Consider the following 66,498-nt stretch of genomic DNA (forward strand, 5'->3'; position numbering starts at 1 on the left):
AAAGTCAAAATGAAGAAAATATGGAAATAGGGGCTAAAAGTGGCAAATTTCCAAAGTTAGTCGGCAAGGTTCGCACCCTCCCTTTATATAGGGCCGAGGCTGAAGTCGGCTGGGAAGGAACCAGGCAGCGAAGCAGCTCGGTGGCATCAGCAGCGAGGGGCACGCGGCAGGAGAAACGAAGGCCACGAAGCGAGAGGAGGGGAGCTGACCCGCATGCGAGGCCCGGACAGGATGGCTTGGATGCCAGGCTGGTAGGCGAGACAAGTCTCGTGTCGGACTGGCCACCGATGCGAGACGTGTCTCGTTACTGCTGGACCTCAGCCTCGACGAATGAACTTGCGATGCGCGCCGGCTTCATATTTGGCCACGTCTCCGGTGACGCAGTAGCTTTGTGCAAGGTGACGTAGCTGCTTCGTGTCGGTACTGTTCATGCAAAAATTCTCGGATTTTGAGCCCTGAACTTCTAAAAACCATAACTTTTGCATACGAGCTCCATTTTTGAGGTTCTTTATATGCACGCGTAGCTAAAATTACGCTCTACAACTTTCGTTCAGACTTCGTCGGCTAATTTTAATTGATTTTTAATATTATTGTTTTTAGCATACCGGGACAGGAAAATCCGTTAAAAATTCATAACTTCTTCATCCTACATCCGTTTTCGTCAGACTTTTTGCCGTTGTACTACAAATGACGAGACCTTCGATTCTCGTTTATCAAAAACTCACTTTTTACGTCATTCGGTATCGTATCGGTTTTGTCGCGGATCTTCGGTTGGTCATAACTTCTTTGTTATAACTCGGATTTCGATGAGGTTTTCGCCTACAAGTTTCTAAGGAGATTATTTACAACTTTCAATAATAAAATTTTACTTATTTTAAATTTTATATTTTCGCTAAATTTCACTATTTGTCTTTTAATTGGAATCTCATAAGACTTCTAATATTTTATGAGTGATTCTAAACATAGTTTTACTTCATTTTTAGTAAAAACCATCTTGGTTGAACTCAACACTCAATTTTATTCACTTTTAATAATAACAATACACAACATCAGAACGTGTATGTTAAAAATACCTCCTCCTTTTGAGGATTTCGTCCCCGAAATTATAACGATTAAAAGAAATGGGGATACTACGCTCTTATCTTATACTTATTTTCCCCAAGTATAATTTGGGCCTTGACGGTGTTTCTACTAGAAAATCACCAACTCTAGTTCTTTATTATGTAGATTAGTCATTCTTTCATTTACGATCTCTTCTACTTAATTTACTATCCAGTTTGACCTCTGATAATAGAACCATTTCATCATATATGCTTAAACCTTTACATAAATAGCTCACATGAAACACTTAATGAATATTTGTCAAATCTTTAGGCAATTCCAAGCAGTATGCTTGCTTACCAACCGTTCTTTCTTCAAAAGTAGTATAACGCCTTTTCATGAAATACTTTCAGTATTACTAAATCATCCACCCAGAATTCTACGGGTCGTCTCCTCTCTTTTTTTTTTTTTTTTTTTTTTTTTTTTTTTTTTTTTTGCATAGGGAATTTATCGATCCTGGGCCGCTTTCATTCTTTCTCGAAAAATTTGTATCTTGTTAGTGATGTCTTGAATCATTTCAGATCCTCCAAAGATCTTCAGTCTTACGTCACGCCAACATAATTGAGTATGACATTTACACTCATACAGTACTTTATATACCTTCAGTATATTTTCTATTGTTTGGATTGCTCTCTTCTTTTGACCATTTGTCTGAGGATGATAAGTTGTACGAAGAGCAACTCGAGATCCTAATTCATGCTTCATTCTCACACAAAAGTGAGGAGTGAAACGAGTATCACAGTCGAAAATAATTTATAGTGGCGCACCATGACTTGCCACAATTTTGTCTAAGTAACTTAAGCGTATTTCTCCTCTCTTTTTTTTGCATAGGGAATTTATCGATCCTGGGCCACTTTCATTCTTTCTCGAAAAATTTGTATCTTGTTAGTGATGTCTTGAATCATTTCAGATCCTCCAAAGATCTTTCGTCTTACGTCACGCCAACATATTTGAGTATGACATTTACGCTCATACAGTACTTTATATACCTTCAGTATATTTTCTATTGTTTGGATTGCTCTCTTCTTTTGACCATTTTCCTGAGGATGATAAATTGTACTAAGAGCAACTCGAGATCCTAATTCATGCTTTATTCTCACACAAAAGTGATGAGTGAAACGAGTATCACAGTCGGAAATAATTTATAGTGGCGCACCATGACTTTCCACTATTTTGTCTAAGTAACTTAAGTGTATTTCTCCAATGGAGTCGTTTCACGTGTGGCGAGAATATATGTACTCTTGATCAACCGGTCGATGATTATCGTTAGGTGATCATTCACAGTTTTCTTCTCCTCTTTCAAGGTATTAACTGTATAAGTCGGATAAGTAGAATATCCCTTCGACATTATTTATGAGTTTTTAAGAAAGCAATTTATTATTTTCACCGTAGACATAAATAAAATCTTCCCTTTCGATAGGGATGCATATCATCTCTTTGTAGCACAAGAGCTCTGCGTGGTTTTTTAACAACCAATTGTCGCACCCCCGAACCAAACGACGGAAACGTCTGAGGGCTCTTGTGACTCAAATTGAATACCATCACAATGAATATACATGAATCATCACACAAATCATCACCATGCATTGGAATATTACAACTTATATTGTTTACATTCAGTACATTGTTTTAAACATTACAATTCCATAACATAGACTGTCAGATAGATAATTTAAGCAAAACACCATGACATTTCCTGATACTTATTCGTCGGCTTACTTGTTACCTGAGAATACAAGTTATTTTGGAAAAACGCCAACATATGAAATGTTGGTGAGTTCATAAGTAATGTTATGGAAAATGATTTTTGTAAAGTTTGAAAAACCCAGAAAATCCGATATTTTCTAAAAAGAGTATTTGTTTATAAAAAGTGTGAAGATCCGTAAATATGCTTGTCGATTTTGAAAACATGTATAATTGTTGAACTTCGTATACATCACATAGGTGAAAATGTTGTATTTTCCGGGAAAACCCGATGTTTTCCCAATACACAAATTACATGACTTGTTTTTGTTATACCGATACGACGAATGTTTTTGATTACCCAGGTGACATTGGATTAACTAGGGTTTGTGAGTTGTTACAATCATGCATTAATGAAAATGACTAGTTTATAACTACAGGTTATGAACGATCCTTAAGGCGCCGTCCGTACTACTCACATAATCTGACCACCCTGAACTCTCTTGATTAACGCCACGAATCTGTTTACTTGAGTTCTCATAAGCCGGTCAACCGAGGAGAAAGGAGGGTACGAAGCCCCCTTTATTTCCATAAGTTATTCAAGGCTATCGGGAATGCGAAAGGCACTTGGCCCAACTCGCATTTGACTTCTCGACCTCACTAGCAGTACTAATGGACCATTAGAGCCCAATAGCACAATAGAGCTATTGAAAGTCCTTTTACATGGAATTGGGTCATAGGAGGCCCATTAACATGTAAGCGCATTCCCTTCGGGCCCAAAGATCAGGTTATTGGGCTAGCAATGCCCAACAAGCATGATTTGAAACTTTCAAGCCCAAAGTTTGAATGTTGACTCATCATAGTTATCGCATGTTTATTGAAATACTTTGGTTTATTGATTTTTGTTTTGCTATTGATTCGAGACCGAATCAATTCGTTTTGTAACGATATTTGTTGTTGAGAGTGTATTTGTTTTTCCGTTTCGTCAGTAGTTGTGGATCATGTATTTTGTCTTAGTGAATTAATTTGTTTAAAAGTAAGATTTTTACCTTTTCGCAACCTTTCTTTTATAAAAATATCACTTTTAGTCCTTTATATAAAAGAATTTCATTTTAGTCCTTAAAATATTATTTTGACACTTTTGTATCATAAACTTGTTGAAAAGACATTTTGAACCCAAATTTATTTTCTAAACAACTTTAGCCCTTCCAGAATGATGTTTTCTTGGTTAAAACCCCCAGTTTCACAACTTTTATAGTTTTGGCCCAAAATAGAAATTTTTTATATTTTTGATCATTTTTTAATATGAAAAGCATTTTTGACCTTTGAAATAGTTTTAATACACTTCAAATCCCCTGTTTTACAGAAAATTGCATTTTCAGCCCCTCAAACTTAGAAATCTCGGATTTTGAGGCTTACTGGGCCGAAAAAGCCCAAATCTAGCCCATTAGGTTCAAAATTTACACTTTAAGTCCCTTAAAAATGTTGGTTTTCAGAAAAATTATTATAGAAACTGTTTGGAACCTTTTGACCCTCCAGAAACTATGAATATGTCAGTTTGTACCCTAAGTTTTGTATTTTTGACATTTTAAGCCCTAAAATGTGTTTTATGTTAGGATATGTTCACCCTAACCTCATAAACTATTTTTTTTTGACTTGATTAGTGTATAATAACTTAAGATATGTTTATTTCCTTTCTCATGCCTTATATCTTGGTTTTTACACACTTTTTGATAACATATTCATCACAAAACACATGATATCACACAAATACATGCATCAAATCACACATAGCATACATTTACACATAGATCTACACATTTACTTGTATTCTCCCCCATTAAACTCATAAAAACCAAAAAGTAAGGGGGTATGAAACTCACCTTGGGTGTGGTTTCGATTTTGGACGGAAAAGATGAAGAAGAATTTGATCCTAGCAACCATTCTTGGAGGATCTCGAACTTGGATGCTTCTAAGGTGCAAGATCATGAGTTTGAATGAATTAAGAGATGATTCTTGAATGAAAGGAAATAGCTAGATTATGGATCTAACATCAACTTACCTTAGATGATGTGTTTATGGGTTGAATCTCCTTGAAATCTTCCTTAATCTCGAAAATATGGAGAGGAGTGGAGAGAGTTTTCTTGAGAGAATTGTGAGTGAAGTGTGTGTGTGTGTGGGTTTGTTTGGATTCGGCCGAGAGGGAGAGAGGGAGAAGAAAAGAGAGTGAGCTTGCATGGAAAGATGAGAAGTGTATGGATGTTTGAAGTGTAATGCCTAGTTATCCCCCATACAAAAATGATGTGGCATGCAAGAAGTCAACTCTTCCCTTTCTCTTGGGCTTGGGCCGAGATTTGGAGAGAAAAAGGAAGGAATTAGGCCCTTAAATGCCTAAGTCCAAATCATAGCTAATTTAGATAACTATTGGCCCAAAATAAATCAAGTAATGATTTTTTTATGGCATTAGGGCTAATTAGGTTAGTTATGGCCCAATGAGGTTCATTTAAATATTTGGTTTCATTCTAGGCCTAATATGGTCGAAAATATTAAAATAAATGAAAGTGGGTCCAATTAGAGCCCATTCAAGAGCTCTAAGCCCATGATATTCCTATTGGGAGCTTATTGGTCTATTAGGCCCAATAAGGAAGTCCAAGTCCAAAATGGACTTAAACAAGGGCTTCTAGGGTTTCCAGTTATTTGTTGACTATTTGTAGTGCTTGTATTAAGTGTTTGATTGAAATTCTGTTGTTATAGAGTAAGCATCATGCATGCTTTCATGTTTTTGATTCATAGTTGACATAAGTGTTGTAGTTACAAGGCACCAAAAATTTCTAGTTGTGACACCAATCCATGTCGAGAATAATATCAAAGATAGGAATTAGGTTAGCAGGAAGATTAGAACTTTCAATTCCTATAACACTAACTCTATAGGCTTTATCAGCAAGTAATGATATATTTCCTATGTCATCTATATGAAAGTATTGTACAATTGTGTTACAAGCAATTTGAAAAGAATATGCGAATTTATAAGGAATGAAAGAATCTAAGGCATTGAAATCAAATAAGATGTGAGTAGATCTAGAGTTTAAGAGAAAATTACTAGTCACAACATTCGAGCTTTAACTTACTCCCTTTGTGGTAATCTAAAATGTATGATACCAAACGATTGTAAAATTCTTCAAACTTCCTAATTACTGGTGTTGTTCAAATTTGCACCCGCTCTTCATTCTCTATTGAACATTCGATCCTAATATTTGAGTTAAAACTCAATTCTCATTGTAGACTCCTGCTCCTTCTTGGTTTATAGACTAAACCCAAGATAAGGTCTTTACTTTTTCTATAATAACAACTCGAATGGTCATATTCTAATGACCTTTGATTTTATCTAGCACAAGACACATAATGATCCAAACTCTTGTATTAGAATCAGAACGAATAAATCGAGCTAATAGAATAATGAAAACAAAAAGAGTTTGATCAACACGTGGATGCTTAAGAATAGAAAGTATAGCATCATGTATCTCTAATTCATGCTTTCGGATATACACATCTTTTAGCTTTTGACACCTCCACCTTTTTAGTTGGAGTATTCTTTGGTTTTTGAACGACAACTTAACTCCCCGCCATTTGACTAGTAAGGGTAGGGCGGATACGTTTGTTGTGGCTAGTAACACCACAGAGCAAGTCACATCTCTGGCTAATGATTGCTTAATTCTTTAATGAAGATTGTCATATTTTTATCAACTACCTCGACCATTTACTTCTTCAGTATTCCTACTAATGTTTTGTCACTATATAAGACATGGTTCTCTGAACCAATTAACTCCTTTCGCGTATTTTTACTAATCAGGCTCAATTTTTTAAGTGTTGAACAATACTTGTCTTCTTAGTCATTACCGAATCAAAGGTAATGACACACATGAATAAAATGGAATCATTTACTAGCTTCTTGGTAACCTTGTGACTTTTCATGATCCAAGTTTGAGTCCTGTGCTTCCAGTAGTATAGGCCTCTACTACTATTCATATATACTCATACTCGTCCCAAGTATTGTCTCGCAGTTCCCAAGTCACCATTCAAAAGTTTTCACAAAGCAAGTTATTACACATGAATGTGTTCAAACAAATACGTACAACAGTTTCTCCTAGACTAAACTAGGTTTTTTATGATTCTATCAAACATATATTGGATTACCTATACTCGCTTTTTAGGATTCTTCTCATGCATATGCTCGATTTAACATATCCAAATACTTTTCCATAGGTCGATAGAAATTTTACTTCCGTTTCTTCATATTAATTCTTTCTTGAGTAGTGTCTACTATACAAGATACACTATTCCAAAATTTACTTTAGTAGCATGGAGACAAACGGTCTTTTATTACTTGCATCATCTTCTAACTCATGCAATCCATCATGCACTTTTGTTCATTTCATTATTCCTCCTTGACATTGTTATTCTTGTATCTGAGTAAGTCTAAGTCTACTTTATAGGAGTCTATCCTAAGAAGTCTGCATCTTAGCTGCATCTCAGCAAGCTTTACTAGCTTCAACTTGGTTCTCTCTCATTCCTTACTACAACATCTTTTCTCATACAATAGTATGGGTGTATTTCTTCTTCAATTAATCATTCTACCTTACTTAAACAAGTAAGTTGCTTAACCATTTACCTCTAAATGACTCAATTCACCATCCCAAACTTGTATGTTAAAGTCGGCTTATCACACAATGGAACTTTATATCACAAATTCTTGGCTTATTGAGTCTGAAAACTTCATTAGCCTTTCTTTTGATCTTCATTTAATTCTTCTAAATCTTGCACAACATTCATTGTGATACTGCCGAAATACTGATCACCATCTTCGGTTCTTCTGACTCTCTAAATAATCATTGCTTCAATCTGAATAGCGGTAGAACAACTTCGTGGATTTGTACTAACACATTTATCTTGTCCAAACGTGTTTCAAACGCACATCTTTTTTTCCAAAGATGTTATTATATATCAAACATACTTTAAATGTATATTACCACTCTATTGGTAATTATACACTTATTACGATAACAATTCATATTTATTATTTTACGATATCGCGCGATCGTTTATTTATAAACCTATCGATGTCAACTATCATAAGTCTCTTTATCACTCTGAAAAATTCTATTATGAAAATTTTATAAAATTTTCTTAACCATGGTCGGAAACAGACCTTATGCTTTCTCACATAATAGAATATAAGGCATATCTCTTCTCTATATTCATTTACCATTTAGCACATAACAGAATATAAGGCATATCTCCTCTTAATATTCTAGTGCTTGCCACCATTAGGTACTCAACCTAAAATATATCGTATCATCTTTACTTAATAATTCTTGTTTAAAGGGTAAATTACACGGATGGTCCCTATGGTTTGGGGTAACCTGCGCGCCTAGTCCCCGAGCAAGATTTTTAACTCGGATGATCCCTAATGGTAAAATTCATAACCCTCCTGGTCCCTCACTTAACATCCCGTCTAGTTGCTCCGTTAAAACACCCCACGTGCAAGGCACGCAGGGGTATTTTTGTCTTTTCATGTCACCCAGTCTTCTTTAAACATGGTTTATTTGTCTTCTTCCCCCATTTCTTTCTCAATCGCAGTCTTCTCCTCCCACCTTTCTTCTCACAGCCGATCAAACATGGTGAAATGCAATTATGGTGCGATAGGCGTTATACGTACTTCAACTACAAAAAGAAACCTAGGTAGGGCATTTTATGCTTGCCCATTAGAGGTACGATGCTGTAATTGTTTTGGGGGATTTTCTATTGTAACCCTAGTATGTGTATGTGCTAATCGAAACTATTCACAGTACAGGGACCAAGGTCTGGCTTTATTAAGTGGGTAGATGAAGAAAAGCATGGTCATGAGGCGGAAATAAAAAATGAGGGGATTGAAATCCAAATTCAAGAACTTGAGGTCCAAAATCGGAATCTGAAGGCATTGTTAATAATCAGTTGGTTTTTGTTTTTTGGGATAGTTGTTTACAAGTTGTAGTGTTAGTTTTAAGATCAACTGAAGTAGTTGCAGTTGTTTACAATGCCTTGTAATGAATCTTATTTGTATCAAGGGTACCCTTTTATCAATGAAAATGATATTTTGTTGAACTTGATTGTATTTTACAATTTGTGATGTATCTTGGGACATTGGTTAAACTACATTGCTAAAAGAAATCAAAAGATTACATTGACAAAAGCAGATGACCAAAATAAAAGCAAAACATATGACCAAAATAAAAGCAATGCTAAAAGCAGATGACCAAAATAAGCAAAACAGATGACCAAAATAAAAGCAATCAAAAGATTACATTGTTTGTCAAAGGCAAAGTACATTGCTAAAACTGGATACTATAATTACACCATTGTTTTTCAAAAGCAATCAACATAACCATCACAACAAATAAATTAGTTCAAAAGAAGACAATGTTTGTCAACATCAACCAAAACAATACATAAGCACCTAAAAGCCACATTTATGGGACACCTTTCCCTTTTTTGCTAACACTTGCCCTCACTTTTGCACTTCCATCCTTCACTTTTGCACTTCCAGCACCACTAACATTCCTTGAAGTTTGTGATCCACCAACCTTCACTTTTTCACTTCCAACCTTCACTTTTTCACTACCAGCACCACCAACAATCTTTGAAGTTTGTGATCCACCAACATTCCTTGAAGTTTGAGAACCACCAGCCTTCTGTCCCTTGCAAGTCCTTGCATTATGCCCACTTTTGTTACACTTAGAACATGTCACTGATTTTTGTGCTCTTGACAATTGGTTACCTTTCACCAAATCCTCAACCTCCATGGCAGATCTCCTTCTCTTTTTCTTTGGTCTTCCAATGGGCACATGGTGTTTTGGAGGGAGTAAGGTTGTAGGGCATGTAGACTTCTCCCACATGTTCCTTCCATTGATTGGGTGAATTGTAAAAGAATACATATTCTTCCATGTTTCTAACCAATACGTTCGATGGACCCAATGTTCGGGTATCTTATCAATTTCTTTGTTCTTCAACATCTCCCACATACATGCTATTACATGTGCACATGGTATCCCTATTAGTTCCCACCTTCTACATGAACATATTTGTTGGCCCATATCTACCACAAACTGTTCCAAAAGATTTTTACTAACTTGATATTTCCCATTCCCACAGAAAACAGACCTTAATTGTGAAGCCTTTTTCTTTAGTTTTTCAACCCATATGGTAGCTGTAGGAGTCAAGGGACCTACAGCTTTATCAATTTCCTTTTGCACAGTTACAATTTTCTTCACTAAGTACTCTCTAATGTACTCCAAACATGTAATGATTGGTACATCACGACCTTCAACAATCTTGCTATTTAGAGATTCACACATATTGTTAAGCATAGCATCTGTATGAGCTCTACCTAATAAATCATTAAAATATGTATGAGCTATTTAGAGTTTCACACATATTGCACAGCTACAAACTAATGATCTAACATTAATGATGAGATTATGCTAACCTTTAATCTACAAAGATCGATTAGATCTTGAACAAGTATATAAACATAAAACAGTATGAACGCAATAATAAGAACAAGTCAAGATGAAATCAAACGTGTCGAATGATTAAACAAAATCCTCAGAAGAGCTCTATTAGGAACATCAACTGTAGAGGATTGGAAGGTTACAAGAACGATTAAAGAAACCTGTTATCGTCTAGATGAATCGCTATTTCGTAGATCTCTAAAAACATTAACCTAATATGCATGCAAGCATAAACTTATATACAAAACATAAAAGGTTTTTGGTTGGACAGGCCCAAACCGGAATACAAAATAACTTATGCTATCGAGCCCAAAAGACGCAATCTTCAAAATAATCTTCAGCCCAACAATCTCCCCCTTTGCGTCAATTTGGAGTGAGACCTTCACTAGTTACTTGGGCCAGCAGCTGAAGCAGGTACCTTCTTCTTCACGGTGCTAAACAGACATTTGGTGATGGAGAGAATAGTCTGTCTAAACCGAATGTACCAATTAATCATATCTTCGAAGTACTTGATGTCATCAGCCATGTTCCCTTTACATCGTTTGATAATGAATAACACATGCTCCAGACAAGTTGTGGTGTAAAGGTGCTTGTCAGCTAAAGCAAAGAGACATTTATGTCCTTCCGCTCTAGTGAACATAACCGAGTTGCGTCTCGGGTCGATCCTGCCCAATTGCATTTGTGACAATCGTCAATCTTGAGTCAAGTCAAGTCATCAAGTCAAGCCGGTCAACTCTATTAAACCTTGTGTGTTAGGGTTAGTGTTATGTTCGTATTGTATAACTTGCTATGTTAATGGGAAAACATCACAGGAGAAAAGTTTGTGTTAAAAATTTCCTAAGCCTTCGTACTAATCAAGAACTAAACTGTGTTCGCATCTGGAATGAAAAATTTTGTGAATCGCATTTGATTAATTAGGTTAAAATGCGAAGGTGATTAATGCGAAGTTGGATTTAGCTTTGCTATAAGTTTCAATCGATTTTGAAATTGAGTATTGTTCGCATTTGTATGAGTGTAGTCGATGAATCGATAAAGCAAGAACATATGAGTTTTTGATTCGCAATTGGATTGATGATTGAGGAATGATTCGTGAAGAAAAACGCGAAGTCAAGGACTATGAAATTGTTGTTTGCAAGAATTTAAAAACTCGATTGTGGAGTTGTTGATGCTCATTTTGCGAAAGTAAAACAATCGAGTGTTCGCATCTATGAATCAATTTGAAGTCAATTGGGTTAATATTCGCATATGGGTTCAACATATGAATTTTTGATTTCGCAAGTTTAGAGTTCAAGAACTAAACTGTGTTCGCATCTGGAATGAAAAATTTTGTGAATCGCATTTGATTAATTAGGTTAAAATGCGAAGGTGATTAATGCGAAGGGATGCGAAGGGTGTAAGAATGAAGATGCGAAGTATTTCACAGTAGAATGCGAATTGGGGAAGAAAACAGAAGATTTCAAATATTGTCCCTGGAGTTTCGCATTTTTGGAAATAAATACTCAACTTCGCAAATGGGGGTCATAAAATGATGAAATTGCAGAATTTTTAAAGAGATACACACACATAGACAACCACACATATATTTAGAAAATTAAACTAAAAGATGATAAATTACAGATTATAGCATTGTTCTTTGAGAATAAATTACTAAAAATGGGATATAGACAATTATAAGACATTGTTCTTGACTTTTGAGTCCAAAGACGTATGATCCGAACTTTAATTGTGAAATCGTCCTTGATTGAGTCAATTTCCTTTATAGGAGTAATATATTCCATTGTGCCTTGCAAGTTAAAAAAAAAAAAAAAAAAAAAAAAAAAAAAAAAAAAAAAAAAATCAAAGTCACAAGCAACCACCCCACACCCACTCTATGACCAGCCATACCTCCCCACCTTACCTATGTCACTTCAATGTTCCCTTACACTCAAATTTCACTCACTCCCACGTTTTTGAGCGGGAACAATCAACCACACTCCTCATTTTCTCTCATTTCTCTCATTCCACTAAGTAACAAACATCACTTTTTCTCTCAAACTCTTCTACACAAATTTTCGAGATCCAAGGCTGGATTCAAGTGTTCTTCCACACTTAGTAAGTAAAAATTCATCCTCCCTATTATTATTTCACTTCATTCTACTCAAATCTTTGGTTGCTTACACAAACTCCCTAACTATGATGTTAGATTCTCGAAAACCTTCAAGGCATCTCCAAGTGTTCTTGAATTAAACACTTCCATTATTCAACAATCATCTACTGAAATCACTCAAGGTGAGTTCATACCCCTACATTTTCATGATTTCTCAAGTTTTCAGGGGGTGAATACAAGTTAAAACACTAAGAACCTATCAAAAGTTTTCTAATAGCCTTCATCAGAAAAGTTCAACTCCATTCACGGACTGTTTTGGGCATCTTACACATTTTTGTTTTCAAAACTGTACAAGGTGCAAATAGTTCAAGTTTTTAATTTTAAAATGGCTACTTGCACATCTCCATACGATTTTTCTACAATTTATGGCGATTTTTACAAAACTGCCTATCATTTCAAACAACAATCCGGACCAGTCTGTGATTTTGGACTTTTTCACCCAAGTTAGAGGTCATTATAAATTGAGATAAAATTTATGAGCAAACTAGACACATTTTGTGAACTCTCAGAATTTACGGATCTAGTTTTCGACTTCGTATGATTTTTCTATGATTTTTCCAAATACAGGGCAGAATGGCTAAAGTTAGCCAACAGCATGTAAATATCATAACACTTTGTATTATGTTGAGCAAAGTGTATAATCATAAGTTCTAATATTTGAATGTGTTTCCGTGTTAGTTTATCATTATGAACTGGAATTAAGACATTCATATTAAATATTAAATATTATTCATTCATTTTGGAACACGTATTATTAGACTATAAAATGTATAGTTTGATAAATTCACAATACTAATACATTTCCATAAAAGAATTCATACATATTACATACATTTTAGATAAACTATAATAGGTATAGTTTATGATACATCACTCAACGCACTCGTACAAAAAGGGTACATTCATACAAGAAAGATTTATATTCACACACATTTCAAGTAAACTTGTTAACCTATGTTGTGAGACTCTCTCTCTCTCTCCCCGTACGTCCGAGTGCGGGATATAATTCCTGGTAGTTATAATCAGAATCTCCTTGAGGGAGAACGTGATACTTGTATATAGATCTATATTGGGTTTGACACCCCACACCTTGCTGCTAGCTACAGTGGGACCTGCAGGTCTACGGGTTACAAATGTCATTTCATTTTCGCGACGCCTGAGAAACGTTGTGGCAGGTTCACATAGTCACAGTATGATTATAGCGACTCACTTAGGGAGACAACAATTCATAAAGTTTACGGGGTTGCATAAAAACCAAAGTAGGTTTTAGGTTGATAAAATAAATTTACTTTCCAATTCATTTTAAACTCACAACATTCCTACTAAGAAACGATGACTTTTCATACATTCTAGTCTTTGGTTGTAAGGCTACATTTTTCGGATTTCAAGGAAAATATCGGATTTTTCTGAAACAACGCGACATTTACATGTGAAAGACTTCTAATAAGATTATTAATAAAAGCTTATGAACTCACCAACCCTTGTGTTGACACTTTTCAAACAACTTGTATTCACAGGAAAGCATTAATCGTGTTACCAAGTGCTTTTGAGGATGGGACGTTGAGGCGTCAAACTTTTCATATTTTGACAACATATTGTAATTGATTTTGAAACATGTAATTCATGCAAGTGATGTAACTTTTCAATTATATATATGTTGGTTGTGTTTGCTTGAATTACTATTGAAATTGTGGTTATGATGCTATACATGAAGTCCTCCACCCCCGGACGTTTCCGCCATCCTTGGTTTGGGGGTGTGACAGATTGGTATCAGAGCACGGTTTATAGTGAATTCAGTATATCAACCACATAAGATATACAAACTATAAACACATTTGGGACTAAAAGTCTCTGATTCTTAAAGTGATTTAAAGAGTTGTACTTTTAGAAAACAAATAATTTCTTGTTTTAAAGTATACTTGCATGCATTCTATACTAGCATGGTGTCATAACTTAGGAGAACGTAAATTGAAAGAGGAGGAGTCGAACATTATTAATATGCCTTAGCATGTGTAATCAGTTCTGGGAAGGATATAGCCTGATCAACTATATCCGACCAAGAAGTAACTTACGCACACTAAGGAATAGTCGTAATGAGCGACAAATCTGAAAACCTAATAACACTCCATAAAGAACACGCTAAGAACCAAATATAAACATTTAAAAATACTATAGGAGTATTTGTACGTTTCTATAGCGCCAAATTATTATTTTCCGATACATACTTCTTAACCCCGTTTCTCGTGCAGACGACATGGCCGGATTTCACATACCCGGGGACCCCTACTTTCCCAATCAGGGAAACGCGGGATGGATTGAAGACGAGCCCGAGGAGAATCCCGAAGAGGAACCCGAGGAAGATCCCGAAGAGGATCCCGAGGAAGATCCCGAAGAGGATCCCGAGGAGGATCCCGAGGAGGAGCCCGAGGAGGAAGACGAACAAGAGGAAGAAGAGGAAGAAGAGGAAGACAACCAAGAAGAAGAGGAAGAAGAGGAAGAAGAGGAAGAAGAGGAAGGTGATGAGGTAGTCATGGTTGGGAACGAAGCGGAGGAACCACCAGAAGTATTCAACCCTCCCTACATCGCGAGGGTACCCGCGCACCGTTTTGGTTACAATGGACCTGAACCCCCTTGGGTAACAACGATCGAAAGATGGAGCCGACAACAACGCCAACGGTCACCTTATGGCTACCAACGAGGTTACTATGATCTCACTCATGGTGGACCGGCTGATAGGGCTCTCCCCGTCACGATACAACGAATGGCAAGAATGGATGATCGTGGTAGGACAACGACAGATCAGGTCCGGGAGTTAAGTGCCATTGTACAGTCTGCTACGGATCGCACCAGAAACCTGGAACGAGACTCCCACCACCGAGACCAACTCATTAGAGACCTTCTCGCGGCTCAAGCAGAAACAAGAGAGTATCGGGAAAGATACATGGCACTCGAAGAGAGAATGGTTGCAGCCGAACGCAAATTGGCGGAACTACAGGGCGCATCGACATCATCGCAGCCTCCGTCAAAGAAGGGTCGCAGTGATTAGAGCTCGTTGCTATTCTCCCGTCTAGGTAGTAGAATTTTATGAGTACGCGTTGGTGCTACTCCTCGTATGTAGGTCGACCCTGCGATTATGTGATTACACTATTCAAAGGGGTTTTGTAATGCCAAAAAAAAAAAAAAAAAAAAAAACTACCTTTTGTAACGATGTAATGTAGACCCCTATGAGGTCAAACTTTTCTCTCTAAGCGTTATGTACTAAAAGTTATCAATGAAATTTGGCATGTATTTTATTTATTGAATGTTGGACACTATACATCATAACCTGATCACACAAACAATTACGAATAATAAAGTTATGATAAAATACAAGAGGGATGAAACCAGTAACACTCGACTCGTTATCACTATTGAAGTCTTACCGACTAGTCATTTTTTTTATGACAGAACCATGCCACCAAGGAAAAGACCAAGGCCTTCCAACAACCCAGTGCCGCCTCCACCACCACCTCCGCAGTTTGATCCTGCAATGTTCCAGGCTGCAGTGACGGCAGCCGTGGCGGCAGCAATGTCGCAAATGGGAACCCATGGTTCCGGCGGTTCTGGATCCGGAGCTACCAATTCCATTCATGGGGACAGCACGGGGCGTACGAGGGAGTGCACTTACAAAGACTTCACGAATGGCAAACCCGATCCTTTCAATGGAAGCGGGGGCGTCATCACACTGGTGCAATGGTTCGAAAGGACCGAGGCAGTTTTTGAAATCTGCGCTTGTCCCGAAGCGAGCAAGGTCAAGTATGCGGCATTCACTTTCACTGGAAAAGCACTCACTTGGTGGAATGGCCGAGTTAAGTCACTTACTCCTGCAGTAGCTAACGCGATCAGCTGGGAGGATTTGAAAGCTCTAATGTTGAAGGAATACTGCCCGAGGGGCGAAATACAAAAACTTGAAGAAGAACTTTGGAACCTCAGGATGACAAGCACTGATCTTGAAACTTATACTGCCCGTTTCAACGACCTAGCACTCCTCTGTCCAACAATGGTCACTCCAGAAGAGAAAAAGGTGGAATGATATCTCTGGGGCCTATCATCCCAGATTCAAGATAGTGTCTTGGCCTCGAAACCCACTACCTTTGAGAGTGCCAAGGAATTGGCACAACAACTCATAGATCACAGGGCTAGCCGTGGTACCGTGATAACCACCACCGACCGAACAAAAGGAGGGAACAACAAGAGGAAGTTCTGGGGAAATAAAAGGAAACAACCAATTCAGGACCCCGCCAAAAAGCAACCGATTGTTGCTGTTCGCGCCGCCACTACTGCTGCCGCTCCAGCGCCACCGAAACAGTATACAGGAACTCTTCCCAAGTGCAACAAGTGTAACTACCACCATAACGGTGCTTGTCGTGAGTTACACTGCAATAACTGTAACAAAAAGGGGCACACTGCACGATTCTGTAGAACGACTACCCAACCCGCCACACAAGTCGCTACGACCGCCAACACTGGAGCAAGCCAGGCCTGCTATGGGTGTGGTGAAATGGGACACTTCAGGAGGAACTGCCCCAAGGCATGAGCCCCTAATGCTGGGGGTGTAGGGAGGGTCCTAACTTTAGGGCAGGGAGAAGCAGTCAAGGATCCCTCTGTGGTTACTGGTACGTTCCTCCTCAATAACTCTTATGCATGCGTACTTTTCGATAGTGGGGCAGAAAGAAGTTTCATAAGTCACCAATTCAAACATATACTTAAGCAAAATTCTCAACCACTAGAAGATTCTTACATCGTAGAAATGGCAAATGGAAAAGTTGAGCGCGCTAATGATATTTACATAGGGTGTACTCTCACTCTAGACAACCATTTGTTCAAAATCGACCTTATGCCGGTCACCATAAAAAGCTTCGATATAATCATTGGTATGGATTGGCTAAGCCTTCATCGTGCCGACATTCTATGTTACGAAAGGGCCGTCCGCCTCAATCTGCCGAATGGCAACGTTCTCACCGTTTATGGCAATAAACCTAGTGCGAACCTACAAATCATCTCTTGTGTTAAAACCCAAAAGTACCTCCGAAAGCAATACCATGTTTTCTTAGCCCACATCGTAGATAAGAAACAGGAGGTGAAGGACATCAAAGAAATTCCAGAAGTATGCAACTTCCCTGATGTTTTCCCAGACGATCTGCCTGGTGTACCACTCGCAAGACAAGTCGAATTTCGGATCGACTTAATCCCAGGAGCTACCCCCGTCGCCAGGGCTCCCTATCGCTTAGCACCGGCAGAAATGCAAGAACTATCCAGCCAATTGAATGAACTATTGAGCAAAGGGTTCATCAGGCCAAGCTTCTCACCTTGGGGAGCACCAGTCTTATTTGTAAAGAAGAAGGATGGTTCTTTTCGTATGTGCATAGACTATCGAGAACTAAACAAACTCACTATCAAGAACCGTTATCCCCTACCCCGAATCGATGACCTCTTCGACCAGCTCCAAGGAGCCAGCTACTTTTCAAAAATCGACCTGAGGTCGGGCTATCATCAACTGCGAGTTCAAGAAGAGGATATCCCCAAGACGGCATTCAGAACTCGCTATGGGCACTATGAGTTTGTAGTGATGCCATTCGGGTTAACTAACGCGCCCGCTGTGTTCATGGATTTGATGAATCGAGTGTGTCGACCCTTCTTGGATAAATTCGTCATCGTATTCATCGACGATATCCTGGTCTATTCGAGGAGCGAAGAAGAGCACAGACATCACCTACGACTAGTTCTGGAGGTTTTAAGGACCGAAAAGCTTTACGCTAAATTCTCAAAGTGTGAATTTTGGCTCCGAGAAGTAGGATTCCTTGGCCACGTAATAAGCAAAGAAGGAATACATGTGGACCCCTCGAAGATCAAAGCAATCGAAGATTGGTCAACACCTACAACGCCGACAGAAATCCGACAGTTTTTAGGACTCGCAGGCTACTATCGAAGATTCATACAAAACTTCTCCAAAATCGCTAAGCCTCTCACCACCTTGACTCAGAAAGGGGTGGTGTTCGAATGGGAAGATAAACAAGAAGCCGCCTTCCAGACACTAAAGCAAGCCCTATGCAGCGCACCAGTCTTGTCTCTTCCAGAAGGAACTGACGATTTTGTGGTGTATTGCGATGCTTCAAATCAAGGCCTCGGCTGTGTGCTCATGCAAAGGGGAAAAGTCATCGCTTATGCATCAAGACAACTGAAGACACATGAAGTTAATTACACAACCCACGACCTTGAATTGGGAGCTGTGGTGTTCGCCCTGAAGATTTGGAGGCACTACCTCTACGGCACCAAGTGCACCATCTTCACTGATCACAAAAGTCTTCAACACATTCTCAATCAGAAAGAACTAAACATGCGCCAAAGAAGATGGGTGGAATTACTGAATGACTACGAATGTGAAATTCGCTACCACCCAGGCAAGGCTAATGTAGTAGCCGATGCCTTAAGCAGGAAAGAATACTCGGGTCGCCGAGTAAAATCCCTAGCCATGACCATCCACTCCCAACTGGCCACTCAGATCAAGGACGCCCAATTTGAAGCCCTGAAACCAGAAAACGTGGCAAGCGAAGCACTAAGGGGGATGGATAAGAACTTGGAAGTCAGAGGGGATGGAGCTCGTTATCTCATGAATCGAATCTCGACACCGAAGTTCGGTGGATACCGAGACGTTGTAATGGATGAGGCCCACAAGACTCGATACTCCATTCATCCGGGGTCAGATAAGATGTATCTAGACCTCAAAAGGTTATACTGGTGGCCAAACATGAAGGCTGAAGTTGCTACTTATGTGAGCAAGTGCCTCACTTGCGCCAAGGTCAAGGTGGAATATCAGAAGCCATCAGGACTACTTCAGCAACCAGATATACCCGAGTGGAAGTGGGAGCGAATAACCATGGACTTCGTAACCAAACTGCCTAAGACATCAGGTGGGATGGATACCATATGGGTGGTTGTGGACAGATTGACCAAGTCCGCGCACTTCCTGCCAATAAAGGAAACAGACAAGATGGAAAAGTTGACCAGGACGTACATTAAGGAGATCGTACGACTACATGGGGTACCAACATCCATTATCTCGGATCGAGATAGTAGATTCACCTCGCGTTTCTGGCAGTCCCTACAAAAGTCTCTGGGAACCAGGTTAGACATGAGTACGGCCTACCATCCACAAACGGACGGACAAAGCGAGAGAACCATCCAGACGTTGGAAGACATGCTGAGAGCCTGTGTGATAGATTTTGGTAAGGCATGGGATACCCATCTACCGCTTATCGAATTCTCTTATAATAACAGTTATCACACTAGCATTGGAGTCGCCCCATTCGAAGCTCTCTACGGCCGCAAGTGTAGGTCGCCACTGTGTTGGGCCGAAGTTGGAGATACTCAGCTAGCCAGAGGGCAAGTCCCTGATAGCACCCTTACGGGGCCGGAAATCATAAGGGAAACCACAGAAAAGATCATTCAAATTCGGGAAAGACTAAAAGCGTCTCGTGATCGACAAAAGAGTTACGCGGATAAGCGACGCAAACCTTTAGAATTCCAGGTCGGAGACCGGGTACTACTAAAAGTTTCCCCCTGGAAAGGGGTGATACGTTTCGGTAAACGGGGGAAACTAAACCCAAGGTACATCGGTCCGTTCGAGATCCTTGCTAGGATTGGTCCGGTGGCGTACAAACTCCGACTACCACAAGAACTTAGTAATGTGCACCCTATCTTCCACGTGTCCAACTTAAAGAAGTGTCTGTCTGACGAGACACTCGTAATACCACTCGAAGAAATTGAAGTTAATGAGAATCTCCACTTTGTGGAGGAACCCGTCGAGATCATGGATCGAGAGATCAAGAGAACAAAACAAAGTCGCATTCCCATAGTGAAGGTTCGTTGGAACGCGAAACGAGGGCCTGAATTTACCTGGGAACGTGAAGATCAAATGAAGCAAAAGTATCCACATCTTTTCCCAAACCCTTGAAGTCCCAGCCGAATTTAAATTTCGGGACGAAATTCCCTCTAACGGGGGGAAGATGTGACAATCGTCAATCTTGAGTCAAGTCAAGTCATCAAGTCAAGCCGGTCAACTCTATTAAACCTTGTGTATTAGGGTTAGTGTTATGTTCGTATTGTATAACTTGCTATGTTAATGGGAAAACATCACAGGAGAAAAGTTTGTGTTAAAAATTTCCTAAGCCTTCGTACTAATCAAGAACTAAACTGTGTTCGCATCTGGAATGAAAAATTTTGTGAATCACATTTGATTAATTAGGTTAAAATGCGAAGGTGATTAATGCGAAGTTGGATTTAGCTTTGCTATAAGTTTCAATCGATTTTGAAATTGAGTATTGTTCGCATTTGTATGAGTGTAGTCGATGAATCGATAAAGCAAGAACATATGAGTTTTTGATTCGCAATTGGATTGATGATTGAGGAATGATTCGTGAAGAAAAACGCGAAGTCAAGGACTATGAAATTGTTGTTTGCAAGAATTTAAAAACTCGATTGTGGAGTTGTTGATGCTCATTTTGCGAAAGTAAAACAATCGAGTGTTCGCATCTATGAATCAATTTGAAGTCAATTGGGTTAATATTCGCATATGGGTTCAACATATGAATTTTTGATTTCGCAAGTTTAGAGTTCAAGAACTAAACTGTGTTCGCATCTGGAATGAAAAATTTTGTGAATCGCATTTGATTAATTAGGTTAAAATGCGAAGGTGATTAATGCGAAGGGATGCGAAGGGTGTAAGAATGAAGATGCGAAGTATTTCACAGTAGAATGCGAATTGGGGAAGAAAACAGAAGATTTCAAATATTGTCCCTGGAGTTTCGCATTTTTGGAAATAAATACTCAACTTCGCAAATGGGGGTCATAAAATGATGAAATTGCAGAATTTTTAAAGAGATACACACACATAGACAACCACACATATATTTAGAAAATTAAACTAAAAGATGATAAATTACAGATTATAGCATTGTTCTTTGAGAATAAATTACTAAAAATGGGATATAGACAATTATAAGACATTGTTCTTGACTTTTGAGTCCAAAGACGTATGATCCGAACTTTAATTGTGAAATCGTCCTTGATTGAGTCAATTTCCTTTATAGGAGTAATATATTCCATTGTGCCTTGCAAGTTAAAAAAAAAAAAAAAAAAAAAAAAAAAAAAAAAAAAAAAATCAAAGTCACAAGCAACCACCCCACACCCACTCTATGACCAGCCATACCTCCCCACCTTACCTATGTCACTTCAATGTTCCCTTACACTCAAATTTCACTCACTCCCACGTTTTTGAGCGGGAACAATCAACCACACTCCTCATTTTCTCTCATTTCTCTCATTCCACTAAGTAACAAACATCACTTTTTCTCTCAAACTCTTCTACACAAATTTTCGAGATCCAAGGCTGGATTCAAGTGTTCTTCCACACTTAGTAAGTAAAAATTCATCCTCCCTATTATTATTTCACTTCATTCTACTCAAATCTTTGGTTGCTTACACAAACTCCCTAACTATGATGTTAGATTCTCGAAAACCTTCAAGGCATCTCCAAGTGTTCTTGAATTAAACACTTCCATTCTTCAACAATCATCTACTGAAATCACTCAAGGTGAGTTCATACCCCTACATTTTCATGATTTCTCAAGTTTTCAGGGGGTGAATACAAGTTAAAACACTAAGAACCTATCAAAAGTTTTCTAACAGCCTTCATCAGAAAAGTTCAACTCCATTCACGGACTGTTTTGGGCATCTTACACATTTTTGTTTTCAAAACTGTACAAGGTGCAAATAGTTCAAGTTTTTAGCTTTAAAATGGATACTTGCACATCTCCATACGATTTTTCTACAATTTATGGCGATTTTTACAAAACTGCCTATCATTTCAAACAACAATCCGGACCAGTCTGTGATTTTGGACTTTTTCACCCAAGTTAGAGGTCATTATAAATTGAGATAAAATTTATGAGCAAACTAGACACATTTTGTGAACTCTCAGAATTTACGGATCTAGTTTTCGACTTCGTATGATTTTTCTATGATTTTTCCAAATACAGGGCAGAATGGCTAAAGTTAGCCAACAGCATGTAAATATCATAACACTTTGTATTATGTTGAGCAAAGTGTATAATCATAAGTTCTAATATTTGAATGTGTTTCCGTGTTAGTTTATCATTATGAACTGGAATTAAGACATTCATATTAAATATTAAATATTATTCATTCATTTTGGAACACGTATTATTAGACTATAAAATGTATAGTTTGATAAATTCACAATACTAATACATTTCCATAAAAGAATTCATACATATTACATACATTTTAGATAAACTATAATAGGTATAGTTTATGATACATCACTCAACGCACTCGTACAAAAAGGGTACATTCATACAAGAAAGATTTATATTCACACACATTTCAAGTAAACTTGTTAACCTATGTTGTGAGACTCTCTCTCTCTCTCCCCGTACGTCCGAGTGCGGGATATAATTCCTGGTAGTTATAATCAGAATCTCCTTGAGGGAGAACGTGATACTTGTATATAGATCTATATTGGGTTTGACACCCCACACCTTGCTGCTAGCTACAGTGGGACCTGCAGGTCTACGGGTGACAAATGTCATTTCATTTTCGCGACGCCTGAGAAACGTTGTGGCAGGTTCACATAGTCACAGTATGATTATAGCGACTCACTTAGGGAGACAACAATTCATAAAGTTTACGGGGTTGCATAAAAACCAAAGTAGGTTTTAGGTTGATAAAATAAATTTACTTTCCAATTCATTTTAAACTCACAACATTCCTACTAAGAAACGATGACTTTTCATACATTCTAGTCTTTGGTTGTAAGGCTACATTTTTCGGATTTCAAGGAAAATATCGGATTTTTCTGAAACAACGCGACATTTACATGTGAAAGACTTCTAATAAGATTATTAATAAAAGCTTATGAACTCACCAACCCTTGTGTTGACACTTTTCAAACAACTTGTATTCACAGGAAAGCATTAATCGTGTTACCAAGTGCTTTTGAGGATGGGACGTTGAGGCGTCAAACTTTTCATATTTTGACAACATATTGTAATTGATTTTGAAACATGTAATTCATGCAAGTGATGTAACTTTTCAATTATATATATGTTGGTTGTGTTTGCTTGAATTACTATTGAAATTGTGGTTATGATGCTATACATGAAGTCCTCCACCCCCGGACGTTTCCGCCATCCTTGGTTTGGGGGTGTGACAGCATTTGGTTGAGATCACTGGCCGATCCCACAGGAGCAATCTTTGGTTTCTTCTTGAAGACTGTGGCGACCTCCTGATCCATTACGGCAACCTCCATGATGTAGCAGGCTAACATCCTTTTGACATGGTCTAGAATGGGACCATATTCGGCTTCATTAGTCAAAAAGATATTATACAGGACAATCCAATCATGAGGATTTAGATTCGGTAGATCTGCCAAGGAGATAATATGAGCAGTTCTTGCAGATCCCCGAATCAACTTGAACCGAACGTTTATAAAACGACCTTCGGTATAAGGTTTCAGCACCCGAACGTTTACAATCTTCTGGGTGCTCCAAGTGAGATATTGAGGACGAGCAGCCGCCAGATAGAAGTCAATGAGCTCCCTGTCAAGCTCAGCATTCGGGTGAGGGACTTCAAAGATGTTTGAGAAGACGTGGAAGATGAACGCCTTTCGAGTCAGCGACATATCGAACTGCGAATCGACAGTGTTGTTGCAGTCGAACGAGATAACCGGCTCGAGCCATAAAATGCTAGGAGTTTCTATGGCCTCTTTAATCAAACGTTCCTTGGTCCAAGTAGGGAAGAGAGTTTTCCGACTCTCAAGGAGATCGTGGGCTTCCTTTTGTTTGCGTTCAGCTTCTTCAGCCTCTCGCGCCACACGACTGGCATCATCGTCAACCTTGCGACTGTTCTTTCTTTTTAAAATGTCAGCAATGGTCTCCTTGTCTCCTTCTTCATCTTCTTCCTCAGCTAAGTTTTTGCCTTTGTTCTTCACACCCGAACCTAAAGCTTGAACAGTCGGAGATGGTTCGGTCGTGTGAGTAGCTTTGGAGGAAGGAGGTGGTTTCGATCCTGTCTTCTCATCTCCCCCTTGTTTCGGAATGGACACGAAACTCGGTAGCCCTTCGACTTTGTTGAGAAGATCGATGGCCGGAGAGAGTTTTTCAGCGAGGGAACGCCTCACCGAAAAGTTTAGAATGGGATCGTGTGCTTCCAGGATGTTGTATATTGCGGTGTGGACATCCGAAACACACGTTTTGATCACCTCCCTTTCGGATCGAAGATCTTCCAGTTGTTGTTGGGAGTTGGAGAGTTGTGTGCTCTTGATCTCGAGGGCGGTTGTTTTGCTCGCCAGATCGTCCATCAACGAATGCTCTGTTTCAAGATCCTCTTGTAGCTTGGCGAGGCGAGCATCGATGGAGGCACGAAGTGCCGAGTTGTTGTCGCTTAGGTTTTGGCGAAGAGTAGCGAACGAAGTCAACTCCGATGAGACAAAGTTGGCCAATTGCTGAACAATTGGTTCCAAAGATGTCTTGGTGGCATGGGCGCTTTCCTGCAAGGACTTCAGCAGGTCAGAAGCGTCAAAGAATAGTTTATCGACTTTTGCGGTCGCCGCCTCACAGGCTCTAGTGGAGGCATCAATCGCAGCAGTTGCTGAGGCCACCGAATCATGTTGAGCCCTGGAGAAGGCATCAACAATTTTCTGAAGGGCAGCTTCAGAAAGAGAGGACTGCTAGTTGGAAGAAGAGGCGAGAAGTAGGTCAATCTTCTCGTTAAGCTCTTTGAGATGCTTCTTTGTCACTGGAGCATCATCCTCCGCGTCACTCTGAACTTGAAACGGACTATAGTAGACCGAATCAAAGATCATGTGTTCACCACCAAGATAAGGGTTTTCACCATCAGAGGCATTTTCAGGAGATGAAGGGGGGGGGGGGGGTGAAGTTGGGGGTGTTGTGGGTTTGGTAGGATCAGGTTGAGTAGGTGTTGGTATAGTTTTGGGTGGTGGTTGAGTATGGGTAGTTTCGGTTGCATGGGTTTCGGTTTGTGGTGGTTCGGTTACGTGAGGTGATTCGGTTGCAGTGGTAAAGATTGGTGGAGGTGAAGGAACTGGGGAATGGGGAAGTTCCATCTCTGGGGTAGGGGACCGAGGTGGTGTGTTGCCTCGTTGAGGAGATTCGTCTCCTTGAGAGCCGTCAGAACCCGAACTCTCACCCTCAGAGTCACTCGAAGAAGAGGGAATTACAAGATTTCACTTCTATTGAGTCTTCCTCCTCTTCGGCTGTGAGGATTGTGCAGCCTTCGGTTGTTTCCTCTTTTTAGGAGAAGGTCCCTTTGGAGCTTTGGACATTTGCTTCCCTTTGTCTGCCTTTTTGCCCCTGCTCACCGGTTTGTTTGCATCGTGAATCGACTTGAGCATATCCGGTGTCAAATCCCTTGGACCAGATGGCCTAAGCTCCTTGATCTTCCGAATCAACCTGCTGTCAGATGGCACGTCGCCATACATTGACTCCGGGATGGAGCCAATGAAGGAAAATTTCGATGCATCTGAGACGATGATCTTCTTGGTATGGAACGTACCGATAGAAGACATCGATGCACCGTCAGCAGTAGGAACATCAAATTTATCCATTGCCCATCATGTAATCAAGATCCAGTACCGGGCCAATGGCACCTCAGAGTGTCGGGATGATGAGGAGAGGCTCTGAATAAGCTGTTGCCATAGGACAAACCCATAGTCCAGGTTAATCCCGTTGTAAACCCCGTACATTATTGTTAGGAAGAGACGACTTGCACCGTCGGATCCTGAGCTCCTTTCCGACAAGCCCTTGAAAAGGACGGTAAATAGGCCATTCTACTGTGGCGGCAGGCAAGACTTCTTAAACTTAGCGACAGAGGTGAGAACCTCTGTGTATCCCATGTTGTAAAACATGTTATACAGATGACCAATCTGAATCGTCTCCGGATGAACTCGTGAAGGGTGAACAGCAAACCCTAGCAAGTTACAGAAGCGTTGGCGAGAGACTGAGGTCTTGTGTTCTGCAATCTCGAAAAACACCCGGTCGATGGCCTTGTCGTAGTATGCAGTCGCGTAAACCTGCGATAGGGCCACCATTGGCACAGATTCAATTCTGGAGAGAGCCGGAGCAAGTTGGGAATACTTCAAACATTCTATGACCGACGACATATAGGAGTCGTACGCCAGTGGGTTAAGATCAATGACCAGACATTGTTGTGGGCGAATGGGAAGGATCTGTGAGGTAGCATGAACGGAAGAGGAATCAGACATTTTTGCAGGTATGAAGAAGATGATGAACAAGAAACTGTTTGGGAGTATTTGCGCTTTGGAAATTTTGAAGGCGGTAAAGAGGTAAAAGGTGGTGTAGAGGGCTATTTATAGTGGGTGATAGGAGAGAGAAAAATCGTTTCAAATCTCTTATGGAAATTTGAACCGGGTTGTGGAGTGACAGATGGATGACAGTTGAGGCGTGCGATGATCATGTAGGAGAGAGAGTGTCAGGTTCCTAGGATCACGCCGCCCAACAAGCACCGTTTCAGAGAGAAAAGCCGTTACTATTTCCACACGCGCATTTAATGCCACAGGACAAGAGAGACCTTAAGGTTAAAGGTGGATTCCCGTTAAATTACGATCAAACATTTATTAAGAAATTTTGAAAGGCTTCTTTTAATTAGGCTAAATAAGGGTGGCTTGGAAAAATATAAAATCTCAGAAGAAAATTAAAAACTGGATCCCAAGGGAAGAAATGTTATGGTGTTTAACAATTTCATAGGAATCACACAAAATAGAATTTGAGATTATGCTAACCTTAATTGTTCACTTAAGCAACTTAATTGTTCACCGTCAATTCATTAGGTGTTGAATTTTGGGTTTCACTCAGATCGTAGTGACACGAGACTAAGATCATAAACACAGATGTTGTGTAACCATAAACCTCAGCGGTCATTTCTGAGAGTCTCAAGGGTTACTATGATGGAACGAGTGTAGTGGAGAAGAAAAATGGAGATGGTGTAAGAGAACGTAGTACCTCTGCTGCGAAAATAAGGACCAAGCAGGAAACTCTTAACTCATGTGAGAAAAGAGTGAGGTAGCTCACGATTAGAATAAATGAGTTAGCCTTATTGGGAAGACAAGGTTTGTGTATACCGGGTCATGAAGGCCATTATTCAAAATCTTATGAGGCTTGAGACACATACAACAGCATGCTTCTAGGGACACTTAAGTAATTCATCAAATTTATCCCTATAAACGAACACGAACACACAAGAAAATAAAAAATATTTTTGGAGTTTTTGAGATTAAAAAAAAATAAGTAAGACGAAAAGAAAAAAAATGAAAAACCGAACCCGAACGTTCGGTTGGTTTTGGTTCAAGATAACTTTGAAAAACCCAACCCGAACCTTCGGTTGGTTTCGGTTTAGGAAAATTTAGAAAAACCGAACTCGAACCTTCGGTAGGTTTCGGTTTTGAAGAAAATTTGAGAAACCAAGGAATTTAGACAGGCAAGGAAAAAATATTTTTTAACACAAGGAAAAACAAAATTTTCCAAGAAATATATAACAGAGAAAGACTACCTTTGAAGTAATGAGCGAGTCAGATAGTTGAACCGAACCCGAACGTTCGGTTGGTTTCACTTCTTACGTTTGAGGTTGAGATGTAGTGTGAGGTACTGACTCTGATTCCATCATACCTAGCCCTTGCAAGATTTTATTGAATAATGCTTCAGGAAGAGCTTTGGTAAAGACATCAGCCAGTTGATCAGTGGTTCTTACGAAGTGAACTTCGACGTTTCCATCTTCCACGTGATCTTTGATGAAGTGATACCTCAGTGCTATGTGTTTGGTTTTAGAGTGTTGCACTGGGTTATGACAGATCCTAATTGCACTTTCAGAGTCACAATATAGTGGGATCTTCTTCATATTGAGTCCATAGTCTCGAAGTTGACTTTGGATCCAAATCACTTGTGATGTGCAAGATGCAGCTGCAATGTATTCCGCTTCGGCAGTAGACAACGACACACACGTTTGTTTCTTGGATTGCCAGCTGACCAACTTCCCGTCAAGGAATTGACAACCACCAGTTGTGCTTTTACGGTCGAGTCCACATCCTCCAAGGTCAGCATCAGAATAGGCTTGAATGAAGAAGCCTGAGTTGGATGGATACCATAGACCTAAGGAGGTGGTTCGCTTGAGATAACGTAAGATGTTCTTCACTGCAAGCATGTGAGGTTCGCATGGGTTTGCCTGAAATCGAGCACAATAACACACAGAAAACATGATATCAGGTCTGCTAGCAGTTAGATACATCAGTGAGCCTATCATTTGACGATAGAGCGTGATATCGACAGCCGGTTTGTCTAGAGATGGGGTAAGCTTGGTGCCGAATGCCATTGGGACTTTGACTTTTGAGTCTCCCATCATGCCAAACTTTGCTAGGAGAGTCTTCGTGTAAGCTTCTTGATTAATAAAGATGCCTTCGGGTCCCTGTCTTATGTTTAAACCAAGGAAAAAGTTAATAGGACCCATTGAGCTCATTTCAAACTTAGTCTCCATCAGCTTTCTGAATTCAGCTGTTAAGCTGGGATTCGTGGAGCCAAAGATGATGTCATCGACATAAATTTGAACTATCATAAGGTGGTTACCTTCCTTTTTGCGAAAGAAGGTTGGGTCAACCGAACCTTGTTTAAATTTAGACATCTTCAAAAATTTTGTAAGCGTTTCATACCAGGCTCTCGGAGCTTGTTTGAGGCCGTACACAGCTTTATCCAGAATATAGCAATGATTTGGATGCTTTTCGTTCACGAACCCAGGTGGTTGCTCCACATACACAGTTTCTTCGAGTTCTCCATTGAGAAATGCACACTTGACGTCCATTTGGAAAACCTCAAAGTTTTTGTGAGCAGCATAAGCCAGAAATATTCTAACAGATTCTAGCCTAGCTACTGGAGCGAAAGTCTCTTCATAGTCTATCTCTTCCTCCTGACAGTATCCCTTTACCACCAGACGAGCCTTGTTCCTTATAACATTACCTTCCTTGTCCATTTTGTTCCTAAAAACCCATTTGAGACCCACAACCGAAGCATTTGGAGGAGTTGGAATGAGGTGCCAGACTTTGTTCCTTTCAAATTCGTTCAGTTCATCCTGCATTGCTTGAACCCAATCAGAGTGATCTAGGGCAGTGTTAACTGTCTTCGGTTCAACTTTTGATACGAATGACTTAAACATACAAAACTCAACCTTTGAAAATAAGGATGTCTGTTTTGCCTTCAGTTGTGATCGGGTCAGAACCTTTTCAGATACATCACCAACTACTTGAGAGATAGGATGATCTCTGGTCCATTTGATAAGAGGAGGGTAATTCGGATCAAAGGTTGGGTCTAGTTCACAATTAATCATTTCTTCTGGTTCAGATTGGCTATCGTACTCAAGCGTCATATCATTATGTTCCCCCTCAATTGAGGAGCTTTGAGAAACATGAGGTGCAGGTGTCTCTTGTGGTGCTGAGCTTCCAGGCGTTGAAGCACCTTCGGTTGGAGAGGTTTCATCGGTTGGAGAAGCACCTTCGGGTGATGAAGGACCTTCGGTTGAAGTGGTAGAATTTGGCTCCCCCTGGACTTGTGAGCTTGGCTCCCCCTCGAATTGTGAGCTTGGCTCCCCCTCGACTTGTGGGCTTGGCTCCCCCTCGACATGAGCGTTGTTGGAAGGAGAGTCATTAGTGGTCGATCCTACTTCATGCATTCTTCTTGCAGCATCTTCGACAATCTGCTTCATATGATCAACTTTGTTGTCTGCTGCACCTGCTTCGGAGAGTGAAGCTTTCTCTGGTTCGTCAAAGAGCTCCAGAAATGTCTCGTATAAATTGGCGACCGAGATTGTGACCTGGCCAGTTAGAGGAAAGATTTCCCCAGCGGTGTCTTCTTTGGCATGTAGCTTCTTGACATAGCTATCGTCAAAGGTCACATAGTATGTCTCTTCAATCCTTCTCGAACGCTTGTTTAGGACCCTGTACGCCTTGGATGTGAGCGAGTAACCCAGAAAAATTCCCTCGTCGGCTTTGACATCAAACTTGTTGCGGTGTTCTTTAGAATTAAAGATGAAACACCTTGAGCCGAACACATGGACAAATTTCACATTGGGCTTTCTTTTGTTTAGTATCTCATATGGAGTGAGCGTGAAACGCTTGTTGAGATAGGACCTGTTCTGTGTAAAACAAGCAGCCGAAATAGCGTCAGCCCAAAAATAAAGAGGTAAGGAAGCGAAACTTAGCATAGTTCGGGCAGCTTCACACAAAGATCGGTTTCGTCTTTCGACTATTCCGTTCTGTTGCGGTGTGTAGGGAGCTGAGAAATTGTGACTTATTCCCTTTTCTTCAAGAAACTCTTCAAACTCCCTGTTCTTGAATTCGAGACCATTGTCGCTCCTGATGTTGCGGACGACCTTCTTGAGTTGTATTTCAATTTGCTTGATAAACACTTTCAGCTTTTGAGTCGGTTCAGATTTGAGCTTTAGAAAGAATACCCATGTAAATCGTGAAAAGTCATCAACAATAACAAGAATATACTTGCTACCACCGATGCTTTCGATAGATGAAGGACCACACAAATCGATATGAAATAATTCGAGTGGTTCAACAACTTTTGTATTGATTATAGATGGGTGACTTTGACGACTTTGCTTCCCCATTTCGCATGCAGCACACAAATGATCTCTGTTGAATTTGAGCAATGGAAGACCCCTAACATGACCTCCAGTGACAAGTCGGTTGATATCTTTAAAATTGAGATGAGAGAGTCTTCGGTGCCACAACCAGCTTTCGTCGGATTGAGCTTTTGATAACAAGCATATAGCTGGGTTTCCTTTGATGGGTTTAAGGTTTAAGGGAAACATTTCACCCTTTCGCTCTGACTTGAGAATCACTTTCTTTGTCCTTTTCTCTATGATTTAAGAACCTTCATCATCGAATGAGACTTTGAGACCTGTACCTCCAACAAGCTGAGATACACTAATGAGGTTGTGTTGGAGTCCTTCCATATAAGCCACCTTCCTTATAGTAAAGTCCCCATTTGTTATCATCCCGTATCCCTTTATGGTGCCGAAAGAATTATTTCCAAACTTGACGTTGCCACCATTTGCAAGAGATCTGTATTCCCTAAGCTCCTCTTTCCTCCCTGTCATGTGACGTGAGCAGCCACTATCGATGTACCATTCTTCGTCGAACTGCTCGTCACTTATAACCTACAAAAATTAGGCAGATTTAGGAACCCAAAGTTTCTTGGGTCCATGTGAGCTTTTCATGGGAACTGGAACAGTAAGAGAGATGTCAACTAGATATGTTCGTTTTATAAGAGTTGTTTCATCTTTCTTTTTAATGGTAAAAACTTTTATTTTGTTAGGATTGGGTGTGTTCGGTTTGGACTCTGGTTTGGATTCATTGACCTTCTGCTTTCCTTTTTGTTCAACTGACGAATGAGATTTTTGAGAACAAGCGGAATTAGCTTTAGAGCAAGATGGAGATGAATCGGTGGAAGTAGAATAATTAGAAGAACGAGAAGAATTAGAATGAGAGGGTTTGGATTGATAGGATTTCCTGGCTGGAGACTCTAGGTGACCCTTTTGCTTTAGATCGTTGGGGGGACCGACCTTAGAGTCTTGTTTTCTTTTGACTTCAGAACCGAACCTTTGCCTTCGGTTGTTGTGACTTTTAGGCTTTCCTACAGGATTGTTTTCATACTTCAGATTCTTGTCTTGGTGTGAGAAATATGCATTCTGGGAATGCCAGAATTGTTTCCTTTCAGAAAGGTTCTTCCTGTATCTATTGTTCCTTTCTCTCTTTCTATTCCTCATCTGTTTAGGTTGATGATGAACATTCGCTTTCATTTTCGGTGTCTCCTTGGCTGGTTCCTTTTGAACTGCAGGAGTTTTACTTTGAGCCGAAGGAGCAGAGGGAATGTCTGTAGAAGTTCCACTTTGAGCTGAGGGAGTAGAGGTAGCGTGTTCTTTTGCCGAACGATCATCCTCCTGAGGAATATCTTTTGTACCACTGGTGCTTGGCTCATCGAAATTATCCGGCTTATTCAAGGGTTCAGGTATGTACCTTCCTTTGCTCTTCCAGGAAGTTCTTTCAGATAAACCAATGGTTTCGTTTGCATTATCTATTGGAGCTTCCCAGAAGTACTCATCGCAGCCATCAACATTGTCTTCGTTTACAATAGCTGTGAGTTCAGCTGTTTGATGTTCGGTAACTCCTGTCACCTTGTATACTTGATTCGGAGTGGTCCTGACCTTTTGATACACAACTGCTTTCTCAACTAATATCGGGGACTTTTGATGGGACAATCGAGCGAACTCCACTGAATTTTCAGAAATAAGATTCTTGTGGTTTTCAGGTTCGTTTTTAACAAATTCTGAGCAGTCAACCGTGTCCTCTACAGAAATTTCACTTATGTTTTCATCCTCGTTAAGCTCAGATGCATTTTCAACATCAATTTTGTTTTCTGAGCTTACGTTGGCGTTTAAAGAGTCAAATTTTTGCATGGTTTCGGTTCTCAGTTTAAGTCTGTCATTTTCATCCAAAAGGTTTTTAAGCATGTCCTTGTGGTCCTTGGATTTAATGAAGGATTCAATTTTGTCCAGTCCATACATGTAGGTTGGATTGACATCATCAGACGATATCACACTCTCACAATTGTAGGCTTCGGCATCGATTTCATCCTCCTTAAATTCTAGGAAGGGCAAAATCATGCGATGGATCTTTTGGCCTATTTCACAATCCAAGTGAAGCTGAGTAATATTAGAATACAAACGTTTAGCAATTAAACAAAAAACATTCCGCTGTTTTAACAATTTTAAATTGTCTCTTTGCAAATAAATGTTTTCGTCTTTAACTTTAACTAATTCCGACTCCTTTAACTCGATCCACATTCTCCGCTCCTCACTCTTCGACGCTACCCTGCTTAATTGATCAGTTAGGTTAGAATTGGTGACTCGAGTTTGAGTTAAGCTACTATCTAGATGAGAAATTCTTGTATTAACGTTTTTTAGTTCTTTCTCATATGAGAATGGTGGTACTTTGGATGAAATAAAAACAGATTGTACCTTCTTTATCAGTTCATCGAGCTCATTGAACTGCTGGCTAAGTGGTTTGGCCGTAAAGCACATGTCCTCCTGTACCTTCGGTCCATCGCTTCCTCCATCGGTGTTGTATCCCCTCATTTGAGATACGTCAGTCACCATGAAGCATCTTCCTCCACTGCTTTCCTCCTTAGCCACATAAGCCTTTCCATGGGTAGGCTTCCTCACTTCATCGTCTTCTGAGTCGGTAGACCAAACTTCCGTGCTACCGAACTCGTCATCTTTAACCGAACCTTGCACAATGAGAGCATTAATAGAGGGGTTAGCGGTAGACTTCTTCTTTCTCAACTCGTCCAATCTTTTCTGCAACACAGCTTCCTCATCATTTCCATCATCCTTTTCAGCCGTCTTCTTAAGGACACAGTCCTTAGCATAGTGGTTTTTCCCACCACAGTAGAAACAGCTTACTCCGGAATTGCCATCCACCTTCGGTTCCTTCTTGTGCTCCTCAGCCTTCGGTTCATTGTTCACCTTTTCAGAGCTGTAACTCCCCTGCCAGTTTCGGTTTTTGTTGCTGGGGAATCTCTTCTTTATGAACCTCTTGGGATTGGACACCATCATGGCATAATCCTCAGATGTGAGATCATATTCCTCCAAGTTGAGGTCTTCATCCTCCATCACAGCTTTACTTTTAGATAGGAGGGCCAACGAACCAAGACTAGAAACGACGTTCTTTTCTTGCACCACAATCTTCTCTTGGGACTTAAGAATACCCACCGGTTTCGCCAAAGAGTATGATTTAAACTGCTCATGGGCTTTGACTGTCGAAACTACTGCTCTCCATTCAGACCTCAGTCCGCTCAAGAAAGTAACCTTCTGTTCGATAAGCTTCCTTTCAATATCGTGTTTGATCATCTTGCTGAGAAGATGATTGAAGCGATCAAACGTCTGGGTCACCGTTTCTTCGGCTCCTTGCCTGAATTCTCCAAACTCAGATAAAAGCAAAGTTTGAATGGAATGTTCAAGATCCTCGTCTGTAGAATACAGTTCACGAAGTCTATCCCAAACTTCCTTTGCTGTCGTGCATGAGCTGACCAACCTGAATGTGTCGGACTGAAGGGCGAATCTGATCAACCTTAACGCCTTAATATTGCACTGGAATTTATGCTTTTCATCTTGTGCAATATCCTTCACGTCCTTTAGTAGATCATTGTACTCCTTTTGTGTCTTGATGATTCTGGACGATGCAGAATGAGAAAATGGTCCATTAATGATGGCTTCCCATATGAGGTACCCATTATCCTCTGATCCAATCACGTAGTCTTCAAAGTGATGCGCCCATACTTCATAGTCATGGGTGTATAAGATTGGAATCTTTGTCGTCGAACCGATGCTGTTGGAAATATTAATAAGGTTTGATTGCGTCGCGTCCATTATAATCGTAAAAACCTGTTCAAAGATCAGACTTGTAATAAAGCAGATTAGTGCAAAACAATAAATATCAAGATATGTCAATAAAGAGATGACGACTCAATAAATATTGATGATTGCGGAAAAACCCTAATGGAAATCTTTTTCACAGTAAAGATGTGTATTGATTACACAGCCTCCTGCTCTGATACCAATTGATGAGATTATGCTAACCTTTAATCTACAAAGATCGATTAGATCTTGAACAAGTATATAAACATAAAACAGTATGAACGCAATAATAAGAACAAGTCAAGATGAAATCAAACGTGTCGAATGATTAAATAAAATCCTCAGAAGAGCTCTATTAGGAACATCAACTGTAGAGGATTGGAGGGTTACAAGAACGATTAAAGAAACCTGTTATCGTCTAGATGAATCGCTATTTCGTAGATCTCTAAAAACATTAACCTGATATGCATGCAAGCATAAACTTATATACAAAACATAAAAGGTTCTCGGTTGGACAGGCCCAAACCGGAATACAAAATAACTTATGCTATCGAGCCCAAAAGACGCAATCTTCAAAATAATCTTCAGCCCAACAATTAAAATCTACCTGTAAAGTGTGAACGAGACCAATGTTGAGGAGGAATGTTTTTAAGCCACTCATACGCATCATTATTAAGTTTTCTAAGTTCCTCCATTGATCGTTGAAACTATTGAATAGTAGATGCTTTTGCACAATCCCATAGCAAGTCTTTGAATTGCTTTGCCCTCCAATTAGCTTTCATGTTTTCATGGATATGACGAAGACAATAACGATGCTCAGCGCATGGAAACAACTTGGCTATAGCAGGTAACACTCCTTATATAATGGAAAATTGTATTAAAAGTATATCATATATAATGTATTAATTTGATATTCGAATTAATACCTTTTGTCTGTCTGTCATAAACGTAAAATTTGAGTTTGTTCCTAAACCCAAATCATCCCCTAGACAAGTTAGAAACCAAGTCCATGAGTTGGTACTCTCAGATTCCACAACAGCATAAGCCAGTGGATATGTTCCATTATTACCATCAATTCCCTACATAAGTAAAAAATTTACAATTAAAGCACCATCAATAACCTAAAATACAACTTTTTATAATATAAATGTAGTTCATATGAAAAAAGGTTACCATAGCTGAAAGTATTTGTCCTGGGTATGGACCCTTCATAAAAGCACCATCGAGACCAAGAAAGTCTCTTCTTCCAGCAGCAAATCCCTTTTTTAAAAGGACCAAGACAGATGTATATGTGCTTGAAAGTTCTAGTTTCTGAATTTGGATTTGGTTGACTCTCTACATCAATCTTTACAGTCGTGTCTGGGTTATGTTTTTGAAGTTCTTGAACATAGTCTCTCAATAGAGCATACTGACCAACATAATCCCCTCGCACCTGATTGAGAGCTTCAGTTCTAGCCCTAAACACTTTCATCTTGGAAAGTCCCACTTGGTAATCACGTTGCAGTTTTTCTTGTAAAGCACGAATTGGAATAGTTGGGTTAGATTCCACCTGAGTTGTAATCTTTTTGGCAAGAAACTTATAAGTACACTCTTTAACATTCCGAGTTTAGAGACAACGATGTTCTTTGTTGTAAGACTTGACCATCCAGTTTATATCACGTTTCCATTTACTAGCGTAGAGGCTCCACGGGCACTTCTCTTCATCTTCATTGTTGACTTCTTGTTGACCTTCCCCACTTTTGTCTAAGTTTCCCAGTTTTGGTATTGTCCCCCTACACACAAATCTTACCCTATTCTTGTCATTTTTTTTCAAAACCAAGTTCCCTTCTTGTCTCAATAGCATGGACTTTAACTCTTTCTTTAAACTCTTGGGCTGTATTAAAGGTTTGAAGGATATAAAATGGTTCAGCAACATTTGCTTCATCATTCTCATGAGCTCGTTGGATAGCTTTGATGGTCTTCTTTCGTTGACCAACTGGACCTTCATCTGAAGATGATCCTGAAAAAAGTACCTCGTTATTTAGTACTTCATTAAGCTCTCCAACTTCATTCTCTTCTTGTACCACATTGTCATTCATACCTCCAACCCACTCTGCATCCATATCAATGTTATCATTGAAATCATTCATGTCAACTTCTACATCATCTAAGATGTTGTCATTGTCAACATAAAAGTCTATATCATCGGACTCACTGGATTTATAACCACTATCATCGTCAAAGTTGTCCCCACTTCCAAATTCTTCTTCGTTTATGTCCTCAAACATGTCCCCACTTTCAAATTTAGACCATGGATCTTCTCCACCCTTGTTACCATCCCTAAATTCAACTTCATTCGTGTGCTCAAATATGTCCCCAATTTCAACTTCAACACATGGATTTCCTTCCTTGTTATTATCCCCATTATCAGTTATGTCCATATTGTCATCTCCAGTGACGTCCATTACATTAGCCTCTTTAGAAGCATCCCCAACAACATTTGTCTCCCCAGTATCATACCAATCTAAGAAAAGCCTACGAGAACATGATGGAGGTTCAATAATTTCCTTTATTTGAACTTTTGCTTGATTTGGCGACATTGTGTACGTATGTAATTGGGTTTTTCCATGCTTAATATAGACTTCAATCAACTTATGCTTGGAAATGAAGGTACCCAGATGTCTCACATCCTGATCACTACCCAAAGCAAATAACCCGAAATCTAAATCTGAAAAAGGTCGTTTAAAGTGATAGTACAAAGGTATACCTTCATCAACATAGCCTAACTGTTCCATCATTTCATCAATGTCATGCACTGAGAAAGTATCCATGTCGAGTAAGTCTATATACGTTTGTTTTCCTTTGATGTACTTTCTTCCAGGAAATTTGGCGAACTCTCCACCATGGTATAACCTAATGGAAAAGATTGTCGGATGCCCCCCTGTGAAATAGCCCACTTCAGATAACGTTTCAACAAAATCCAAGTTATAGAAGATTGAGAGTGAGAGAATACTTACAGTAATGACGTCCAACATCAATTTCCTCCATATTTGCACGTATACGCCACAACACCATTGCGTTTTAGAGGAGAAGATATCACGATTAGGGTTTTCTTATCGGAATGTTGAAATTTTTCTGGGTTTTCTGAATGAAAAGATGGAGTACAGAGCAAAATGATCGCCTCTTCGTATACAACATGGCGGTAACACTAGAATATTAAAAAGACAAAAATACCCCTGCGTGGAAGTGGGGTGTTTTAACACTAGAATATTAAAAAGACAAAAATACCCCTGCGTGCCTTGCACGTGGGGTGTTTTAACGGAGCAACTAGACGGGATGTTAAGTGAGGGACCAGGAGGGTGATGAATTTTACCATTAGGGATCATCCGAGTTAAAAATCTTGCTCAGGGACTAGGCGCGCAGGTTACCCCAAACCACAGGGACCATCCATGTAATTTACCCTTGTTTAAGTTTATAAATTCTTAAAATTTCTAGTTTATTTAAACTAATTTTCTTAAAATTATGAAGTAACTTAATATCTTAGAATACTAGGGTTTATCACTACCCAATCCCCCACTTAAATATTTCCTATGGTTTGTATCCATATACTTATTATGAATCAGCTCATATATTGAGCTTCCAACAGTTTAAGTCTCAATACCAATCCGTGATATTTAGTTCACTTAAACCATTGCTCTGATACCATGATTGAAAGACCCCAACTTTCGTATTTATGAAAGACCCAAACTTTCATATTATTCTAATATTATTCTTAAGTTACTTCCTCAAAACATGCAACATGCATATTTATAAAACAATATTTTATATTGATAAAGTGATTACAAAGGATTGGATACAAACCGACTAAGTTTTATTACATTTCATGTCTACCCAGGAATCTACTATTCATATACATACATGAAAATTAAAATACAGAGAAATAGTATTAACTATTCTAAATCTTTCAGCAGTATAAAACTATATTGGATACTCATCACCTGCAATTGTTAAACATTATTAGGAATAAGCGATAACGCTTAGTGAATTCAATAAATAGATACAATATAATCTTATTCCTTATATATACTTCAATGTGGCAAAAGCAAAGAGGAACAATAAGAAATATGTGAAATCATGTGACAAGCGTTCATATCAATCAAAGACTTTATTCAAAGATATACTTTTCAATGAGACATAACGATTTCAATACTTGATATGCATCAATAAAGCTTTGGCCCAAATGGAACAGAAGACATATAATTTCTGATTATCAATACGATAGATTTCAGGTTTTCACGCCCTGTTTAGTATTTCGGTAGATTTCAGGTTTTCACGCCCTGTTTAACAATTTGCCAATACCATAGAATAGACTTCATTCCCTTACGGAGTCATGCTTTACATGGTCGGAGGCTACATACCATTCCTATCTAACTTTCTGCCAATGCCATAGAATAGAAGTTATTCTCTTACGGAGACATGCACTACATGGCCAGAGGCTACGTACCAGTACCAATGTGAATCTAAGTCCTTTCACTGATCACATGGTCAAAGGTATTATATTTGCTATAAACATAGTGAATAAAATAACACGGGAAAATAACTCAGAATAATAACACTCAGAAGCACATAGTACATGTAACACATAACATACAATTGTTCCTATATATTGAACTCACCTTAAGTTAACCGGGGTTAAAATAGTAATTCGGACAGCATTTCGGCTTTAAATATGACTTTCTATGTTGAAAACTGGGAGCTTAATTGAAAACTGGGCTCTGCGAAGGTAGGGCTTCAAAACCAAAAAGATAAAATTTTCGGGCTTATCGGGAACTTTGGGATGTGTTTCGGTTTCTAAAATTGATACCAGGGCTTCGGGGAAATTCAAAATGAAGAAAATATGGAAAGAGGGGCTAAAAGTGGCAAATTTCCAAAGTTAGTCGGCAAGGTTCGCAGCCTCCCTTTATATAGGGCCAAGGCCGAAGTCGGCTAAGAAGGAACCAGGCAACGAAGCCTCTCGGTGGCATCAGCAGCGAGGGGCACGCAGCAGGAGAAGCGAAGGCCACGAAGCGAGAGGAGGGGAGCTAGCGCGAATGCGAGGCTCGGACAGGGTGGCTCGGATGCGAGGCTGGTAGGCGAGACGTTTCTCGCGTCGGACTGGCCACCGATGCAAGACTTGTCTCGTTCCTGCTGGACCACGGCCCCAGCGACGAAACTTGATAGATGCGCCGGCTTCGGATTTGGCCACGTCTCCGGTGATGCAGTAGCTTTGTGCGAGGTGACGTAGCTGCTTCGTGTCGGTACTGTTCATGCGAAAATTCTCGGATTTTGAGCCCCGAACTTCTAAAATGCATAACTATCGCATACGAGCTCCGTTTTTGACTTTCTTTATATGCACGCCTAGCTAAAATTATGCTCTACAACTTTCGTTTAGACTTCGTCGGCTAATTTTGATTTTATTTTTATTATTATTATTTTTAACAGACCGGTACAGGAAAATCCGTTAAAAATTCATAACTTCTTCATCCGACATCCGTTTTCGTCAGACTTTTTAACGTTGTAATACAAATGACGAGACCTTCGATTCTCATTTAGGATGTATCGGTCAAATATCGATCAATCTAAAATTCGAGTTTTTAGCTGTCTACTGCTAAGTTGAAACTTCGAAAAATCATAACTTTCTCATACGAAGTCAGATTTTGACGTTCTTTTTATCGAATTTCTTGGTTTAACGAATACTACAACTTTCATTTAGATTTCTAAGGCTAAAAAAGTAGTTTATCAAAAACTCACTTTTTACGTCATTTGGTGCCGTGCCGGTTTTGTCGCGGATGTTCGGTTGGTCATAACTTCTTCGTTATAACTCGGATTTCGACGAGGTTTTCGCCTACAACTTTCTATTTACAACTTTCAATAATAAAATTTTACTTATTTCAAATTTTATATTTTCGCTAAATTTAACTATTTGGCTTTTTAATGGAATCTCATAAGACTTCCAATATTTTCTGAGTGATTCTAAACATAGTTTTACTTCATTTTTAGTAAAAACCATCTTGTTAGAACTCAACACTCAATTTTATTCACTTTCAATAATAACAATACACAATTTCAGAACGTGTATGTTACAAATACCTCCTCCTTTTGAGGATTTCGTCCCCGAAATTATAATGATTAAAACAAATAGGGATACTTCGCTCTTATCTTATTCTTATTTTTCCCAAGTATAATTTGGGCGTTGATGCTGTTTCTACTTGAAAATCAGCAACTCTACTTCTTTATTATGTAGATTAGTCGTTCTTTCATTTACTATCTCTTCTACTTAATTTAGTATCCAATTTCACCTTTGATAATAGATCCATTTCATCATATATGCTTAAACCTTTACATAGATAGTGCACATGAAACACTTCATTAATATTTGTCAAATCTTTAGGCAATTCCAAGCAGTATGCTTGCTTACCAACCGTTCTTTCTTCCAAAGTAGTATAACGCCTTTTCATGAAATACTTTCAGTATTACTAAATCATCCACCCAGAATTCTACGAGTCGTCTCCTCTTTTTTTTTTGCATAGGGAATTTATCGATCATGGGCCGCTTTCATTCTTTCTCGAAAAATTTGTATCTTGTTAGTGATGTCTTGAATCATTTCAGATCCTCCAAAGATCTTCCGTCTTACATCACGTCAACATATTTGAGTATGATAGTTACGCTCATACAATACTTTATATACCTTCAGTATATTTTCTACTGTTTGGATTGCTCTCTTCTTTTGACCATTTGTATGAGGATGATAAGTTGTACTAAGAGCAACTCGAGATCCTAATTAATGCTTCATTCTCACCCAAAAGTTAGGACTGAAACGAGTATCACAGTCGGAAATAATCTATAGTGGCGCACCATGACTTGCCACTATTTTGTCTAAGTAACTTACATGTATTTCTCCAATGGAGTCGTTTCACGTGTGGCGAGAATATATGTACTCTTTATCAGCCGGTCGATGATTTTCCAAAGGTTATCATTCACAGTTTTCTTCTCCTCTTTCAAGGTATTAACTGTATAAGTCGGATAAGTAGAATATCCCTTCGACATAATTTACGAGTTTTTAAGAAAGAAATTTATTATTTTCACCGTAGACATAATAAAATCTTCCCTTTCGATAGGGATGCATATCATCTCTTTGTAGCACAAGAGCTCTGCGTGGTTCTTTAACAACCAATCCATGTCGAGAATAATATCAAAGATAAGAATTAGGTTAGCAGGAAGATTAGAAATTTCAATTCCTATAACACTAACTCTATAGTCTTTATCAGCAAGTAATGATATATTTCCTATGTTATCTATATGAAATTATTGGACAATTGCGTAACAAGCAATTTGAAAAGAATATGCGAATTTATAAGGCACGAAAGAATTTGAGACATTGAAATAAAATAAGATGTGAGTAGATCTAGAGTTTACGAGAAAATTACTAGTCACAACATTCGAGATTTAACTTACTCCCTTTGTGGTAATCTAAAATGTATGATATTTAACTTTTAGTTTTCCAAACGATTGTCAAATTCTTCAAACTTCCTAATTACTGGCGGTGTTCAAATTTGCACCCGCTCTTCATTCTATATTGAACATTCGAACCTAATCTTTGAGTTAAAACTCAATTCTCATTGTAGACTCCTGCTCCTTCTTGGTTTATAGACTAAACCCAAGATAAGGTCTTTACTTTTGCTATAACAACAACTCGAATGGTCATATTCTAATGACTTTTGTTTCTATCTCGCACAAGACAAATAACGATCCAAAATCTTGTATTAGAATCAGAACGAATAAATCGAGCTAATTGAATAATGAAAACAAAAAGAGTTTGATCAACATGTGGATGCTTAAGAATAGAAAGAATAGCATCACGTATCTCTAATTCATGCTTTCGGATATACACATCTTTTAGCTTTTGACACCTCTTCCTTTTTAGTAGGAGTATTCTTTGATTGTTGAACGACAACTTGACTCCCCGCCATTTGACTAGTAAGAGTAGGACGGATACATTTCTTGTGGCTAGTAACACCACATAGCAAGTCACATCTCTGGCTAATGATTGTTCAATTCTTTAATGAAGATTATCATATTTCTATCGACTACCTCGACCATTTACTTCTTCAGTATTCATACTAATGTTTTGTCACTATATAAGACATGGTTCTCTGAACCAATTAACTCCTTTCGCAGATTTGTACTAATCAGACTCGATTCTTTAAGAGTTGAACAATACTTGCCTTCTTATTCATTACCGAATCAAAGGTAACGACACACATGAATAAAATGGAATCATTTACTAGCTTCTTGGTAACCTTGTGACTTTTCCTGATCCAAGTGTGAGTTCTGTGCTTCCAGTAATATAGGCCTCCACTATTATTCACACCTACTCATACTCGTCCCAAGTATTGTCTCGCAGTTCCCAAGTCACCATTCAAAAGTTTTCACAAAGCAACTTATTACACATGAATGTGTTCAAACAAATATGTACAACAATTTCTCCTAGACTCAACTTCTATCAAACATATATTGGATTACCTATACTCGCATTTTAGGATTCTTCTCATGCATATGCTCGATTTAATATATCCAAATACTTTTCCATAGGTCGATAGAAATTTTACTTCCATTTCTTCATATTAATTCTTTCTTGAGTAGTGTCTACTCTACAAGACACACTATTCCAAAATTTACTTTAGTAGCATGGAGACAAACGGTCTTTTATTACTTGCATCATCTTCTAACTCATGCAATCCATCATGCACTTTTGTTCATTTCTTTATTCTTCTTTGACATTGTTATTCTTGTATCTGAGTAAGTCTAAGTCTACTTCATAGGAGTCTATCCTAAGAAGTCTGCATCTTAGCTGCATCTCAGCAAGCTTTACTAGCTTCAACTTGGTTCTCTCTCATTCCTTACTACAACATCTTTTCTCATACAATACTATGGGTGTATTTCTTCTTCAATTAAGCATTCTACCTTACTTAAACAAGTAAGTTGCTTAACCATTTACCACTAAATGACTCAATTCACCATCCCAAACTAGTATGTTAAGGTCGGCTTATCACACAATGGAACTTTATATCACAAATTCTTGGCCTATTGAGTCTGAAAACTTCATTAGCCTTTCTTTTGATCTTCATTTAATTCTTCTAAATCTTGCACAACATTCATTGTGATACTTCCGAAATACTGATCACCATCTTCGGTTCTTCTGACTCTCTAAATAATCATTGCTTCAATCTGAACAGCGGTAGAACAACTTCGTGGATTTGCACTAACACATTTATCTTGTCCAAACGTGTTTCAAACGCACATCTTTTTTCCAAAGATGTTATAATATATCAAACATACTTTAAATGTATTTTACCACTCTATTGGTAATTATACACTTATTACGATAACAATTCATATTTATTATTTTACGATATCGCGCGATCGTTTATTTATAAACCTATCGATGTCAACTATCATAAGTCTCTTTATCACTCTGAAAAAGTCTATAATGAAAATTTTATAAAATTTTCTAAACCATGGTCGGCAACAGACCTTATGCTTTCTCACATAATAGAATATAAGGCATATGTCTTCTCTATATTCATTTATCATTTAGCACATAACAGAATATAAGGCATATCTCCTCTTAATATGATAGTGCTTGACTCCATTAGGTATTCAACCTAAAATATATCGTATCATCTTTACTTAATAATTCATAAAATTTCTAGTTTACTTAAACTAATTTTCTTAAAATTCTGAAGTAACTTAATATCTTAGAATACTAGGGATTATCACTACCCAATCCCCCACTTAAATATTTCCTATGGTTTGTATCCATATACTTATTATGAATCAGCTCATATATTGAGCTTCCAACAGTTTAAGTCTAAATATCAATCCGTGATATTTAGTTCACTTAAACCATTGCTCTGATACCATGATTGAAAGACCCCAACTTTTGTATTTATGAAAGACTCAAACTTTCATACTATTCTAATATTATTCTTAAGTTACTTCCTCAAAACATGCTACATGCATATTTATAAAACAATATTTTATATTGATAAAGTGATTACAAAGGATGGGATACAAACCGACTAAATTTTATTACATTTCATGTCTACCCAGGAATCTACTATTCATATACATACATGAACATTAAAATACAGAGAAATAGTATTAACTATTCTAAATCTTTCAGCAGTATAAAACTATATTGGATACTCATCACCTGCAATTGTTAAACATTATTAGGAATAAGTGATAACGCTTAGTGAATTCAATAAATAGATACAATATAATCTTATTCCTTATATATACTTCAATGTGGCAAAAGCAAAGAGGAACAACAAGAAATATGTGAAATCATGTGACAAGCGTTCATATCAATCAAAGACTTTATTCAAAGATATACATTTCAATGAGACATAACGATTTCAATACTTGATATGCATCAATAAAGCTTTGGCCCAAATGGAACAGAAGACATATAATTTCTGATTATCAATATGATAGATTTCAGGTTTTCACGTCGTGTTTAACAATTTGCCAATACCATAGAATAGAGTTCATTCCCTTACGGAGTTATGCTCTACATGGTCGGAGGCTACATACCATTCCTATCAAACTTTCTGCTAATGCCATAGAATACAAGTCATTCTCTTACGGAGACCTGCACTACATGGCCAGAGGCTATGCACCAGTACCAATGTAAATCTAAGTTCTTTCACTGATCACATGGTCAAAGATATTATATTTGCTATAAACATAGCGAATAAAATAACACGGGAAAATAACTCAGAATAATAACACTGAGAAGCACATCGTACATATAACACATAACATACAATTATTCCTATATATTGAACTCACCTTAAGTTAACTGGGGGTTAAAATAGTAATTTGGACAGGATTTCGACTTTAAATATGACTTTCTATGTTGAAAACCGGGAGCTTAATTGAAAACCGGGCTCTGCGAAGGTAGGGGATCAAAATAGAAAAGATAAAATATCCGGGCTTCTCGGGAGCTTCAGGACGTGTTGCGGGTGCTAAAATTGAAACTGGGGCTTCGGGGAAAGTCAAAATGAAGAAAATATGGAAAGAGGGGCTAAAAGTGGCAAATTTCCAAAGTTAGTGTCACACCCTCAAACCAAGGATGGCGGTAAAGTCCGGGGGTGGAGGACTTCATGTATAGTATCATAACCACATTTTCAATAGTAATTTAAGCAAACACAACCAACATATATATAATTGAAAAAGTTACATCACTTGTATGAATTACATGTTTCAAAATCAATTACAATATGTTGACAAAATATGAAAAATTTGACGCCTTAACGTCCCATCCTCAAAAGCAGTTGATTTCCTGTTTAGTGATTTCCTGAGAATACAAGTTGTTCGAAAAGTGTCAACACAAAGGTTGGTGAGTTCATAAATTTTTGTTATGAAACTTAGTGGAAGTCTTTCACATGTAAATGTCGCGTTTGTTTCAGAAAAATCCGATATTTTCCTTCAAATCCGTATAATGTAGCCTTATAACCAAAGACCAAAATGTATAAGAAATCATTCTTACTTAGTAGAAAAGTCGTGAGTTTGAATTGATATAAAAAGTGAATTTAAATCAACCTAAAACCGACTTAGGTTTTTATGAAATCCCGTAAACTTTATGAATTTTTATCTCCCTATGTGAGTCGCTATAATCATACTATGACTATGTGAACCTGCCACGACGTTTCTCAAGCGTCGTGAAAATGAAATGACATTTGTCACCCGTAGACCTGCAGGTCCCACTGTAGCTAACAGCAAGGTGTAGGGTGTCAAACCCAATATAGATCTATATACAAGTATCACGTTCCCCTTCCAGGAGACTCTGATTATAACTACCAGGAATTATATTCCGCACTCGGACGTACGGATAGAGAGAATGTCTCACAATTTAGGGTAACAAGATTACGTATACTGTGTGTGAGTGTAAACCTTTTCTGTATGAATGTACTCTTTTAGTACGAGTGTGTTATGCAATATATCATAAACTATACCTATTATAGTTTATCTAAAACGTTTGTAATATATAAGAACTCTTTTATGGAAATGTATTAGTGTTATGGATTTATTAAACTATACTTTTATAGTTTAATATACGTGTTCTAAAATGAATGATTAATATTTATTATGAATGACTTTGTTTCAGTTCATGATGACAAACTAATAAGGAAACACATTCAATAATTAGAACTTATGATTATACACTTTGCTCAACATAATACAAAGTGTTATGATATTTACATGTTGTTGGCTAACTTTAGCCATTCTGCCATGTTTTGGAAAAATCATAGAAAAATCAGACCGAGTCGAAAACTAGATCCGTAAATTTTGAGAGTTCACAAAATGTGTCTAGTTTACTCATAATTGTTATCGCGATTTTTAATGACCTCCAACTTGGGTGAAAAAGTCCATAATCACAGACTGGTCCGGATTGTTGTTTGAAAGGATAGGCAGTTTTGTAAAAATCACCATAAATTGTAGAAAAATCGTATGGAGATGTGCAAGTAGTCATTTTAAATCTAAGAACTTGAACTATTTTCACCTTGTACAGTTTTGAAAACAAAAATGTTTAAGATGCCCAAAACAGTCCGTGAATAGGGTTGAACTTTTCTGATGAAGGCTGTTAGAAAATTTTTGTTATGTTCTTGGTGTTTTAACTTGTATCCCTCCCTTAAAAACTTGAGAAAACATGAAAATGTAGGGGTATGAACTCACCTTGAGTGATTTCAGTAGATGATTGTTGAAGAATGGAAGTGTTTAACTCAAGAACACTTGAAGATGGCTTGAAGATTTTCGAGAATCTAACATCATAGATATGGAGTTTGTGTAAGAAATCAATGATTTGAGTAGAATGAAGTGAAATAATCATAAGGAGGATGAATTATACTTACTAAGAGTGGAAGAACACTTGAAAATCAGCCTTGAATCTCGAAATTTGTGGAGAAAAAGTTTGAGAGAAAAGTGGTGCTTGATACTTAGTGAAATGAGAGCAAATGAGAGAAATGAGGAGAGAGGGTGTTTTGTTCCAGCTCTAAAAACGTGGGAATGAGTAGAAATTGAGTGTAAGGGACATTGAAGTGACCTAGGTAAGGTGGGGAGGTGTGGCTGGTCATAGAGTGGGTGTGGGAGTGGTTGCTTGTGTCATAAGGTAAAGCAAAGTCAACACTCCACCTCTTTGTACTTTACCCACTTGCTTTTATTATTTAAATAAAGATTTTTATGAAAATATGATTAAATTGTGAATATTTAGGGTTTATTATGTTAAAATATGATTTTGGGTGAAAATCTCTCGTTAAAATAATTAAAAACGGGCCTTAAACGCAAAACTACGCGAAAACCGGGAAGAAAGGCATTCCCAGCGAGACCTCTCGGTCCCTAGGCCGAGGTTCGGTCCTTGCTGGGGGCTATAGCCCGAAACGAGATGAACAAAAGGAAACGAAGGGGCGAGGAAGCGAGAGGTGAAGGCGAAGGCGAGGGGGGGGGTCGGTCCGGAGATAAGAGGCGATGCGTCCGACCGAAATGTGTCGAATGAACAGTGGTGAACAGTACCTTCGGGTTCGGTTCTTCCGGGGCAAGGTTCGGTTCCTTTTAAGCGGGGTTCGGGTTCGGTTCCTCTTAAGCGTGGTTCGGGTTCGGTTCCTCCTGGGCGAGGTTCGGCCCTGAGAGGACCTTCGGCTCAGGAGGGTTCGGCTCCTCCTTGCTCTTGGTCCCTAAGAGGACCTTCGGGTCATAAGAAGCTTCTCTCTTCTCGAGAGGTTTCGGTTCCTGATGTCCATTTTTCTCGTTTTTACCCCGTTTTAAGCCGTATTTGACACGGTTAAGGGTCGGAATGACCCAAATGATTCTAAAAAGTTACGGGAAACTTTGGAGAGAGATTTGGGAGAGATTTCACATACTTGGAGAGATTTGGCATTTAGGGAGAGATTTCTCATACAAAGAGATATTTGAGAGAGATTTCACATACTTGGAGAGATTTGGGAGAGATTTGATATTCTTGGAGAGATTTCTCATACAGAGAGATATTTGAGAGAGATTTCACATACTTGGAGAGATTTGGGAGAGATTTGACATTCTTGGAGAGATTTCTCATACAGAGAGATATTTGAGAGAGCTTTCACATACTTGGAGAGATTTGGGAGAGATTTCAAATACTTAGAGAGATTTTGGAGAGATTTCACATACTTAGAGAGATTTCTCATACAAAGAGAGTTTTGGGAGAGATTTCACATACTTAGAGAGATTTCAAATAGAGAGAGATAGAGTGAAAACGATTGAGAGAGGATTCGAGTGTGGCATTTGTGAGTGTCCGGCTTTGCAATGCAAGGTCCGTAAACACTGTTAAGCCTTGTTTAAGGATCTTACACATTCCCGATGAGTATGCAACATGGTTTTATCAGTTTAGTTCATTGATTTTCTCTAAGGCTCAGGAAATTTTAACACAAGATTTTTCCCAAGTGATGTTTTCCCATTAATATAGCAAGTTATACAGTATGAGCATAACACAAACCCTAATACACAAGGTTTAATCGAGTTGACCGGTTTGACTTGATGACTCGACTTGACGATTGTCACATCATCCCCCCGTTAGAGGGAATTTCGTCCCGAAATTTAAATTCGGCTGGGACTTCAAGGGTTTGGGAAAAGATGCGGATACTTTTGCTTCATTTGATCTTCGCGTTCCCAGGTAAACTCACGCCCTCGTTTCGCGTTCCAACGAACCTTCACTATGGGAATGCGACTATGTTTCGTTCTCTTGCTCTCTCGATCCATGATCTCAACGGGTTCCTCCACAAAGTGGAGATTTTCATTAACTTCGATTTTGTCGAGCGGTATTACGAGTGTCTCGTCAGACAGACACTTCTTTAAGTTGGATACGTGGAAGGTAGGGTGTACGTTACTAAGTTCTTGTGGTAGTCGAAGTTTGTACGCCATAGGACCAATCCTAGCAAGGATTTCGAATGGTCCGATTTACCTTGGGTTTAGTTTCCCACGTTTACCGAAACGTATCATTCCTTTCCAGGGGGAAACTTTTATTAGGACTCGGTCTCCGACCTGGAATTCTAAAGGTTTGCGTCGCTTATCCGCGTAACTCTTTTGTCGATCACGAGACGCCTTCAGTCTTTCCCGAATTTGAATGATCTTTTCTGTGGTTTCCCTTATGATTTCAGGCCCAGTAAGGGTGCTATCAGGGATTTGCCCCTGGCTAGCTGAGTATCCCCGACTTCGGCCCAACACAGAGGTGATCTACACTTGCGACCGTAGAGAGCTTCGAATGGAGCGACTCCAATGCTAGTGTGATAGTTGTTATTATAAGAGAATTCGATAAGTGGAAGATGGGTATCCCATGCCCTACCAAAATCTATCACACAGGCTCTCAGCATATCTTCCAATGTCTGGATGGTTCTCTCGCTTTGCCCGTCAGTTTGTGGATGGTAGGCTGTACTCATGTCAAGCCTAGTTCCCAGAGGCTTCTGTAGGGACTGCCAGAATCGCGAGGTGAATCTAATATCCCAGTCAGAGATAATGGATGTTGGTACACCATGCAGTCGCACGATCTCTTTAATGTACGTCCTGGTTAACTTCTCCATCTTGTCCGTTTCCTTTATTGGCAGAAAGTGCGCGGACTTGGTCAATCTGTCCACGACAACCCATATGGTATCCATCCCACCTGATGTTTTAGGCAGTTTGGTTATGAAGTCCATGGTTATTCGCTCCCACTTCGACTCGGGTATATCTGGTTGCTGAAGTAGTCCTGATGGCTTCTGATATTCCACCTTGACCTTGGCGCAAGTGAGGAACTTGCTCACATAAGTAGCAATTTCAGCCTTCATGTTTGGCCACCAGTATAACCTTTTGAGGTCTAGATACATCTTATCTGACCCAGGGTGAATGGAGTATCGAGTCTTGTGGGCCTCGTTCATTACAACGTCTCGGTACCTACCAAACTTCGGTGTCCAGATTCGATTCATGAGATAACGAGTTCCATCATCTTTGACTTCCAAGTTCTTGTCCATCCCTCTTAGTGCTTCGCTTGCCACGTTTTCTGGTTTCAAGGCTTCTAATTGGGCATCCTTGATCTGCGTGGCCAGTTGGGAGTGGATGGTCATGGCTAGGGATTTTACTCGGTGACCCGAGTATTCTTTCCTGCTTAAGGCATTGGCTACTAAATTGGCCTTGCCCGGGTGGTAGCGAATTTCACATTCGTAGTCATTTAGTAATTCCACCCATCTACTTAAGTTCTTTCTAATTGAGAATGTGCTGAAGACTTTTGTGATCAGTGAAGATGGTGCACTTGGTGCCGTAGAGGTAGTGCCTCCAGATCTTCAGGGCGAACACCACCGCTCCCAGTTCAAGGTCGTGGGTTGTATAATTAACTTCATGTGTCTTAAGTTGCCTTGATGCATAAGCGATGAATTTTCCCCTTTGCATGAGCACACAGCCGAGGCCTTGATTTGAAGCATCACAATACACCACAAAATCATCGGTTCCTTCTGGAAGAGACAAGACTGGTGTGCTCCATAGGGCTTGCTTTAGTGTCTGGAAGGCGGCTTCTTGTTTATCTTCCCATTCGAACACCACGCCTTTCTGAGTCAAGGTGGTGAGAGGCTTAGCGATCTTGGAGAAGTTTTGTATGAATCTTCGATAGTAGCCTGCGAGTCCCAAAAACTTTCGGATTTTTGTTGGCATTGTAGGTGTTGACCAATCTTCGATTGCTTTGATCTTTGAGGGATCCACGTGTATTCCTTTCTTGCTTACTACGTGGCCAAGGAATCCTACTTCACGGAGCCAAAACTCACACTTTGAGAACTTGGCGTAAAGCTTCTCAGTTCTTAAAATCTCCATAACTAGTCATAGTTGTTGTCTGTGCTCTTCTTCAGTTCTCGAATAGACCAAGATATCATCGATGAATACGATGACGAATTTATCCAAGAAGGGTCGACACACTCGGTTCATCAAATCCATGAACGCCGCAGGCACGTTTGTTAATCCGAATGGCATCACTACAAATTCGTAGTGCCCATAGCGAGTTCTGAATGCCGTCTTGGGGATATCCTCTTCCTGAACTCGTAGTTGATGATAGACCGAACTCAGGTCGATTTTTGAAAAGTAGCTGGCTCCTTGGAGCCGATCGAAGAGGTCATCGATTTGGGGTAGGGGATAACGGTTCTTGATAGTGAGTTTGTTTAGTTCTCGGTAGTCTATGCACATGCGAAAAGATCCATCCTTCTTCTTTACAAACAAGACTGATGCTCCCCAGGGCGAGAAGCTTGGCCTGATGAACCCTTTGCTCAACAGTTCATTCAACTGGCTGGATAGTTCTTGCATTTCTGCCGGTGCTAAGCGATATGGAGCCCTGGCGACGGGGGTAGCTCCTGGGATTAAGTCGATCCAAAATTCGACTTGTCGTGCGAATGGTACACCTGGCAGATCGTCTGGGAATACATCAGGGAAGTTGCATACTTCTGGAATTTCTTTGATGTCCTTCACCTCTTGTTTCTTATCTACGACGTGGGCTAAGAATGCATGGTATTGCTTTCGGAGGTACTTTTGGGTTTTAACACAGGAGATGATTTGTAGGTTCGCACTAGGATTATTGCCATAAACGGTGAGAATGTTGCCATTCGGAAGATTGAGGCAGACGGCCCTTTCGTAACATTGAATGTCGGCACAATGAAGGCTTAACCAATCCATACCAATGATTATGTCGAAACTTTTTATGGTGACCGGCATAAGGTCAATTTTGAACAAATGGTTGTCTAGAGTGAGAGTACACCCTATGTAAATATTGTTAGCGCGCTCAACCTTTCCATTTTCCATTTCTACGACGTAAGAATCTTCTAGTGGTTGGGAATTTTGCTTAAGTATATGTTTGAATTGGTGACTTATGAAACTTCTTTCTGCCCCACTATCGAAAAGTACGCATGCATAAGAGTTATTGAGGAGGAACGTACCAGTAACCACAGAGGGATCCTTGACTGCTTCTCCCTGACCTAAAGCTAGGACTCTCCCTACACCCCCAGTATTAGGGGCTCGTGCATTGGAGCAGTTCCTCCTGAAGTGTCCCGTTTCACCAAATCCATAGCAGGTTTGGCTTGCTCCAGTGTTGGCGGTCGTAGCAGCTTGAGCGGCGGGTTGGGTAGTCGCTCTACAGAATCGTGCGGTGTGTCCCTTCTTGTTGCAGTTAGTGCAGTGTAACTCTCGACAAGAACCGTTATGATGGTAGTTACACTTGTTGCACTTGGGAAGAGTTCCCGTGTACTGTTTCGGCGGCGCTGGAGTGACAGTAGTAGTGGCGGCACGGACAGCAACAATCTGTTGCTTTTTGGCGGGGTCCTGCATTGGTTGTTTCTTTTTATTGCCCCAGAACTTCCTCTTGTTGTTCCCTCTTTTTGTTCGATCGGTGGTGGTTATCACGGTACCATGGCTAGCCCTGTGATCTATAAGTTGTTGTGCCAATTCCTTGGCACTCTCAAAGGTAGTGGGTTTCGAGGCCAATACACTATCTTGAATATGGGATGACAGCCCCCAGAGGTATCGTTCCACCTTCTTCTCTTCTGGAGTGACCATTGTTGGACAGAGAAGTGCTAGGTCATTGAAACGGGTAGTATAAGTTTCAAGATCAGTGCCTGTCATTCTGAGGTTCCAAAGTTCTTCTTCAAGTTTTTGTATTTCGCCCCTCGGGCAGTATTCCTTTAACATTAAGGCTTTCAAATCCTCCCAGCTGATAGCGTTAGCTACTGCGGGAGTAAGTGATTTAACTCGGCCATTCCACCAAGTAAGTGCTTTTCCAGTGAAAGTGAATGCCGCATACTTGACCTTGCTCGCTTCGGGACAAGCGCAGATTTCGAAAACTGCCTTGGTCCTTTCGAACCATTGCACCAGCGTGATGATGCCCCCGCTTGTCACACCCCCAAACCAAGGATGGCGGAAACGTCCGGGGGTGGAGGACTTCATGTATAGTATCATAACCACAATTTCAATAATAATTTAAGCAAACACAACCAACATATATATAATTGAAAAAGTTACATCACTTGTATGAATTACATGTTTCAAAATCAATTACAATATGTTGTCAAAATATGAAAAGTTTGACGTCTTAACGTCCCATCCTCAAAAGCACTTGATTACCTGTTTAGTGTTTTCCTGAGAATACGAGTTGTTTGAAAAGTGTCAACACAAAGGTTGGTGAGTTCATAAGCTTTTATTAATAAAACTTAGTAGAAGTCTATCACATGTAAATGTCGCGTTTGTGTCAGAAAAACCCGATATTTTCCTTGAAATCCGAAGAAAAATGTAGCCTTATAACCAAAGACTAAAATGTATAAGAAATCCTCATTTCTTAGTAGAAATGTCGTGAGTTTAAAATGATATGGAAGGTAAATTTCTTAATCAACCTAAAACCTACTTCGGTTTTATGAAACCCCGTAAACTTTATGAATTGTTATCTCCCTAGGTGAGTCGCTATAATCATACTGTGACTATGTGAACCTGCCACGACGTTTCTCAGGCGTCGCGAAAATGAAATGACATTTGTCACCCGAAGACCTGCAGGTCCCACTGTAGCTAGCAGCAAGGTGTGGGGTGTCAAACCCAATATAGATCTATATACAAGTATCACGTTCTCCCTCAAGGAGATTCTGATTATAACTACCAGGAATTATAACCCGCACTCGGACGTACGGGGAGAGATAGAGTCTCACAATATAGGTTAACAAGTTTACGTGAAATGTGTGTGAATATAAATCTTTCTTGTATGAATGTACCCTTTTTGTACGAGTGCGTTGAGTGATGTATCATAAACTATACCTATTATAGTTTATCTAAAATGTATGTAATGTGTATGAATTCTTTTATGGAAATGTATTAGTGATGTGAATTTATCAACTATACTTCTTATAGTTTAATATACATGTTCTAAAATGAATGAATAATATTTAATATGAATGACTTAGTTTCAGTTCATAATGATAAACTAACAAGGAAACACATTCAAATATTAGAACTTATGATCATACACTTTGCTCAACATAATACAAAGTGTTATGATATTTACATGCTGTTGGCTAAATTTATCCATTCTTCCCTGTTTTTGGAAAAATCATAGAAAAATCATACGAAGTCGAAAACTAGATCCGTAAATTCTGAGAGTTCTCAAAATGTGTCTAGTTTACTCATAATTTTTATCACGATTTTTAATGACCTCCAACTTGAGTGAATAAGTCCAAAATCACAGACTGGTCCGGATTGTTGTTTGAAATGATAGGCAGTTTTGTAAAAATCACCATAAATTGTAGAAAAATCGTATGGAGATGTGCAAGTAGCCATTTTAAAGCTAAGAACTTGAACTAATTGCACCTTGTACAGTTTTGAAAACAAAAATGTTTAAGATACCCAAAACAGTCCGTGAATGGAGTTGAACCTTTCCGATGAAGGCTGTTAGAGAAATTTAGTTATGTTCTTAGTGTTTTAACTTGTATTCCCCCCATAAAAACTTGAGAAAACATGAAAATGTAGGGGTATGAACTCACCTTGAGTGGTTTCAGTAGATGAGTGTTGAAGAAGAGAAGTGTTCAACCCAAGAACACTTGAAGAATCCCTTGAAGATTCGAAGCTCTAACGTTAATATGATGGAGTTTGTGTAAGATATTCATGATTTGAGTAGAATGAAGTGAAATAATCATAAGGAGGATGAATTATACTTACTAAGAGTGGAAGAACACTTGAAAACCAGCCTTGAATATCGAAATTTGAGTGGGAAAAGTTTGAGAGAAAAGTGGTGTTTGATACTTAGTGAAATGAGGGCAATTGAGAGAAATGAGGAGAGAGGATGTTTGTTCCAGCTCTAAAAACGTGGGAATGAGGGTAAATTGAGTGTGAGGGACATTGATGTGACCTAGGTAAGGTGGGGAGGTATGGCTGGTCATAGAGTGGGTGTGGGGTGGTTGCTTGTGACTTTGGATAAGGCAAAGTCAACACTCCACCTTTAATAATTCACCCATTTGATTTTTATTGTTTAAATAATGATTTTCATCAAAATATGTTTAAATTATGAATATTTAGGGTTTATTATGTTAAAATATAATTTCTGGAGAAAATCCCGCTTTAAAATCACGAAAAACGGACTTAAAATGTTAAAAATATCAAAAATGGGCTAAAAGTGACAAATATGCGAAATCTGGCCGAGGCTCGGCCTTCTTATGCTAAACCGAGAGAGAGGGAGGCAGCAACCGAGAGACGAAGAAGGGAAAAGGGAAGGAACCGAGAGAGGGAGGAGAGAACAGAAGGCGCGAAGAGACAGAGCGAGAAGCGAGAGAAGGCGGGGGTTCGGTTCGGGAATAAGAGGCGAGAACGTGCGAACCGAACGGACTGTAGTGAACAGTAGTGAACAGTACCTTCGGTTCGCTTAGTGAACAGTAGTTTCGGTTTGGTTCCTCTTGAGCAGGGTTCGGTTTCGGTTAGTGGTGAACAGTACCTTCAGTCGGGTGAACAGTACCTTCGGTTCGGGTGAATAATACCTTCGGTTCCTCCTTTTCTTGGGTTCGGTTCCTTCTGGCTCGGGTTCGGTCCTCTCACTTTCGGTCGGGTGAACAGTACCTTCGGTTCCTAAGGACCTTCGCCTCTCATAAGAGGGTTTTGGTTCCTAAGGTCCATTTTTCTCGTTTTTATCCCGTTTTAAGCCGTTTTTGACCCGGTTAAGGGTCGGAATGACCCGAATGATTCTAAAAAGTTACGGGAAGCTTTTGAGAGAGATTTGGGAGAGATTTCACATACTTGGAGAGATTTGGGAGAGATTTGACATTCTTGGAGAGATTTGGGAGAGATTTCACATTCTTAGAGAGATTTGGAGACATTTAACATACTTATAGAGATTTCTCATACAAAGAGAGTTTTGGGAGAAGTTTCACCTACTTAGAGAGATTTCAAATAGAGAGAGGTAGAGTGAAAACGATTGAGAGAGGTTTCGAGTGTGGCATGTGTGAGTGTCCGGCTTCGCAATGCAAGGTTTGTAAACCCTATTAAGCCTTGTTTAAGGATCTTACACACTCCCGATGAGTATGCAACATTGTTTTATCAGTTTAGTTCATTGATTAGCACTAGGGTTTAGAAAATTTTTAACACAAGACTTTTCTCAAGTGAAGTTTTCCCATTAATATAGCAAGTTATACAGTATGAACATAACACAAACCCTAATACACAAGGTTTAATCGAGTTGATCGGTCTTGACTTGATGATTTGACTTGACTCAAGATTGACGATTGTCACACCGCTTCCATTGAAAGGATCGGGTTTTCCATTCGTGAAGTCTTTGTAAGAGCACTCCTTCGTTCCCCCCCCCCCCCCCCCCCCCCGTGCTGTCCCCATGAATGGAATTGGTAGCTCCTGATCCAGAACCGCCAGAACCATTGGTACCCATTTGCGACATTGTTGCCGCCACGGCTGCCATTACTGCAGCCTGAAACATCACAGGATCAAAATGCGGGGGTGGTGGTGGAGGCGGCACTGTGTTGTTGGAAGGTCTTGGTCTTTTCCTTGGTGGCATGGTTCTGTCATAAAAAAATGACCAGTCGGTAAGACTTCAATAGTGATAACGAGTCGAGTGTTACTGGTTTCATCCCTCTTGTATTTTATCAAAACTTTATTATTCATAAACTGTTTGTGTGATCAGGTTAGGATGTCTAGTGCCAAACATTCATTAAATAAAACGCATGCCAAATTTCATTGATAACTTTTAGTACATAACGTTTAGAGGGAAAAGTTTGACCACATAAGGGTCTACATTACATCGTTACAAAAGATAGCTTTGGCATTACAAAAGCCCTTTGAATAGTGTAATCACTTAGTCGCAGGGTCGTCCTACATACAAAGAGTAGCACCAATGCGTACTCATAAAATTTTACTACCAAGACGTGAGAATAGTAACGAGTTCTAATCACTACGACCCTTCTTTGACGGAGGCTGCGATGATGTCGATGCGCCCTGTAGTTCCGCCAATCTGCGTTCAGCTGCAACCATTCTCTCTTCGAGTGCCATGTATCTTTCCCGATACTCTCTTGTTTCTGCTTGAGCAGCGAGAAGGTCTTGTATGAGTTGGTCTCTGTGGTGAGAGTCTTGTTCCAGGTCTCTGGTACGATCAGTAGTAGACTGTACGATGGCGCTTAACTCCTGGACCTGATCGGTCGTCGTCCTACCACGATCATCCATACTTGCTATTCGCTGTATCGTGACGGGGAGAGCTCTGTCAGCCGGTCCACCATGAGTGAGATCATAGTAACCTCGTTGGTAGCCATATGGTGACCGCTGGCGTTGTTGTCGGTTCCATCTTTCGATCGTTGTTACCCAAGGGGGTTCAGGTCCGTTGTATCCAAAACGGTGCGCGGGTACCCTCGCGATGTAGGGAGGGTTGAATACTTCCGGTGGTTCCTCCATTTCGTTCCCAAACATGACTATCTCATCATCTTCCTCTTCTTCTTCTTCGTCTTCCTCCTCTTCTTCTTGGTCGTCTTCCTCTTCTTCTTCTTGTTCGTCTTCTTCCTCGGGCTCCTCTTCGGGATCCTCTTCGGGATCCTCCTCGGGATCCTCTTCGGGATCCTCCTTGGGATCCTCTTCGGGATCCTCCTCAGGCTCATCATCAATCCATCCCGCGTTTCCCTGATTGGGAAAATATGGGTGCCCGGGTATATGAAATCCTGCCATGTAGTCTGCACGAGAAAAGGGGGGGGGGGGTTAAGAAGCACATATCGGAAAATAATAACCTGGTGCTATAGAAACGTACAAATACTCCTATAGTATTTTTAAATGTTTATATTTGGTTCTTAGCGTGTTCTTTATGGAGTGTAGTTAGATTATTAGATTTGTCGCTCATTACGACTATTCCTTAGTGTGCGTAAGTTACTTCTCGGACGGATATAGTTGATCAGGCTATATCCCTCCCAGAACTGATTACACATGCTAAGGCGTACTAATAATGTTCGACTCCTCCTCTTTCAATTTATGTTCTCCTAAGTTATGACACCATGCGAGTATATAATGCATGTAAGTATACTTTAAAACAAGAAATTATTTGTTTTCTAAAAGTACAACTCGTTAAAGCGTTTTAAGAATCAGAGACTTTTAGTCCCAAATGTGTTTATAGTTTGTATATCTTATGTGGTTTGACATACTTAATTCACTATAAACCGCGCTCTGATACCAATCTGTCACACCCTCAAACCAAGGATGGCGGAAACGTCCGGGGGTGGAGGACTTCATGTATAGTATCATAACCACAATTTCAATAGTAATTTAAGCAAACACAACCAACATATATATAATTGAAAAAGTTACATCACTTGTATGAATTACATGTTTCAAAATCAATTACAATATGTTGACAAAATATGAAAAATTTGACGCCTTAACGTCCCATCCTCAAAAGCACTTGATTTCCTGTTTAGTGATTTCCTGAGAATACAAGTTGTTCGAAAAGTGTCAACACAAAGGTTGGTGAGTTCATAAGTTTTTGTTATGAATCTTAGTGGAAGTCTTTCACATGTAAATGTCGTGTTTGTTTCAGAAAAATCCGATATTTTCCTTAAAATCCGTATAATGTAGCCTTATAACCAAAGACCAAAATGTATAAGAAATCATTCTTACTTAGTAGAAAAGTCGTGAGTTTGAATTGATATAAAAAGTGAATTTAAATCAACCTAAAACCGACTTAGGTTTTTATGAAATCCCGTAAACTTTATGAATTTTTATCTCCCTATGTGAGTCGCTATAATCATACTATGACTATTTGAACCTGCCACGACGTTTCTCAAGCATCGTGAAAATGAAATGACATTTGTCACCCGTAGACCTGCAGGTCCCACTGTAGCTAACAGCAAGGTGTAGGGTGTCAAACCCAATATAGATCTATATACAAGTATCACGTTCCCCTTCCAGGAGACTCTGATTATAACTACCAGGAATTATATTCCGCACTCGGACGTACGGATAGAGAGAATGTCTCACAATTTAGGGTAACAAGTTTACGTATACTGTGTGTGAGTGTAAACTTTTTCTGTATGAATGTACTCTTTTAGTACAAGTGTGTTATGCAATATATCATAAACTATACCTATTATAGTTTATCTAAAACGTTTGTAATATGTAAGAACTCTTTTATGGAAATGTATTAGTGTTATGTATTTATTAAACTATACTTTTATAGTTTAATATACGTGTTCTAAAATGAATGATTAATATTTATTATGAATGACTTTGTTTCAGTTCATGATGACAAACTAATAAGGAAACACATTCAATAATTAGAACTTATGATTATACACTTTGCTCAACATAATACAAAGTGTTATGATATTTACATGCTGTTGGCTAACTTTAGCCATTCTGCCATGTTTTGGAAAAATCATAGAAAAATCAGACAGAGTCGAAAACTAGATCCGTAAATTTTGAGAGTTCACAAAATGTGTCTAGTTTACTCATAATTGTTATCGCGATTTTTAATGACCTCCAACTTGGGTGAAAAAGTCCATAATCACAGACTGGTCCGGATTGTTGTTTGAAATGATAGGCAGTTTTGTAAAAATCACCATAAATTGTAGAAAAATCGTATGGAGATGTGCAAGTAGTCATTTTAAATCTAAGAACTTGAACTATTTTCACCTTGTACAGTTTTGAAAACAAAAATGTTTAAGATGCCCAAAACAGTCCGTGAATAGGGTTGAACTTTTCTGATGAAGGCTGTTAGAAAATTTTTGTTATGTTCTTGGTGTTTTAACTTGTATCCCTCCCTTAAAAACTTGAGAAAACATGAAAATGTAGGGGTATGAACTCACCTTGAGTGATTTCAGTAGATGATTGTTGAAGAATGGAAGTGTTTAACTCAAGAACACTTGAAGATGGCTTGAAGATTTTCGAGAATCTAACATCATAGATATGGAGTTTGTGTAAGAAATCAATGATTTGAGTAGAATGAAGTGAAATAATCATAAGGAGGATGAATTATACTTACTAAGAGTGGAAGAACACTTGAAAATCAGCCTTGAATCTCGAAATTTGTGGAGAAAAAGTTTGAGAGAAAAGTGGTGCTTGATACTTAGTGAAATGAGAGCAAATGAGAGAAATGAGGAGAGAGGGTGTTTTGTTCCAGCTCTAAAAACGTGGGAATGAGTAGAAATTGAGTGTAAGGGACATTGAAGTGACCTAGGTAAGGTGGGGAGGTGTGGCTGGTCATAGAGTGGGTGTGGGAGTGGTTGCTTGTGTCATAAGGTAAAACAAAGTCAACACTCCACCTCTTTGTACTTTACCCACTTGCATTTATTATTTAAATAAAGATTTTTATGAAAATATGATTAAATTGTGAATATTTAGGGTTTATTATGTTAAAATATGATTTTGGGTGAAAATCTCTCGTTAAAATAATTAAAAACGGGCCTTAAACGCAAAACTACGCGAAAACCGGGAAGAAAGGCATTCCCAGCGAGACCTCTCGGTCCCTAGGCTGAGGTTCGGTCCTTGCTGGGGGCTGTAGCCGGAAACGAGACGAACAGAAGGAAACGAAGGGGCGAAGAAACGAGAGGCGAAGGCGAAGGCGAGGGGGGGGGGGGTTCAGTCCGGAGATAAGAGGCGACGCGTCCGACCGAAATGTGCCGAATGAACAGTGGTGAACAGTACCTTCGGGTTCGGTTCTTCTGGGGCGAGGTTCGGTTCCTCTTAAGCAGGGTTCGGGTTCGATTCCTCTTAAGCGGGGTTCGGGTTCGGTTCCTCCTGGGCGGGGTTCGGCCCTGAGAGGACCTTCGGCTCAGGAGGGTTCGGCTCCTCCTTACTCTCAGTCCCTAAGAGGACCTTCGGGTCCTAAGAAGCTTCTCTCTTCTCGAGAGGTTTCGGTTCCTAATGTCCATTTTTCTCGTTTTTACCCCGTTTTAAGCCGTTTTTGACACGGTTAAGGGTCGGAATGACCCGAATGATTCTAAAAAGGTACGGGAAACTTTGGAGAGAGATTTGGGAGAGATTTCACATACTTGGAGAGATTTGGGAGAGATTTGACATTCATTGAGAGATTTCTCATACAAAGAGATATTTGAGAGAAATTTCACATACTTGGAGAGATTTGGGAGAGATTTGACATTCTTGGAGAGATTTCTCATACAGAGAGATATTTGAGAGAGATTTCACATACTTGGAGAGATTTGGGAGGGATTTGACATTCTTGGAGAGATTTCTCATACAGAGAGATATTTGAGAGAGATTTCACATACTTGGAGAGATTTGGGAGAGATTTCACATACTTAGAGAGATTTGGGAGAGATTTCACATACTTAGAGATATTTCTCATACAAAGAGAGTTTTGGGAGAGATTTCACATACTTAGAGAGATTTCAAATAGAGAGAGATAGAGTGAAAACGATTGAGAGAGGTTTCGAGTGTGGCATTTGTGAGTGTCCGGCTTCGCAATGCAAGGTCCGTAAACACTGTTAAGCCTTGTTTAAGGATCTTACACATTCCCGATGAGTATGCAACATGGTTTTATCAGTTTAGTTCATCGATTTGCTCTAAGGCTCAGGAAATTTTAACACAAGATTTTTCCCAAGTGATGTTTTCCCATTAATATAGCAAGTTATACAGTATGAACATAACACAAACCCTAATACACAAGGTTTAATCGAGTTGACCGGTTTGACTTGATGACTCGACTTGACTCAAGATTGACGATTGTCACAGTTAGTCGGCAAGGTTCGCAACCTCCCTTTATATAGGGTCGAGGCCGAAGTCGGCTGGGAAGGAACCAGGAAGCGAAGCAGCTCGGTGGCATCAGCAGCGAAGGGCACGCGGCAGGAGAAGCGAAGGCCACGAAGCGAGAGGAGGGGAGCTGGCGCGCATGCGACGCTCGGACAGGGTGGCTCGGATGCGAGGCTGGTAGGCGAGACGTGTCTCGCATCAGACTGGCCACCGATGCGAGACGTGTCTCGTTCCTGCTGGACCTCGGCCTTGGAGAATGAACTTGCGACATGCGCCGGCTACGGATTTGGCCACGTCTCCGGTGACGCAGTAGCTTTGTGCAAGGTGATGTAGCTGCTTCGTGTCGGTACTGTTCATGCGAAAATTCTCGGATTTTGAGCCCCGAACTTCTAAAATCCATAACTATCGCATACGAGCTCCGTTTTTGACTTTCTTTATATGCACGCCTAGCTAAAATTACGCTCTACAACTTTCGTTTAGACTTCATCGGCTAATTTTGACTTTATTTTTATTATTATTATTTTTAACAGACTGGTACAAGAAAATCCGTTAAAAATTCATAACTTCTTCATCCGACATCCGTTTTCGTCAGACTTTTTACCGTTGTAATACAAATGACGAGACCTTCGATTCTCATTTAGGATTTATCGGTCAAATATCGATCAATCTAAAATTCAAGTTTTTAGCTGTCTACTGCTAAGTTGAAACTTCGAAAAATCATAACTTTCTCATACGAAGTCAGATTTTGACGTTCTTTTTATCGAATTTCTTGGTTTAACGAATACTACAACTTTCATTTAGATTTCTAAGGCTAAAAAAGTAGTTTATCAAAAACTCACTTTTTACATCATTCGGTGCCGTGCCGGTTTTGTCGCGGATGTTCGGCTGGTCATAACTTCTTCGTTATAACTCGGATTTCGACGAGGTTTTCGCCTACAAGTTTCTAACAAGATTATTTAAAACTTTTAATAATTAAATTTTACTTATTTAAAATTTTATATTTTCGCTAAATTTCACTATTTGGCTTTTAATTGGAATCTGATAAGACTTCCAATATTTTCTAAGTGATTATACATATAGTTTTACTTCATTTTTAGTAAAAACCATCTTTTTAGAACTCAAAACTCAAATTTTTTCACTTTTAATAATAACAATACACAATTTCAGAACGTGTATGTTACAATTTTCAGTTTAATTATTTTAAAAACTAGATTGCTGTTTAGATTAGTGTGTGATGTGTTTTACATTGGTGTGTATAAAAAAAGAGATGATGTTATTTATACCGCATATTTTATAATTCCATCCATCTAATAATTGTTTCTTAGGTGATCTATTAATTTCTTGATAACTTTTAGTTTTTTCAAGCAATGCATATATAGAAAATTTTATGTTCTTAATAGGAATTTTTTTAGACAGCATCCTATTTTATCCTACTACACACGACTCTAATACTATTTTGACCTATGACTTCTCTTTATTTACCAACTAGATTATGACACGCGTTAAACGCGGGGAACACATATAAAAAATTCAAATTTATAAAGATATTACAAAATAATTATAAAAAATAGGGTTATTGATATTATTGAAATGTGTAGAAATTACACTAAAATAGGTATATATATATATATATATATATATATATATATATATATATATATATATAGCGTTAAAGGACCTCTTTATAGACAACATTTTTTGTTTTATTAGTTCAATGACCTTGTTTGTCACATATAAGTACCTTCAAACATTTTTTACTTGTGATACGGAAAACAACTATATATAGCCAACCATGCGTGAAAATGAGTCTACACAAGTATAATCCAACATTTAACAATGTACTTTCAAAATATATTGTTATTTTATGGCTATATTGCGAAATATAACTGTTTATTTCAAAAAATAGCAACTTATTTATGTTCTTTCAAAATGAACCACATAAAACCCCCACAACATTTAATATAAAGAAACTATAACCAATAAATCTACAACGAAGCTAATCATCTCCCCCCACTTCATCTCTAATATCAGATCTTTTTTTTTCCTTAATCTAAGTTATTGTCACTATCACCGAAAATCTTAAGATTCATTGATGGCTTCTTTTTTATTTTAGGGATAATATGATAGAAATCATTTACCAGTTCCATCATTTATGTTTATATCTTCATTGTTTTTTTGTTGATTTTGATATGCCTTCTTCGGTTTACCACCATTTTTTTTTCAGGCTCCTTTTTTATTTATTTTTTTTATTTTTTATGGAATAACATTTTTTTTGTGAAATTCTTTCTACGGTTTTGAGTATGTGCAGGTACGTTGATTTTTTTTGAAGTAAGGATAGTAGGGTTTTTGTTCGATGTTGGTTTCTAGGTTTGGTTCTTATTTTTTGTGATTTTTCATAATCCATTGCGTTTTATTTTCCATCTTTATCTACAATCTTTGTGTATAGAACACTTCATCCATATAGTCATTCACTATAGAGTTTAATGAAGGAAAAAAAACACCCCTTTAGTTTTATTTACTTTGCAAATTATCGACTCTCCATGCAAAGCTTACAACATAATGAAAAAAAAAACAAAAAGCCCTTATGAGCTAAATGCCAATTACGATTCTACACCTTTTCCTCTTGTAACAATTATCTCACTTCAAAACATCTATTTTTGTGTTTCGGCATACTATTGATAGCATGAAAGATCCAAGCATTGTTGCATTTTGGTTAATCACAATGCCTCAAATTTTGGGAGGATTTAAATATGGTGATGAGGTCAAACATAAAATATGGTGGTAATACAAGGTTCTTCTATTTCTTATTTATTTATTTACTTATTTTTTAATTCAACTTTATTACGAAATTAGATAGCTTTTTTTTGTTGATATTAGTGTTTCTTATTTAGAAAAATATGCGATATGATAAACTTCCTGATGCTATAGCAATGAGAAAACTTGGATGAGCAGGAAGTGAGATAAGTTTATAATTTATTAACTTAAATGAGAAATTAATTAATTACAATTTTGTTATTGAATTTGAAATACAACAGGGATTATATCAATGGATCGTGAACATGCAAGAAATGATCCAGTGGTAGTAAAGAACATTCCTTACTATAAAGCAAAGAGCAAATTAGGGGCAGAGGTGATGAAGCTCAATCTACCATCATGACCTTAAAACTGGGAGAGGGGGGGGGGATCAGTATAAACAAAAGTTTTTTCATTTATTTTTAGTGATTTACATATTTGGTCCCTATGTTTAGTTGATTTTTTTGGTTTTGGTCCCTAAAAGAATCAGGTTGTAGTTTTTGGACCTTGTTTCACTGTTCCATAAAACTTTTATGATTGCCTAAGTTAACAGCCTAGCTATTATTATTATTATTATTATTATTTTAAATCACCATTTTGCCTTCGAACCAAAACTAAAAAACATATAGCATAACAACAATATATATATATATATATATATATATATATATGTATATATATATATATATATATATATATATATATATATATATATATATATACACTTAAGTTTAGAGTAGATTACATTTGGTCCTTGAGTATACCTGATTTTTTTTTTCCAGAAGGTTCTGAGGGGCGTTTTTGGTATTTCAGGATCAAATGCTGACTCTAGTTGAGTGCACACTTATATTATATCGTGCATTTTTACCTGCCCATGCATGGTACCGATTT

The 66,498-nt window shown here is 38.8% G+C and overlaps 1 protein-coding gene across 1 annotated transcript; it reads right to left on the reverse strand.

The window, feature by feature from the left end:
* Positions 1-9,290: 9,290 nt before the first annotated feature.
* LOC145010441 (uncharacterized) lies at positions 9,291-35,735 on the reverse strand. The gene is made up of 2 exons (XM_078968981.1): positions 35,648-35,735; positions 9,291-10,207 (listed from the first exon to the last, which is right to left on the reverse strand). Exons 1-2 carry the CDS (start codon positions 35,733-35,735, stop codon positions 9,291-9,293), a joined length of 1,005 nt encoding a protein of 334 aa, XP_078825107.1.
* Between the last annotated feature and the right edge of the window lie 30,763 nt (positions 35,736-66,498).

The sequence above is a fragment of the Lactuca saligna genome, chromosome 8, assembly GCF_052625555.1.
Source record: "Lactuca saligna cultivar CGN05327 chromosome 8, ASM5262555v1, whole genome shotgun sequence".
Taxonomy (NCBI): Eukaryota; Viridiplantae; Streptophyta; class Magnoliopsida; order Asterales; family Asteraceae; genus Lactuca; species Lactuca saligna.

What these genes read in the sequence shown, in the direction of transcription:
- LOC145010441 (XM_078968981.1), bottom strand. Translation starts at nt 35,735, where the DNA reads ATGGAGGAACTTAGAAAACTTAATAATGATGCGTATGAGTGGCTTAAA. An exon ending in GTCTCGTTCACACTTTACAG is followed by an intron (nt 10,208 to 35,647) that starts GTAGATTTTAAT and finishes ATGATTTATTAG; the next exon opens with GTAGAGCTCATACAGATGCT.